This window comes from Ptychodera flava, unplaced genomic scaffold (assembly GCF_041260155.1).
Source record: "Ptychodera flava strain L36383 unplaced genomic scaffold, AS_Pfla_20210202 Scaffold_53__1_contigs__length_892398_pilon, whole genome shotgun sequence".
Lineage (NCBI taxonomy): Eukaryota > Metazoa > Hemichordata > Enteropneusta > Ptychoderidae > Ptychodera > Ptychodera flava.
The window spans coordinates 334,618-406,706 of NW_027248375.1; the positions used below are offsets into that span (position 1 = coordinate 334,618).

General features: G+C 37.9%; 2 protein-coding genes and 1 long non-coding RNA gene across 4 annotated transcripts; 2 read left to right on the plus strand and 1 right to left on the minus strand.

Moving 5' to 3' along the window:
- The first annotated feature begins 8,212 nt into the window (after positions 1 to 8,212).
- On the plus strand, positions 8,213 to 24,862 carry LOC139128433 (NACHT domain- and WD repeat-containing protein 1-like). 2 transcript variants are annotated; one of them, XM_070694202.1, is made up of 7 exons: positions 8,213 to 8,863; positions 18,998 to 19,206; positions 19,887 to 20,440; positions 20,674 to 20,830; positions 21,254 to 21,912; positions 22,213 to 22,388; positions 24,378 to 24,862. In XM_070694202.1, exons 1-7 carry the CDS (start codon positions 8,778 to 8,780, stop codon positions 24,859 to 24,861), a joined length of 2,325 nt encoding a protein of 774 aa, XP_070550303.1. In that variant the 5' UTR covers positions 8,213 to 8,777; the 3' UTR covers position 24,862. The 2 variants fall into 2 exon arrangements, with proteins under 2 accessions (XP_070550303.1, XP_070550304.1); XM_070694203.1 differs by lacking the exon at positions 8,213 to 8,863 and adding an exon at positions 18,162 to 18,273.
- LOC139128426 (uncharacterized) lies at positions 13,501 to 15,186 on the minus strand. Its single transcript, XR_011551297.1, has 4 exons — positions 14,535 to 15,186; positions 14,121 to 14,384; positions 13,638 to 13,732; positions 13,501 to 13,520 (listed from the first exon to the last, which is right to left on the minus strand). It is a non-coding gene; the product is annotated as an uncharacterized lncRNA (long non-coding RNA).
- A 209-nt stretch (positions 24,863 to 25,071) lies between the features above and the next one.
- Positions 25,072 to 28,455, plus strand: LOC139128435 (uncharacterized WD repeat-containing protein alr2800-like). The gene is given in 3 exon segments (XM_070694204.1): positions 25,072 to 26,337; positions 26,559 to 27,159; positions 27,162 to 28,455. Coding segments are annotated over 3 exon segments (2,070 nt in total). The 3' UTR covers positions 27,365 to 28,455.
- The last annotated feature ends 43,634 nt before the right edge of the window (positions 28,456 to 72,089 follow it).

The following is a 72,089-nucleotide window of genomic DNA, read 5'->3' on the forward strand; positions in this document are numbered from 1 at the left end:
GGCAATATCATGGAAATATGGTAGACATATGTGCTTGCCTTATGGTAACTTAAAATGTGGACTGAATACAAGTATACCCAACAACATGTACTTTAGGTCAGCATGAAACCTACTACACTTCAGTCTTCTCGAAGAGGCATTCAAGCACTGATAAAGTCAGGAAATGTCCTTCACCACTGCCACTGGCACGGCAGTACTGTTTTCAATAGAAGTCTTGTTTGTTATGTAGCAGACTACAAGACCAACAATAGGCTGCCAAATCTAAGATATTCCAGCATGGCTGAAGGTAAGCTCATTATGCAGGATGTTTCAGGTAACTTTTGAGGAATTTTGCAGAATTGTGTCTGTAGCCGTATTCCTGTTCTAAACTCTGTGACATTGTCAATGGGAGCTGAATAAGCTAAATACGATAAATCGAAAATGTTGAGCTATCAAGTATGTTCGTATATTGAGTGATATATCAAATGAAAAGTAGTTTCATGTAAATACAAAATAAATTGATATCAAAAGAGATATTAAAAGTTATTTTAATGAAATATTCTCATATTTATATTGAAAAAAAATAGTTTCCACCTTTGAACAACGGTATTTTCAAAATTCTAATGTACCAATGCAACCACAAGTTTTATGATGTGCAAAAAGTGCATAGAACGTGGAGAACAAACAGCTGAAATTAGTTATGAAAATGAATAATTTGTTTGTTGAATGAACGTTTCAAAACATGAACACCTCTTCTTGTTTGATATATTATCTGATACCGACGTCTAGTTTGTATAGGTCAGAGGCTATTTCTCCAAACATGCCTTATGTTTGGAGTATAACATACCCATTCAAAGCATATGAAAACTTATGAATGTTACTCAAGTATACTGACGTTTTCTTGTAATGTTGTAACCAAGACAACAGCACTAAACAATATATATATATATATATATATATATATATATATATATATATATATATATATATATATATATATATAAGTGTGTGTGTGTAACCTTGGTTACGATTGTAAATCATGTGATTAGGTTTACTGTGTGTTGTTGAGTGTGATGACGAAAGTATGGAATTTCATTGATAGCGTCTTCACCTGCAATGCATTCAAATGCTCATACTGATTTTCACTGCTTGAAGAAAGTACTTTGGTGTGGACGTACATTTAGGAATTATTATCCGTTTTACTACCAAGAAAAATTCCCAGACAACGTGGTTGGTCTTTTTACATGACTGTGCTTACAGGTATGTGTATTTGAATACTTTGGTATGGAAAGCAATGAACTTTTCTCAGAGTGTTGACTTTAGTCTCATCCTGATTGAGATTGTGTAAACGAAGGAAACGCTTACATAATTGTCATTGGTCTTTTTACATGACTATGCTTACAGAGGAGATAGACTGTGTGTGTTCCTATTGTGTGGCCTGAGTGGAGAGCCAAAGAGAGAGCCTGGGAGAGTTTGTGTCAATCATCGACTCGATTACTGCTACCAGGGTTGGAATCCCGGGGTTGGAATACCCTAATGCCCCAGGGACGATCGTCTAGAAGAACTCTGTGTTTAAAGTAGTTTCCTATTGAATAGACTCATCGTCATAGCAACAGGACGGGCGTTGAGCCACAACTCAAGGAGCAGCCATTGTCCATTGTACAACCATAGGAACATTACCTAAGTGAATGAACCCTAGACAGCAGCCATTTTATTAGCCTAGAATCCTATTCGTCCACTTGCCTCCGTAGCTCCGACCCGCGGTCGGAGGTACGGAGGCAAGTGGACGAATAGGATTCTAGGCTACCATTTTATAATTACCTGGAACTTTAAGTGTGGTGGATGCGTGCCTGAAAATACGTTTCCAGTAACACTACTATCAGTTTAAATCATCGTAGACCAGTGTTTTATTTTTTATTATAATTATTATCATTAGTAGTAGAAGTATTAGTTGTAGTGAAATAAACCTCAATATAAACTGCAACGCAAATTGTACAATAATCATTCTTTCCTTTGTTTGTTGATGGGATAATTTGAACTGTTTAGTTGACTGGCTAATGTAAAAGACAGATATATATATATATATATATATATATATATATATATATATATATATATATATATATTAAATTATTTGAACGCCAACATTTTTTCGAACAGATGTTTTGGGAAAATATCACCAATTACTACAAAGAAAGATCCCCGTGAAAGACACTATTGTAGTTGTTGAAAAGTAACTCTGTAGCTGGAACAATGTGTCTGAGTAAGCTGCAATCAAAGTAATGGCATTATTCATAATCCAAATCATTCATTGCAATACAATTTCATTCATTTTGAGTAAATCTAGTAATTCTACAAATTCATCATCTTCTTCACCAGCATTGTCATGAGTAAAACGGTTGCCACAGTTATCGCTCGCTTGGCAGGAACAAATGTTTGTGCAGGGAAGATTAATTTGACAGCAGATACAACTGATGGCATGTAATAAGAGAAAGCAACTCCACACATCGTTCATATTTTATTGTTTGAATTTTGTGTATGATATTGTGTATATTGTAAGAGTATGTTATGTTTGGCTTTTTTATGTAAAGTGTTGATTTGTCATGGCGAAACGTACCTCTAATCTACGTGTCCAGCCCTGAACCCGCGCTGGAGTGGAAAGACTACTGTGACACTGCGATCCTTTGATGCTACATTTCGAGAACAGAGTTGTCATCATCAGTCGCTTAAAATTCATTTTCGGTTGGCGAAACGTGTAGTGATTGACCACCTTGCTCCACTGAAGTTAAGTTTGTTTAAGTAGGGAAGTTAGAATGTCTACCGTTCGGTCTGGTTGTGTTTGTGTATATGATCATGTGAATCTGAGTCGAATATATATGCATGGTCACCCATTTATTCAGTATCTTTCAGCATGTCAAACAGTGTAAGTAGTATCACGTATCAAACAAAGTTCATGAAAAAATTGACGCCTTTGTCCCTTTGATTCAAAGTTCTTAAGCACCTCCGAGTTCTGCCAAACATGATATGCTGTCTTTTTTTTTACTTTGCAATGAACTGGAATGTATCTGTTGTGTGTGTGTGTTCTGAAGTCGAGAATGTTAAATTGTTGCATCGATGACCTTCATAGATAATCAGGTCTAAAGATCTGATTTCTTGAGAAGATATTTCGAAAATTTCAGAGTAGGATGCACATTTTATGTTTGATATGAATTTATTTCTGTTGAACTATTATAATAACAAGGACATCGACAGACCAGCAGCACGCTGTTTTTAAACGTGATTTACTTTATCCACAGGAAAAAGCAGCTGCTGATTCGGAAAAAGAACGTTCGTGGTTGTTTAAATTTTTCGAGTTCATGGAAATTATTCTATTATTTTTCTATTTTGGTTTCTTTAAATTTATTGCACAAGTATATAATTACATAATAACATTTGATTTGCAACCATTTTAAAGCTATACTGACACGATTTGTGCTGTGAAATATTGCATACTTTTCAATCGAGATTGACATCGCCCCTGGACCTCAGCTCATTTCATGAGCAGTCCGCCAATAACAGTTCAGTTGGTCGAGACAAACTATGTCTGCTCTATGATTAGCTCCGATACAGACTGAAAAACAAATGCTAGATATTCGGCAAGTAGGCCTAGTTTGATTGGCACGGGGTCAGTTTAGGTGTCAGACTATACTTAAGTTTGCATTATGTAGTAGAGAGGGAAGACTTTACTGTCTATGTTTGCATTGAGTCCACGTCATTTGTTCGCGGACGCGAATATACTTTTAGTTTTCGGCGGCGATTAATTTTGAATGCTGGACTTTATTTGGCAAACATGTATAGCATAAGACAAAGACGTACTATTTGGATTTTCGGCCGTTATTTGTTTTGTACTGGAACAGTTTTATTAAATGCGTGTCACAGGAAAATGAGGTAAAATAACGTAAACTACAATGAGCAGCTTCTCAGTTGTGCACAAGATGTATCACCAGCTTTTGTTCGAAGCTCAGTTTAGTGTTGAATGAGTAAGCTTAAAGGGCCATTATATGTAACTTTTGACCATTTTTTACCTCGGAAAATTCCATGTTGGAGGCTCATATTTGTTGCAAAATGTTGTTTTACGAAGAAACAAACATGATCAGTGATGTTATAGCCACATAAAACTGCTAATTTTGTTCAAACGTACGTGTTGCCCTTCCGAGCTCGTTTGTTGACGTCTGGCATGCTCAGCGTGCTGGGGAGAACAAAGATAATGTTGACGCCGCGATCACGCGATATTTACAAGTTCACGTTTATTGCGGGATCAAACAGCATTGCGTCGTGAATTGCAAGACATCTGGCTACGGAACGTGCTCGGACAATTGACTACGACGTAAATGTATACTGTCACCTGTTCCAAGTTTGCAACAGTTACCATGGCAAGCGAAAATCTGACCAATCACAGATTTTAAGCGGATGGCCGCTTTTAAAAAACAGCGCCCTCACATGGGCATTTTGAATACCAAGGAACGCCCCTTTGACCATATATGGGCATATTTAGATTACAGGTGACTGTATACCTGTAAGTACCGGGCATAAGTAATGAATATTTGTTTTGAAATTGCTGTAAATGGCTCGCGCAGGTGCAGAAGAATGCCTATGTTGCAATCCGCGTGTCAACAGAGTTTGTATTTCTGTCCGGACAAAAATTGAAATTTTCGTTGTAAAATCACATGTTATTTAGTTTTAGGGCATGTAATGTTTCCGAACAATATGCGATTCTATGTTATTTGACAGATTATTCAACATGAGCCAGTGATCATTTCAATCAAAACTAACGGAAAAATCTCCAGAAGATACAGCTAATGGAACTTTAAGGGAGCATTCGTTTTTTACGGGGAAGGGGTCGGTGGAACTTGAGCGACAAGTGAAATGTAAAAGGTGACCCCCCTCCAAATCAAATTTCTAAAATTTGACCCCCCCGAAATTAATCAAATGTAACATGTGACCCCCCCCCCAAAAAAAAAATCATCAGGTTTGATTCATTAACCCTTCGCACCCTATGGCCCTGGGTACAGTACAAAATTAGGCCCTTCAAACGTGTTTGCAAGAAAAAGAGTTACCCTCTCCAACTTTCATGAAAAAAAAACCCCAAAAAACAGCGAGCCTCCCCCAAATGTCACAGTCCGTATCATTAATATCTTAAATATTTGGTTCTTATATAGCGCACATATCCACAAGTAGATGTGATCAAGGCGCTTACAATTATTATAACCCCTGGTCACTGGACCTAATATTATACCACTCAACTCCCTGGGGAGCAGACAACAGCTCACATGTGCAGCCAATAAGCGCAGCAGAGCTAAACGCACACATAACAACCTCTGTCCTACCAGGTACCCATCACTCCTGGGTGGGGAGAAGCAATGAGGAATAAAGTGCCTTGCCCAAGGACACAACACCACAGCCATGCCGGGGCTCGAACTCACCATCCTTTGATCGTGAGTCCACTGCTCTAGCCACTGGCCCATGATGCCTTAATTGACTTATAATTTCCCATTTGACCTTTGAACTTTCAAAGAATCTTTTTTGAACTTTACAAATAATCACTCGCTGAAATTCCAATATCATATTGGTTTTTCAGATCTGCTCTTTCAAATACAATATTCTCGTCATGTACATTTATATCAATTGTCAAACTTTTTAAAGCACAAATTTTAATAGCTAGTTTTGTATTGGAAACAAACTATTCATAGTTTCCTCATAGACAAAATAGTGAATCAACATTTCGGTGAAATTCCAAAATCAAATTTCTTGCTCACACATGTACCGGTAACTACCCTAGTCTGATCAAGTACATTTATACCAATAATCAAGAGTGTATAAATGTACAGATTTAGGTAGTTTTGTATTTAAAAGAAATTATTCATAGTTTCCTCATAAATTACTCATAGATTTTGTATGGAGGATCGAGCAAATTCCAAAGTCAATTTTTTTCCATAACTCCTTGCAAACCTTTGTAAAATTTGACTCCCCCTTCCAATCATTGATTGTAAAATTTGACCCCCCCCTAAAAGACTTTCGTAAAAGTAATCCCCCTGATTTCCACCGACCTTCTCCCTGTAAAAACGCTATGCTCCCTTAGCGTTCTGCGTAACAGTGCGCGCTTGCGACCAGTAAGTTCACACCTTTTGTAAGCGCATCGGAAACTGAAGTTTTAAGCTGGACTATAACTCTGACAATTTCAACTGTTCTCTCATTCCCGGCCATATGCTTGATATTTCGCTTTTGTGGACCATGCTTTCGAAATCGATGGCTACCTTTGGTGCCAAGGCATACTTCCTTCCGGCAGCTTGGAAGAAGAGTGACGCATGCGCACTCGTACAAGTGGAATTAACGTAATCTACCTACTTGAGGTAGTCTTGACTAATCTGGAAACCGTAAAGACACAATGTTCATTTTTGTTAAAATCTAACACACTTCAGAGTATGTTATCAGGGCTGTCAATGTTTTTCAGAATAGAAGGGTACAAGTGAAAGAACAGGAGGGTACAGCCTTGTGCGGAGCGAAGCGGAGCAAGGCGTGCGCGCAAGCGCACGCGGGGGGAGGCCAGGAGGGGGGTGTCCCCCCTCCTGAAGCTGAAGCTTTTCTAATTATTCATCTTCAATTGGTGGCCTGTGGTGGCACTTTTGAGGGCAATTTACTGTCAAGTTTATTATAACTGAAGTATAAAAAGTAACTTGAAATTGAATCTTGTGAAATAAATTATGGAAGACAAACAGAAGTATTACAGAGTTTATATGTTTATTGATACACCAGGTTATTATTATTATTTGCCTACAAATTGTGTTGAATTACAACCTGCTTAATAAAGATCATAATCTGAACCATAATCAGAATCACTGGAGTACTCATCTAAGCCCAAGGCTTGTATCGGTACAGTACCAGCTGACAATACCTCAATATTGTGTGATTCTCAGGCTGATGAAACAGTAGCTTCAGCAGAAACCACATCTGCAAAAACTATTTCTTCAGATCACGGTCCCTCCACAAAAGTGTTCAGATGTAGCTTTAGAAACTACACCTGCAGAAACTATTTCTTAAGAAACAACATCTGCAGAAAGTAATTCAATAATTGTAATACGTTCCCATTCAAAAACAGCTAATCGTATTAGAATCTAAAAAAATATTGTCCCCACTGTAAAACTGATGTCATAACGTCACGACAAAAAATTCCGATCTGCGTCTGGTTGATACTGCTGTAATTTTATTTTGTCTGTTTCAAGACCTCTCCTCAGAGTTACCGGCTATGAATTTCCAGTGTGAAAATTTACAAATGTAATGGGGTAAATACGAGACCATTACCAGAGACAATTTGAGTAGACGCTACGTCATACAAACAATTACAATACTCAAGTTTACATCCACGGAAATTGCGTGCCTTCGTTGTCCGTCGGCCTCTCAGTTGACAAGATTGAGAGTATGTTGATTTATTACGTAGTAAATCCTTGCGCGTGAAAGTTAACGATCAAATATTTTCTCCTGATGACTATCATAGTATCTATTCTGATATCCCTCACAATAGTCAGAGTTTTGTCGAAACCCACGCCTGCCAAGTGGGTAGGCTCACTACATGCATGTTATATCCATATCCAAAACATGGTTTACCGCCGCGCCGCACGTACGTGCAAGATACCGCGAAAGTATATAGTCAAGCCTGGCTAAATTTTGTGATTGCCCTAAACATTAAAAAATGTTGGTCTTGGTAAATGATTTTGAAGGATCGGAATACCGATATTTGCTTTTGAGGAAAGATTTCGGATGTCGGAAAATATTTATCAAACTTCAATACTCGGGCCTTCGAAACAATCACAGTACACAGCATGTACTACCGTATGAATACATTTCATAGAACGGCGGCTTGGTGCAAACAAATTCAGTGGTAGTCAAAACTCACTAAAAATTATGTCAATCCCCACAAAGTTTGTTTTGCGTTGAGTAAACGATTCTTACTTATTGTTAAGAGTGTTCACGATCTGCAAACGGGAAAACAAATCAAAAATTCCAGTCGCTAAATACACGTAATGCTATGGCACTTTGCTCAGACGCGGCGTGAAATCTACATTGCATGCTATACCATTGATGGATTGAAACCCCGATCACTGAAATTCCTCAGGAAAATAAAATGATTTACAAATATTGACATTACTTTTATATCCAGAGCTAGTGTGAGCCTCTCGGGGGTCTTTTTTGGACCCATCCAACGAGGCTGTCGACTTTCGTAGCCATATCGATCGTGTACGTCCGAAAACCAATCAGAACACGTAAAGCTTTTTGACAGTACCGATTAAAACCAATCAGAAATCGGCTACCAACGAGCCTTAGGGGCTGCGCCTCTGTAGCACAGCGCAGCCAACGGTAGAATTGGACAGGAAAGATTTCATAACGTGTGTAAAGATCATTATTGCAGGCCTTGAATAGGGAAAACAGGCGGCGGCAAGACCTGTGTCAGACGGCGATTTGCCGCCGGTGACCGGCTATAATTGACAGCCCTGTGTTATGGTTTCAAACTTTTCGTCCGCTCAAAGGCCATATTACACGGATTCATAAATTTACCAAAAATCAAAAAATGACAAAAATCACTCAAGGAGGGGTTGACTAATCTCTCGGAGGGATTCTGCGATCTGCAGCTTGCTACCGACAGTGACACATTCACATAACAATGTGTGCACACAGTAGCTGGATAAACGCTACGCCTTGACGATTATTTATCCTGGACGTCATCACAGCTTTGACTAGAGCCGACTGCCTCGCCTTCATTCGGCATGGGAGCATTGTGTAGTTCGGATTCCGGTGTAACGGCAGGAAGTCGAGCTCATAAGTCTACCTTCAAAATGGCTGACAAAATCAGGTAATATTGCGAATATTAACTGTATTGCGAAATTTAACTATACAATGAAATCCTCGCTATTGAGATTCACGCTATAGCATATGCATATACAGCAAAAACGTTTCAGTAATTGCAAGTTCGCAAAGCAACCATTTTATCCGGGTGGCCACAGGGTTTAACATCCATGCTTTCATTCATCAAACGACGATAGCTGCGAATATTCAGTCATTCTCCTAAATGGATTTATATCATGGAACCTGCTTACATCATCAAAATAGAAACATTGTATTTGATCTACGTTGCCATATCATGCATACTGTATATAGGCCTACTGCATGACTAATGCATTCCAACATGTAAAACCAGATCGGTCACTGTCATCAGTTGACCGAGAAATCGAAGGATTTGACAGAATTGTCCATTGTTTTACCTATCTGATCAAACAAGAGATCAGTGAACCTGTCTTGCAACAAAAGCTATAAGATATGTGTAACGTCGGACGGGTTTGTGAACAAACAAGAATAGTTATGGCACTGAAAGCGACAGTTGATGTTTCCATTTGCCTTGCCATAACAAACATGGCGGGTGGTCACTATGGCTACCAAACTGAAACACAAGCGTTGAGAACAATACGTGATAGCAAAATCAATGCTAGTACAGTAATTGTTGCCGACTAGTTATGATATTAATGTTTCCCTGGAAAGTGAAAATCAACGTAATGTTCACTAGCTGATATTGCTGTTATTTGCTTGTGAGGAAAAACAGGGAAATAGTTCCAATTGCACAATTGTTGTTGCAATTTCAATTGCGTTTATAGTCTGTGGGCCAAACCCTGAAAAGGGCTCTAGAAATAGCATTTCGTTGCATAGGGTCTTTGAGATACTTGGTATGAGCTTCAAATATTTGTTTATAGTGTGTGTATAAAGGAAAAAGATACTTAACCCAATAGAATACGGTCACAAGGGAGATTTTTGACCAAAAAATATGCTTTTTCACATATTTTCTCTAAAACAAGGTAGATCCATGCAAGTGTGTTATCCTTCACATGTATTGATTTTTTTCTGAATGTTGTTTACTGGATATTAACAAAAAATTCTTGGAAATTTGAAATATTGACAAGAAATCAAAATTTTACCAATAACTTGAAATTTCAGTGTTTTTTCCCAATTTGTAGATATCAGCACAGGTGCATTGCCTTTATCTCGATCACCAATATTTTGTACTGCAATATCAAATCTACTCACTGGCAATGTAAATCTAGACGACACAATATAGAATATTGTACCAAAAACTATTTATTTATAGGTTTTTACCCCAAAATTAAGATATATGTGCCAATGTATTGTGTTCAATGTAACTGAAAGAGATATTTGAATTGTGTATTTAAAATTGTTGGCAAGTGATTTTCTTTTCAGAATTTTACACATAAACATGTAGTTTCGACCAAAAATTGATTTTCTTTCACAATTAAGATGGTCATGCCAATGCATTCTATGTGATGTTCATTGCTGGAGTTCCGTACCGGGTCTACAGAACTAAAAATCAGTTCTTTTCCTGTGCAAAAAACATGAAATGCTCATTACTTTTTCTTATGACAATTCATTTCCTTTTCACTTGTCAGATAATGACCTTAGAATTTAACCATGTAACCAGTTTACATTAATTGAGACAGTAAAATTAATATCAAATGTGGTTTTATTTTTCAAAGGCATCTATCAGTTCATTCATTGTCACTGTCAATGTCTGAAGCGCTGTCATCTCCTGGTTCACTTTCCTCATCGTTCTGTGAGTTTGAACATGAAACACATTGACATAACTCTGTGCATAGCAGGTCCACCTCTCTACAAGAACATCTTGACGAGCATCCAGACTTTTTGCATTTACAGCTTACAAAATTGATGACAGAATCTGGTGCAGGGGGAAGTGTCATCCACTGGATTGATACATCTGAGTCTTGCACTATCCATCCATGTCCATGTGGGCTTGGTGCATCCATTTTGGCCTGCAAACATCGCCTGTAAATTGCTGTTTGGTAGTTTGCACGCTGTGTATGCAATTTCAGACTATCTCTGTTAGGAGGGAGGGCACCATCATTTTGTGAACCAAGACGAAAGCAATTGTATCTTGCTTCATTTACATCACTGCACCTAATTTGGCCATACACATCACACACAAATGATTCTATTGTGTGAACAGTTCATCAGAAAGTATCCATGCTGCCCCAAGTTGTTGGAATGTACTTGTATAGTTATCATTGGCCAGCAACATATTTGCCATCTTCTTCTTGCCCTTGCCTTTGAAAGCACTTACACTGTCACAACCTGAGAATACATGAAGACCAACAAGAGCTTCTGCAGTTCTGTCTCCCAATATCTCTACTACCTTGTTGATGTGTATTATCTGACCATTTTTGCTGGTTTGATGTAATATCAGCTGGCCTTGTAATTGATGTGCACAGCTCACGGCTAACATGAAGACATCTGTATCAGGACTGCGAATGACAATGTTGTCTACCTCCCCAACACGTGATGCATGTTGAGCATGGAGTAGTAGTCTTGTGTCAGCCTCTTCATGGTCACACTGCAATTCTGGTATTTCAGTTACATCCATGACACCATTTGCTGAACGCAATCTGTAGCAAAGCTCACCCTTGGTAACATACATGGTGATACCCTGCAGGCACTCTGATTCATATTCTTTCCATGATTCAAACAGAAAGAATAGGAGAGATCCTTTATTCTTACCAGAGGCAAGGAACTTTTGTAATTGCCTTGGCATGTTCAGGGATGGACGTGTGATACGAATCTCATTGAAGGTACATGTACCAGTGGTGGCTCAACGTTTTCTTTCTGCATTCTTTATGGATGGTTCTCTGTACTGATCAATGACAAAGTCTATTCTTGTGGCGCCATACTTTGATGCGATTGCTCTCAACTGGTAAAATATGCTGGCTGCGAATTCTCCAAAAGTAGCTTGCACTTTACTTTGCATCTGTATTAAGGCCATGGCATCGACTAGAACAGCACTCTTTCCTTCGAGATTATGGTCCACAACTGCATCTGGAAAGGTGGATTGAAGATGATGAGCCAGGACAGCCTTGTTTGTCTTCGTCATTGTTTCATCAAAGTTGGCTAACATTGCTGGGACATGGCCAAGGGGATAAGTCATGACCTCACGAAGATCTAGGTGACGCACCAGTGCAATAACCAGCATCCTCCGAAGAAGATTACGGTTTTCTTTCAGTGATAGCGAACTCATGGTGACTTTGGACTTTGCTTTCTTGGCAAGATCAGCGAAGGTCTTACCCCTCAGGACAGACATTTTGTCAAACAAATCTTTTGATCCATGTGTTAAACGCTCCTTATTAAATTGTTGGTAAGCCTCTTCACCTTTGAAATATGCAGTGGTGAGGTCTGTTGTGATTTCTTCACCAGCCAATGTACCAGCTGTAAGATGAACAAGCAGGTCATCACTATCACCAATAAATGGTGACCCCATCGACAGCAATGTTGATATCACCTCTTGTACATCAGATTCATCTCTCTTCATCCTGGCTTGTGTCAGGTCTTTGTGATCTGACTGCTTGTCTGTCTTACCAGCTTGGGTGAAGCAACCTGATGCAATAGCTGAACGTGCTGGATGACTGAGAATCCATCGGTTGAGAGCACCTTTGTTTCGTGTGAAACCAACCAGTCCCCTTTTGTCTTTGACTCACGATTGAAAGTTTGTTCAATAATTTGATCACATGGAGTCATTGAAAATGGATGGTCATCCGATCGCTGCACGGCAAACTCACCTTCACAAAATTTCTCATATACGTTTGGGTGTGTTTGAGGCAAAGCTGACATTTCTTGTAGATACACCGGAAGATAGCGTGAATAGTTAACTCTACCATACGCAAAGTACCATGGTAACATCTTTCTTAGTGTGGATAGATGTAAATGCCAGTTACCCTCACGTGTTGCGCGAATGAAGAGGAGTAGAAGCTGTACCATTTCCAAATAGGAATTCCAGAAAGCATAATTGATGTTACTTTCACAGCACTTCTGTACATGGTCTGCGTATTCTGTTGTAATAGCTTAATATCTTCTGTCTCCACTCATCGATGAGCGAATTGGGGAAGCTTTCACGAAGTTGGATAAGGCTAGTGATCACTCTTAAATGTTACTCTTCAGTCACACTTTCAAGTAACTCATTGAAGTGGACACGGTGCATGGCCTCTGCAACCAGTTTATGGCAGCGAACACTTCTGTTGTAATGGTGGCCACTCATAACACCATTGGCAGAGCCTTGGGCTAAAATACCGGATTCTATCATTATATCTTCTAACCCAGCATCTCTGAAGCGCTTTCCTATTGTAGACAGAAATGACAGAGCTGTGTGAAACTCTCCAAGACGTAGAATTAGACGTTGTGTATACTCTTCATTCTGCCAGCGTATCTCTTGTGCTTTTGAGTAAATTGCTTGATCCATGGTGACAACAATACTTTGCAGGCTGAGCTTATTGGCGATGTCAACACTTCTGCTGAGTATTGTGTTTACGGTAGACTTGTCTGTTGGACTGGCATCAATCACCGGCAGGTAACCAATTTTGCTGACAGGTGGGGTGACACTGCCTGACAGTTTCTGATTAAATCCAGTTCATGAGGGTAAAAACGTTGCACTCCTCTCCCTCAACCTAAAAAGTAAGAAATAAAAGTAACACACTATGACTGGGATGTTAAAACATAAAAAATTATTTATTCATAGAACTTGACATGTTATCTGAAATACACAACATACAATGTATACTAACCTGCACTGTCTTGCATAACCAGAATGCCAAGTCTTTCTTCAATGGAATTTTTTGTTCTCTGCCCTGATTCTGGAAAATTTCATCCACATTAAAGCCTACAGGTAGATTGAAAAATTAAGCTTTACTCTAGGGCAGTGTAACATTATAGTGGCATAACAATATTGTCAAACTGCAACAATTCTTTCCAATATATATATAGTGCTGTTTATATAATGTTTGGGAAATGAAAATACAAATATCAGTGTATTTCAGTAATATTATGTTGTTTAACACAGGGGAGATTTAATATGTAAATAAAGGGGATATTAACAGGATATAGGAGTATGGATGGGCATGTGTAAAATGTCTTTGTATTAATTGATTAAAAACCTTTTTTAATTGTTTAATGAAAGAAAGGGGTTTTAAAAACACATTTGATGTATAATATTGTGCATGTAAAACTTTGAGATGTAAATGAGTTGTGCATTTATTTGTGCTACTTACAACGATAATGTTTGACCGTGCCTGCATCGAAGACAATTAGTGACTGTGATGAGCATATAGTTCATAATGTACAACCTGACAGTGCAGGGCCATGGCGTGGTCTGCCATGGTATTCAATAATATTGGTGGGTGGAACTTGAAGTGTCCTTTGCTTTGACTTGGTGACTGCTACTGATATCGAAGGGTTGCTGTCATTGTCATCTGTGTCATCTCCAAGATTTCTCTGAATTACAATTCCATTTGTATTGTGAGTTGTTCCTTTCCCTAAAACAGAAATTGTGTCAGAAGATGTTGTTTACACTAATGATCTACTTGGGAAAATAAAGACAACACCAACAGTAAAAGATTTTCAATTTCATAAATAAATGCAGAACTCATGTGATATGTGAGACCTGAGTAATCAGCTGTACTTACCACTGAGTGTCTCTTCACCAAAATCATTATTATCCCATACCAATAATGTAAAGACTTCTTGACAAAAACCTGGTGGCAAACCATCACCATGGAGTTGTTGGATAGCTAGTGCTGTGTCATGCTCTAATACTTTAGAGTGTGAAACACAGTGCCCTAAACCATTGAGCAATCCTATCAATGATGAAGATCCAGTCACATGACGAACTGCCATACCAAGTGACAAGTGTTTAGGGGTGAGTTTCCGTCCTTGAGAAGACAAGAACATCATGTCCTAACAAATTGATAACAATTTGTTCTCAACATCAGCTTGGACATCAACACGATCTTGTGAGTGAAAGTCCTGTGATAGGCCAGTACACCATGCCAGGAAATTAAAAAGTTTGGTGGGTACAATATCTCTACTTCTTTGGATTGTTAGATCTTCTGCCCGAGGAGGCCATGCTGCAACACCTTGAGCTTTCTCTAGAGTGGCATGAATATTCATGGCAGAGTGAATCATCTCAAGCATTTCATGCTGCTGACTGTTAGAGTGTGCTGCAAATGACTGTGACTCTGCTTCATCTTCTTCGCTTTCAGAATCTGTATGAGTAATGTTCAGGATCCGGCCTCCTGAATCTGATTCTTTGTGAGCCATTACCAGTTCACATTTTTGCATGTGAGGTCGAAGAAATTGATTTTATCACCAAATCGTTGTTTGAGTCTTTTTTTTAAATACATGTTTTGTATGACGATGCATCAATATCTTCAATGTCATTGATCATTTTAATGAAGATATTTTTCAACACGTTGATTGGAACAACTTCATCATTATCTATTAGTCTCCTCTGCACTACTTCATCACAAAATTTTTTGAAGGATGGTGCGTACATGATACCACTTTCTTCCTCTGTTTTCTTCTGGTATGAATAAGTGACACATCTGACATAACTTTGATAGCATGATTTGTGATACTTCACTTCAATACTGACCAAGTCTTGACCTCTCAACTGCAGTAGAAGTTTCTCGTCTTTCCTAAATTCGGCAGCTTAAGTAATGTACGTCCGTCGGTTTCACAGGCGACAAGTCTTTCATTTGACCTCTTTCTTGAAAAAGGGTCAACCCTTCGTTTCTCACCCTTGCATAATATACACATCGGTGGCAGTACGTGAATACTTCTCCGCTTGGCTGACGAAATGGAACTTGAACTAGGGTTGACCTTAAGTATCGCTTTACAGGAGACACTTGTTGTTCACTCTCATCATTCAGTTCCGTCGGTTCACTTGTGGCAAGCGTTTTACGTAGCTTACCTTTCTCTCTGCGTTTCTCTGCCTGTGCCAGCCGACGTTTACCAGTGAAACGCTGATAGCACCCAAGGTGAAAGCCGGACTGATCTCGTGCTTCAGGATCCAACTGGAGTGCAATTTCCCGCTCCAAGCCATCAGAGCTTTTCCAAATCTCAGTGCATTCGATTAATTTTGTCCAAGAGTGGTCAGTAAAAGCCTTGATTGGCTCGTCTTGTATGTCAGCGACGTGACACACACATTCCATGCTTGTGGAGGTGGCCATTTTGAAAGGATATGTATCGGACGACGTGATTGGCTCATTGATGCCTCCACCAATGAAAACGCTTGTTACCCACAAGCTTTAACGTCGATGATGACCTTGACACCTATTAGCATACATTATATATTTTTAACTTTTCCGCCAAATTTCACGCAATCGGACAAACTGATTTGGGTTAAGTATCGTTTTTCTATTTCTTTATGGTGGGAATTCATCATTTCAGTTGATTTGATTTAAACTTGAGTGTCCAGTGATCTTTTTGAAACGATAGCCCGGGTCGTCCCACAGACTATTACCCACGTTCCCTGCTTCTGGACTGTGGCTTGACAAAGACATACGTGCAACCACAGACAACAAAGATCTGGTCATTCTAGAATCCGAGGTTTTTACAATGTAACCACGATCGATATTCCAATGAAGAGCATGCTTAACTTTGTAGAAAATATGTCGGGAGACATGTGCTTAGACACCTGAACCGACCATCGCAGGGTTTCAGGTACTATGACGGAGTACATGCTTTACTGAGCACAATATTTTACACCGATAATTGTTTCTCTGTCAGTGGGGTTAGAGATGCCACGCTCTATTTGGTCACAGTCTGTGTGTTTTTCAGAAGTCAGGTTGAGGCCTATACAGCAGGTGTGAGTCTAAAGCCGTAAAGTTTCATTGTCTGATATAGTTACGTTTTGAAAGGGTAGTTTCATTGTCTGATAAAGTTGCGTTTTGAAAGGGTGTGTGTATGATTGTAGAGTGTAAGGCATGGTCTGTTGCGGTTATTTTTTGTCCTGCCGTTTTTCAGTATTTGAATTAAACTACAACTTGTGTTTTACACTCTTCAATATTTTATTCCCTTTCAAAATTCTCAAATGAAATGGATGCCAGTAGAAAATCATTTATAGGCAATCGGTTTACTCAGTAGCGGAGCTGCCTGCTGAATTTGGCGAATTCCCTACCAGTCTCCAGACGATAAAACACTCCCTTGTTTCGTCAAATGGTGGACATATAGCAAACTGTTCAGCTAAGTTGCTAGGTAATTACCTAATTTGGCGTACCGAATATATCCATCTGTACAGTACAGATCGCTGAGAGAAACAGTCAGTTCGGAAACACATGCATGAAACTCTATCCATCGTATGCTAGCTTCGGGCATGATCGTGGAGTGTCCTCGGATGACATCTGTTCCGATTCGTTATTTAGAGCTCACAAAATACGCACTGCAGTGTTGAGCGTATTGAGTTATATCTTCAGTCTCACAAGATTATCGTTTATACCGTGACTTTACAAGAAGGGTGACAACCCTCATTCCACCTGAACTTCAACCAAAAAAGTAACAGTGAAACTGAGCAGCTGTAATCAACCAATTATCAGGAATTTCTTGGCACAAACGAATCAAAACATGATAAAATGGGAGCGTCATGCCATCGCTGTTATGCCATTGACATATTAGACGATAGCCAAGAACCTATAAATAGACTGAATCAAGAAATTAGGTAAGATTCCATCTTCGCTTTAATCTGACTAGACTGTAGGGGAGCCAAATGTGACATATTCATACGTTGAACATTCAATTTTGTACTGGAGATACCACGGTGATTTTTAGGTCAGTAAAACACATAAACAGAAGAAAAATAGCCGTGCACTGTAGGCGTAACCTTCGAATGAATTGTGACGCAAGCGAACTGTAATCTCTTTCCGAATCAAAAGTATAATTTAAATAATGGCAAGAGTTCCAGTGCAGTATGTTTTCAATTACGTCACACTGATTTCTCCGACAGGGGACGGGGGTGGTGTCGGGGTTGGGTGGCAAAAGTGTTGTCAGTCACGTACAAGCCTCGAAACGGTTTGCGTGGCATGACTTGACTGTCTTTGCCACAGTCATCAATGTACGTATTGTACGTCAAGTGGGTTAAAAGCATTCTTTCCAGAGGCGATGTGGTTCACGGTTCAATGCACGCGACCCCGAACAAGAGCTTGTCTTGTATTGATTACTCTCCCGGCCTTTTAAGGCTTGTTACTCTCCAGGCAATAATCCCGATCTATTCATGTTTTTTTACTGTTGTTTGTGACTCGTAATTGGAGATCATGTTCTTTATTCAGACAAGTTTGGTTGTTGCCCTGGCTTCGTCATACACTGTTTGTCGACCACTGTTCAGTTGCGAATCCCCATACGTGTACAGTGCGTGTAAAGTAAAGTAAAGTAAAGTAAAGTAAGCGTTTATCGTAATCGTATCCCAGTTGGGATCTGATCATAAAATGCAATAAAGGTTTTACAAAATCAACCAATGCTTTATCTGTCCTTGAAAATATGCTTATATAAGGTCTTGTGTGCCTCTGAATGCGTTTTCACAAATGTTTAGTTCACTGAGAAAATCATGTCTAATGTCTGTGTAGCCTTTTGCAATGAAAAAAGAGATGTATCTCATCTTCTACTTGTTTGTTTGGGTGTTTACCCATAATCACTCTTGTGTGATCATCGCGTTAACGCGCACTTCAGTCCGATAATAAAATTGGAGGTATGCTATACTTTATATCAAGTTGATTTGTATGTCAGATTTTATCTCCTTGTGTGGGAATTTGCGCTGCATGTCGCAGATTCTTGCAAAATTTAAATATATAATTATTATTGTAAACGGGATTACATCACAGTAGAACGCAGTGCATCTCACCGAGATATTTGCCATCATTGACAAATGACATCTTGAAACTAGATAAACTCTTCAAAATTGCAGTCTTATGGAATCATCAGCACCGTCTCTGAATGTTCGTTTGTTTATCATCAACTCCCGCTAGGCCATCCAAGTAGTATCTCTACAATGTTTTCACCAGTTCGTAGTGAAAGGTTTCTTCTATTTTTTCAAGAAAGATATGATTTCGGGTTTGAAATGCCTTCATCCTAAGGGAAATTTTTCTCTTCACTTCAGGAAAGGTAACGATCAGGCTAGTATAGCTAGCATGGTACCAGACGTCATGGACCCGAAGCTGATACACAAGACGGTGCGGATTTTCCTCAGCTCAACATTTACCGACACCACACTGGATCGCAATATGCTGATGCAGCATGTATTTGAGCCAATACGAAACATGTGTCGGGAACACGGAATTGCATTTGAGGTGGTCGATTTAAGATGGGGTATGTAGATTTAATTAAAAGTACTGTAACAATCACAACCCCTCTGTCTGCTACTCTTAACCATTTTAATGTCATATCTTTGGGCCATATTGAAAACAAAAATGCATTTAGTTGCGCCCTCTATAAGAGTGTTAGGTTGGTTTCATTCTTACAAACTATAGAAAGGGGCACGCACGAAAATCACAAAGCAAACTTGTCTGTCACTGCAAACTTTGTTTAAGTTATCATCCGCCTCGAAAGCGAAAGACATAAACTTTCGCTCAAACTTTTCTTCGTTATTTCAACCATTCTCTTCAAAATCAAGGATAACTGTACTGTACACTGTATAAATTTTGGTACTGGAGAAACAAATTAACCAACATTGGGCGGCCAATATGAGAAATTTAAAATGGCCGCCGTTTCTGTACAAGTATAAGACTTATATATGGAGGAAATAAAATATTCGATTTTCAAAAACTAAGATGATGAAAAGTTTTCTTGCACCGAGAGCTTTAAAATGAACCCTCAAATGTTGTACATTAGAAAATTTTAAGATTTGTAAATGTTTGACAGTCTGAATATCTGTCCCTTAATATATAGCACCTACCACAAGCATATAATATGACATGGACATCCAGCTTTATCATTACCAGTAAATGCCCAGTTCATCCATTGCCCAATTTTATGATCTTTCATATTAGGTATACGACAAGAATCTACATCCGATCATCGTACTTTGAATATCTGCTTGGAAGAAGTGAGACGTTGCCAGGACGCCTCCCTTGGGATGGCTTTCATTGCAATCCTCGGAGATAAGTATGGATGGAGACCGTTGCCTCCAATGATCCCGCACCAGGAATTCGAGACTCTCCTCAGCAATCTTGACGACGCGGAGAGTGAGTTGGTAAGAAACTGGTACCGTCGAGATGAAAATGCCTTAGAACCCTGCTATGTGCTGCAGCCCATCACTCAACAGTTCGATATCAACGCAGTTACCAAGGAAGCGAGTGACAAAGCATGGAATGAATGGTCGACCGTGGAACAGACAGTGTCAAGAGCTCTCAACGAAGCCATTGAGAAGGTAGAACTCCATGAGAAAGAGAAGAAAAAATATGTGACGTCAATCACAGAACGGGAAGTTGAAATTGGCATCATCGATGACCCCATGGCAGCAGAGCGTACTCTGGTTATCGACAGAAGAATCCAAGATATCGATAAAGAATCTGCAACTGCGAGGTTATATATTAATTTTAAGGTAGTTATCAAGAAGTTATGTAAATACGTCATTCGAAGATAAAATAATACGTCAAAGAACTTGATTAAGTATCAGATGATAATTAACTGATGAATTATGAAATATCATTGCATATTTAAATTTGTCCGCGATATAAAGCAATTGACTACCGCCACTGTAATCAAATTACCTTGTATAAAAATGAATGAGCTATTAAAGTTACTTTATTAATCAACGGATACATTCATTACCAGGGCCAAGAGGCAGACGAAGAAAGCATTCAACTCATGCAGAAACTAAAAGAAGAGGAAATAGCGAAGAAACTTGGAACTGATCGATTCTTTCTGTTCAATGACTTGAAATGGAACCAAGCAGGATTGACCATGGAATCTCATGGTGATTACATCAAAGGTAATGAAATGTTTTGAACATAAACATTAGTAAAATAGTCAGTCTCATGATTTTTTTCGTGGCCTTTCGCTTTCAGCGAACCTTGCATACGCAAACTGTATGCTTTATCCATAGGCTGAAGATAATTCATGCAACAAACCATGAGAATTCAGTTTTCAAAGGCATTTTTGGGATTTGTGGGTTTGTCTGATAAAACCTTCGATCCAGTATTTCCTATTCATCTTAGAGTAGCTAACCTAGCAAAGAGAAGGTGCACATACTGTCAGCTTTTAAATGATGCAACGTTCAATCATTTAATAGACTACCTGGCCCAAATGACCGGCTGCACAGTCCTAGTAGAAACTCGTTTTAACAGGTTACAGCGAACCGAGCAACAACAGAATTACACGTGTAGGTAAAACATGACATTTTGCTTTCTTAAAGAAATGTGCGAAAATGTGAAGTCCGTTCTGGTAAACAACCTGAAGGGAATCTTCCAACGACTAGGTCCTCTTGACATGTTAGAAGAAGAAGTTGCTCGCCATGCTCTCTTTTGCCGAGAGCACACCATCAATTTCACCGGCAGGGGTAACATCCTATTGGCGATTCACAAGTACATCGATGGTGAAGATCCCATGATGCCCTTGGTCATCCATGGGGAATCGGGCGTCGGCAAGACTTCCCTTGTTGCCAAGGTTGTGTGTGATGTCCAAAACCGTTACCTTGGCTCAGACCTTGCGGCAATTTATCGCTTCTGCGGTACAACGGCAGACTCATCTACCGGCCGTGGTTTACTTCTCTCGCTGTGTCGACAAATCGGTCGTATTTACGGTGTTGACGAGGACACCATACCTGAGACCTACTCTGGACTGGTAGAAGAGTTCCTTAAGATATTAAGCAATGCGAGCAGAGATTTGCCGCTTTTCATTCTTATCGATTCTCTGGACCAATTGTCAGATGAGAATGGAGCCCGAAAATTCCTGGAATTTATACCCAGACGTATTCCGCGCTACGTACGGTTTATCGTAACTACCTTGCCAAAAGCTGGCGGATGCCTTGAGAGACTGAAAACATTTGGACTTCCAAGGTCTCATTTTATAGAGGTAAGTTCAATGGTAATTGTTTTAAGTTATCCACATTTCCTTTATTGATTTTGATAAACAGGGCAGTCAAACGAAACGTTATGTCTTAAATGTGGAAGGATTTCTTCAGTTGTGTTACGTAGAGTAAGCTTACTCATAAGATATTAGAGTTAAGTGCATTACGAAATCGCAGTTCATAAAATGGCATAGACGTCCATCGATTCTCTTGCAACACTTTAGCTCTTTGTGCATGACAGTAATAGAGATGTGTCGGAAATTTTTTTATCGATGCTTTGAAACAACATTCCATTATCGTTTTAGATCAAGAGACTGGAATCTTCTGATGGCCCGGCTATTTTAGATGCCCGGTTGAAATCGGTTGGTCGCACTTTGACAAGTGAACAACGTGACATTGTGTTATCAGCTTTCAACGCCTGTCCGTTACCTTTGTATCTGGAACTAGCATTTCAAAGATGCCGAGAATGGCCATCCTACAAGTAAGTCTGGTTCAGATCACGTCACGTGACTGTTTCATTAACAGTATTTAATATAATGGTATTGTCTCCCATTTGCTTTATGTACCGTATCGTGGGGGGGGGGGCAGTGTTAGCTTGTGTGCCTCTATCTATCTATCTATCTATCTATCTATCTATCTGTCTATCTATCTATCTATCCATCTAATTTGTGCACGTGCGTGTATGCGTGCATGTATGCAGGTAAGTAGGTATTGCTGTCCACTTACAAAATTTCAGAACTACTTCACTGGTTGTTTAAGATGCTTGTGTCCAGCTTGCATGTGTAAGATTTGACAGATAGCAATTGCTCCCGATTTTTCAACTTTTCATATATGCTCAAACGGCGATCAGATTTGCACACGAAATCACCATCACTAGTTTTATTAGCCCTCGCGGACGAAGTCCGGCGGGGACTTATAGATTGGGTCCCGTCCGTGTGTCCGTCCGTCCGTCCGTCCGTCCGTCCGTCCGTCCGTCATCAACAGTTTCTCAGACACTGCTGAACCAATTTTGTTCAAACTTGGCACAAAGGCATAGCACTATGACCTACAGATGCACATCGATTTATTTTGCGATACGATCCAATATGGCCGCCAGACGGCCATTTTATTACAAATTTTTCATGTACGGAGCCATAACTCAGACAAGTTTCAACCGATTTTATTCAAAGTTGGTACAAGGACATTGACCAATGTCATAGATATGCACGTCAATTTGTTTTGTGATATGATCCAATATGGCCGCCAGGCGGCCATTTTGTTTTGATTTTTTCATGTACAGAGCCATAACTCAGGCATGTTTCAACCGATTTTATTCAAAGTTGGTATGAGGACAATGACCAATGTCATACATATGCACATTGATTTGTTTTGTGATACGATCCAATATGGCCGCCAGGCGGCCATTTTGTTGTTTTTTTTCATATACAGAGCCATAACTCAGGCATATCTCAACCGATTTTATTCAAAGTTAGTACAAGGACATTGACCTATGTCATATATATGCATGTCGATTTGTTTTGTGATACGATCCAATATGGCCTCCAGGCAGCCATTTTATTACGATTTTTTTCATGTACAGCGCCATAACTCAGACATGTTTCAACCGATTTTATTCAAAGTTGGTACAAGGACATTGACCAATATCATAGATATGCACGTCAATTTGTTTTGTGATATGATCCAATATGGCTGCTGTGCAGCCATTTTGTTATGATTTTTTCGTGTACAGAGCCATAATTCAGGCATATCTCAACTGATTTTATTCAAAGTTGGTACAAGGACATTGACCTATGTCATACATATACACATTGATTTGTTTTGTGATACTATCCAATATGGCCGCCTTGTGGCCGTTTTTCTTATGATTTTCAATGTCCTGAACCATAACTCAGACATGTATCAAGCAAATTTATTAAAAGTTGGTACAAGGACATGGTAGTATACATATGTACTTCGATATAAATATGTACTTTGATTTGTTTCTCGATATGGTCCGATATGGCCACATGGTACGTGGCAATTTTGTTATGTTTTTTCATGTCAAGAGCCATAACTCTGGCAAGTCTCAACTGCATTAAACTTTATGAAATATGGCACCGGTGATAATCTATTAGTGTTAGGATAGTATGAAAAAATGTTTGGCAACATCCTGTCAACTAATTCCCAGTTGACTCATTTAATGACCTTTAGGATAGTGGCCTACATTGGTTTTATGTTTTTCATCACCATGGAACTCATTCTTGGCCATTGAGTGCCATCTGTATCAAAGTATTTTTATCACAGGACCTGTAATCAAAGTACCCATTAGCAAGCGGGGACTGTGTCATCAACGATGACTTGTTATAATTCAGTTAAAACATCTTCTAAAACCATGCGGACAATCGCTTTCAATCTTTACAGATTATTCCTACCCACACAACAATCCTAATTCTACTTTCACAGTGACCTCTACTTTTTACTGTCTTTCTAGGGATTTGGAAGAATGCAAACTTGAGGCTGACATTCCTGGTTTGATAAATGCTTTCTATGAATCATTAGAGCACTACCACGGGAAGCTACTTGTGCAACGTGTATTGGGTTTGCTGGCTGTATCCAGTGAAGGCATCAATCCAGATGAATTTCTCGACATTCTTAGTTGTGATGATGAGCTGTTAGATGACGTGTTGGAATGGCATACGCCACCACAGAGGAGGCTGCCCCCACTGTTGCTAGCTCGACTGCGCCATGATCTTGGGAATTTTTTGGTTCAAAGAGGAGCACAGGGCGTCATATTAGTCTCCCTTTATCATAGGCAGTTCTGGGAGGTTGCACAAGACCGTTATCTCAGTAGCGAAAGATGGAAGGCCACGTTTCTCACACTTGGGAAATACTTTTCTTTACAGTTTGGCAAAGATCGCGCAATTTCAGCACAGCCTCTAGCATATGGTTTGAAGGCCCTGAACATGCGTAAATAAGTCAGCTGGCCTCTTCGTTTTTCAATACCAGACTGAGAGAGTACAAACAACTTCGTGACATCCTATGTGATCTGAGTTCGTGCAAGCAAAGTGCATGGCAGGTATGGCGTACGACCTACTGTCTGAATGTAGCAAGGGCGTTGCCAAAGTGCATGCAGCAAAACATCAAGATGAAGTGGTCGATGACGGTGTTATTCAGACTTGGAAGATATGCTAGGGTTCCTTCGTCGGGAAACACACATCATCAGCAAGGAGCCATTGCTTACATATCAGCAGATGCAGAATGCACCAGTTGGTACAGCAACTGAGAGGGCAGCAAATAGATGGAGAGAGCAAGTTAGGGGTGCTACTCTGGAAGACCATATCCCAGTCCCTCCTGCATGGATTGAATTCATCAACAAACCATCAGAAACTGAAACCTACAAACAAAAACTAAGTGGACATCAGAAAACAGTCCTCTCCGTTACATTCTCCAATGATGGCGATGTCATATATTCAGCTTCTGCTGATTGCACAGTCAGAGCCTGGGACAGACACACTGGGGATTTGAAAGGTCAACTTGAAGGTCATAATGGTGCAGTCACTTGTGTTCGATATTCACCTTCATCAAGCAATCAGTGTATTGCCACAGCCTCAGGCGATAAGAGCATCCATATATGGAGTCCTAGAACATACCAACTTGAACGAGTAATCGAAAATGCGCATGAGCAGTGGATTAACTGCATTGCATTTTCTCCAAAGGGTGATAAATTGGTCTCTTCTTCCCTGGATAAGCAGATCAAGATATGGGAGGTTGAATCGGGAAAAGAGGTTGCTACCCTAAGCGGTCATGAGGGTCACACAGTTTTCTGTGATTGGTCACCAGTCGACGAAAATCAAATTGCCACATGTGGTGACAACTTAGAACTGTTCATATGGGACGTTAACGAGAAATCTGTCCAATGCAAACTCACTGGACACGAAATTAAGGATAACGTCAACTTCCCTGCCTCTGATCGTCTTGAGGGTCATAAAGTAATCGATTATAAGTCGGCTATTTGGTGTGTCAGATTCTCCCACAATGGCAAGATGTTGGCATCAGCAGCGGTCGATTCAAATGCAGTTGTCTACCAAAGCAATACTGGTGACATTATTGCCACTTTCGGTCTTCCAAATGACGCCTCTGCAGTCGCCTTCTCACCCGATGATAAAATACTTGTCGCAAGTTCTTCAAGTCACATGTCTGTCCACCTGTACCATATCGAGAAGAAGGAAACCCTAGCATTACTTGGTGGTCACTCTGGCTGGGTAATGGATGTTGCTTTTTCACCAGATTCCAAATTGATTGCTTCAGTATCAGATGATAAGTCTGTTAGAGTGTGGGATGCTATGGCAGCTGAGAAACTAAGTACGATGCGGTTTCACTCCGAAAGATGTTGGAGTGTGTCATACTCACCCGATGGAAAATGGTTGGCATCTGCATCAGATGACTTCAAGGTATGGCCAGACAAAGATATTATACCAAATGCACTGAGCATTGCTTGCCAACCTATTGCTCTATATGTGTATGATGATGATGCGTACTGCTTTGAGTAGGAGGAAGCAGACCTAGTATGGTTGATGTAAGTTTGTTGAAATGATAATATTGTGATCGAGAACAGAAAATTCAATAATTAATTTATTGAGTATAACATGAAGTATTTTCCCATTCATCTCAGGTATGCATTTGGAACACGGAAACATTCAAACCAGCGATCATCTACGAGGGCCACGACAAGAAACGTACCTTTTTGTGTGGAGTCCGTGCATGCACCATTTCAGGCAATGGTGAATTGGTCGCGAGTGGAGGTGACGATCTTACAATCCGGGTCTGGACCAGAGACGAAGGAGAAACCAAGAGCGTAATTCGATGTGATCCGTTCTTACCATGGTGTCTACGGTTCTCAAAAGATGACAAGAGAATCATTGCAGTCGGAGAGTTCTCACAGTCCGTACAAGTATGGGACTGGGAAAACCAAAGTAAATTAATGGAGTTGGGTGGCTTTGATAGATTCTGTCAGTACACCGAGGTTTCTCCCGATGGAGAGAAAATACTCGGGTCTTCTATTGACGACACTGCTCGTATATACAATGCTGTTGATGGAACCCTACTCCATACTATTGAACAACCAGACTGGATCACTTGTGCCTCCTTCTCTCACGATGGCAAACTCTTGGTAACTTGCTCTAGAGACTTGTTGGTTCGAATCTGGGACACTGAAACCAACAAAGTCACTTGTGAGTTACCAGGCCATGAGTCAGAGGTACGGATAGTCTGTTTCTCCCCGATGACAGATATGTAGCATCAGCTGCTCTAGACCAAAGTGTACGAATCTGGGATATTGAGAAGCAAGAGCAGGTACACGTGTTCCACACAGTGTCCGGAGTCTGGGCACTGGCATGGAACCCAAAACATGCTAACCTACTTGCTGCTGGTGACGCTGTGGGATATGTGTACTTCTTGCGGATCAATAAAACCCAGTAGGTGAATTCAGATTGGCCAATAATCTGACAGCATTGAAATATCTTGTAATTTGGTAAATAGTACCATCTAAGATATAAGTACATGTGTATTGTCATTTATTAGACAAATGTTTAGGTATATTCATCAAATACTATACCATGTAGACTAACGAATGTGTTTGTGCTTTAAAGATATTTGCAAATTGATAAAAGCGAACGCATAAGACAACGTTCCGATCTTAAGATATTTTCCTTGAAGATTTTATATGGATTTTCGTTTTACTTATCCTCGACAACAAAACCATCTCAGTTTTTTTAAATTTAAGATGCTTTACATCGATACGTTATACTTTATATGAATGTGACTTTATGTGCAAATGAAAGTAGCCGTTGACATTGTGTATATTTTGTGTTCATCTGACGTTTTCAGAGAACATTCGTAGAGAGTAATAATTTCCAAATCAAATTGCAGCTTTTAAATCGATTGTATAACTCGCACAGGTGCTCCCTGGCAATAATCTTAGTTTGAATGCTTAAAACTATGAATTATAAATGGTATAATACAAATGATCCTCTCATTCTGTATGACTTCAAATTATGAATAATTTACAAGGAATGGTTGGAAAATACTGATGATGAGACGAAGCTGTATATTTTGTAACTGGTAGATTAGCTTGTTCCTTTGTTCATCAATTTACTGTTTTATTCGTAAATGTTAGTGAATTAGCGGCAACATATCAAAGACAGAAACAACATGTAGCCTTGAAACCGATTGATTGTGTGGGTATGCTAATGTTTCATCAACAAGTAGCAGATTCACTGTAAACTTTGTGTGCGGAGAGATTTAACAAGGCTGGCTACGAGATGAATTGGCTGTGCAGAATGTTGATGCAGAACTGTAAGTTTAGGAGTCACGCTGATAAAATTTTGTTGAATGTGAATAAAGATTATGACCATTTCTTCAAATTGTCTTGTATATAATAAGCAAGAGCGAATCCGTTTATTTTGATCATCTAATGAATCAACTACACATTGAAACTACTGTTACGAATAATCTGAAACTGGTCTGTTTAAGCACAATTGATGACGGATCTCTCGCTATAAATCATAAGACGTCTTTGACGTTAAAGTATAGCAATGATTCGAGTCAGCAACTACAAGTTACATTGATTATAACTAAATAATGCTACTGCTGTGAGTATTACATTTTTATTTGCCAAGAGGCGACCTTTGTCAAACATTGCAACATTACATGTAGAAGAGTATCATAATGTGAGATTATGTTTTGACCTAGCCGATATAGGTCAAGGAAGAAGTCCCCAAAGAGCAGAGGGAAGTGTTTCAGCTGTACAATCACCATTAACCAGACTATCCTATCGCATCTCACGCACACTGACTACTTGGTTTAACTTTTTGGAGAATTTAAAATATAACATGCCTAGTATATGGAACGTCGCGCGGTCCATAGGATTCAATGGTAACTCGTCTATGACGTCGAGGCCGCATAGTCATCATTTGACTGAAAGTGAACCGGAACTATTTTCAACCCGACAACTTTTGGATGTAAAAAAAATGTTGAAATTACATGTTTTGTATAGTAAATCCGGTTTTTGGAAAATTTTGCGTAAAAAAATAAACTGCATAACAATTGTGTAAATATATCAATGCCCCGTTCGATGATGAAAATTGTTCCATTTGGAAGGGATTTTCGTCTAAAATGGAAATAAAGCATTTGATTATCATTTGCCAATGAACATAAATATTTTAAGTGAAAACTGCATAAAAGAGGCATGTAAAAATCATAATAGCCCAAACAAGGGACTTTGTACCCTCGGGGCAGGAGAACATTTGCCCTCCTTACGTAGGGCAAAGGGTCACCTACCCTTGGGCACATAGTTCCATATTTGGGCTGTAATATATAATAATATTTTATATGTTCAAAGACTCTTGCAATCTATTTTTAGATGTAATACACTCGGCTACCTGGGTGCTGTAGGATCAGTTTTCAGATATCTCCATAGTGCCGCAAAAGATATACCGAAGATATCTGCATTTTTCTATCAAGGGATGTGGATGAGGGAGCTTTCATATTTCACAAGAGTTAAATGAAGGGTGGGAATTCCAAAGTTTCTTTAAAAAACACCATTAAAGGGGAAATTTACCCAGAGTTTCTTGAGTAATCAGGTCGTTATTTAGTGAAAAATAAACAAAATAGCGTCGGTTTCATTCACTTTCACTTGCGCGTATTAGCGCAGTGGCCACAAGCAGAATGCACGGAAACCGGAAGTGACGTATCAAACTTACTTGTCACAGCGGGTTCAAAGCGAGGTCACTTATGTCCAAGCTCTTCTACGCCAAGTAGAGTACGTGTATGCGGTACGCAAACCGCAGCGCTCGACTAAAAAGCACAATGGCGAAGATAATCGGTAATAACTTCAAACCTAAACGAGCAATCGATGATCCAAGACTGACATCGTCAGAAAGTTACAGCGACTCGAGTTCGGAAAGTGACTATTCTAGCTCCGATGACGAAGTTCAAATTACTCTCGGCGATCAATCATCATCATGCCTGTCATTGTCAACCCAATCGCTGTGAAATCATGCCGACACCAAAGTAATGCCAATGCTCTAAAGAGATCGACATTAATTCTAAAGTGCGAGCATTTTAATGTGTTACAGAACACCTCGATGTAGCCATGATAAGTCTAGAACCAGCGGTCCTGTCTACAGCGTTCCGTTTCTAGTGCCTGAGCGTACGCACAGTCCCATATGTACAAGCAAAGCACTTGGGGCTGGATATGCCCCGGGCAGTTTTCTTTTAGGCTAGTAGTTCAGTAGTTGGACTTGCAACTTTCGGTAAAAGCAGTCCTTCTCAAAGTGGTATTCGCAGAAAACTTTATTTCTGCTCGACTTTAACATCGACACCGAGTGCTTGGCCCCTATATTCTGTAGCCATTCTATACACTGTAAGTGTGCAGCTTACAGTTACACACGTCGACTGCTTCAATGACCAAGTTTACGACGTCACTTCCGGTATTTTAGTACACCGCTGTTTGTTAGCCAGTGAGTGAAAGTGAATAAAATCGACTCGAAAGCCTTTCAATGACCATATCAGTTAATATGCAAAATTAATTTTCAGGGTAAATTCCCCTTAATAGCAATGTGCTTCCATTTGGACGAGTGCGAAAATTAAGAAGAATTTGCAAAACTTTCACCGTTTTCTCATTTACTTGAAAGGTTTACAATTTAATTATTTAGTGGTGTTGCAATGTTTGTAATGTTGCAAGTTTGACCGTCTGTTTTGCTCATCTGCACATAAACTTGTACAGTTTGGAAATCTTTAGAAAATACTTAGGCCTAAGCATAAGATTGAGTGCTATGTAAGTGAAGAATTCTATTTTGAACATGATAGGAAGTAATTTTGGATAATTGGATCGTTATATTTTTTAACATTTCTCAAAAGTGTTAGGTGCCCTATAGCTGAAAGTTGCGATGTTACACATTTACTCATAAAACAGCTATGTAACTTAAACAGAAAAGTAGATGAGGTTGCATTTGCAGATTAAATCGACATTACTTCACCCTCCAATTATCCCATTGCACATTAGTTAAAGCCGTGTTTTTGAATCTTTTCATGATCAGACCTAACAGTTCCTTCGTTAGCAATTTGTACCATCTTGACATTTATTTTGTTCATTTGCGTTTCAGTCGATCAACAAATTTTGACATGAGCAAACATACATTATATGACACTTCGAACATCTCTACCATTTACTAGAGTCAGTTTACATACATACATACATATACATACATACATACATACATACGTACGTACGTACGTACGTACGTACGTACGTACGTACGTAGTACATACATACATACATACATACATACATACATACATACATACATACATACATACGGATGGACTGACGGACGGACAGACAGACGGACAGACAGATGACGGACACTGGACGGTTACTACTTGAATTATTTGGCATATTTATCGGTGACAAATGGAAGCTCAATACGAAAAAACTTTTTCAAATTAAAAAGAGCGATTATTATTTATCTATATTGGAATTTTTGCAGATGTTTACCCCGTAATTTCTTCATTATACATCTGATGCTGTCCATGAGGAAACTCATAGTCCCTGGTATGGCACCCCTGTAAGAAATTTCTAAACTTTCCAAAGCAAAACAATTAAAAATGCAAATTTCATGATATTAGTATAGATAAACACTTTAGATTTTAACACAATCTGTGTTGCTTTCGATCATCACAATTGTATACCGTACATCATCAGGATAAAACGGGAAAGCTATACCTAATTAGTACCACGCAATAAGATCTAGTATAGAAGGCTGAAAGAATTATTTTTAATTACCACAGTCGGAGCTAATTTAAGATAATTGGATCTTCATGTTTTTCAAATTTCTAAAAACTGTAGATGCCCTACAGATAAATGTTGCAATGTTACAAAGTAATGATAATAAGCAAGTGTATGACTTAAAAGAAACGGTGATGAGCTTAGACTTTCAGATGAAACATACATTATTTTTCATCATCCAATTATACCAAATTAGTTCCAATCTTATTTATTCTAGACAAATCACACAAATAAAGAAAATTTCAAAAATATTCAAATTAGCAATTAAAAGACACGATACTTTTAAATGCCCTTGCATACTATTAGAGTACTGAGGAATCAATATTTGAGCCAAGGTTGAAATAATGTGGAAAAAGTCTTCAACGAATACATCTCCCGCTGATTAACATGCGTTATTTAAGATGAGTTCTCTTTCTTATAGAACTTCAGCGATAAATGACTCAGCATAAGTTCAATTTACAAAACTAAAAATAGAGGGGCAGATATTTAATTTGGATTTAGGAAATGAAATTTCCCATTTGAAACCATTTTGGAATCATTTGCATTCAAGTATTTCATTCCAGAAGTTACCATATCCCTATGTACACTCGCTATAAATTTCGAACCATTGTTAAGACAAAGTGGAACAGAAAACATCATCATTGAAGGATTGTCGACAGTGTTACCCGAGTTATTTTAATGTTTGTATGGAAGATGATATGTTTGAAATTATCGAACCACGAACAAAGCCATCCACTCCATCCATTTAGCTTATACGTTCCGCAGAGGGTAGTTTATTTGATTATGTATAATGAACTTTTGTTATTAGTGACATAACTCTGAAATTCCTGCACCAAACTTAATAATACGTGCAAAAAATATTGATCTGCTATACATCTAATTATACTTTGAAGCATTGGGCAGTGTCAAGTTGATAAATAGCTCATTTGCATATTTTATGAAGTTTTATAATTAGTCATATAACACCGAAATAACTGCAGTGTGAAGTTAACAAATAGCTCATTTGCATATTTTATGTAGTTTTGTAATTAGTCATATTACTCCGAAATAAGTGCATCAACTTTGATGAAATCTGTTGCAGATACTGATCCGACTAAATGTGGTGTAAAGCATTTAGTAGTGTGAAGTTAATTAAGGGTTTATTTGCATATTTAACGAACTTTGTAATTAGCGATATTACTCCAAATTACAGCGTCAAATTTAATGAAACTTGCTACAGATGTTGTCCTCATAGACATCTTATTGTACTGAGAAGCATTGAGCAGGTGCAAGTTAATAAATAGCTCATTTGCATATTTTATGAAGTTTTGTAATTAGTCATGTAACTCCGAAATAACCGCACTATATTTGATGAAAACTGCTGCAGATACTGATCTGACTGATATCTAACTGTGGTGTAAAGCATTAAGTAGTGTAAAGTTAATTAAGGGTCCATTTGCATATTTAATGAACTTTGTAATTAGGTATATAACTCCGAAATTACGGCTTTCAATTCAGTGAAATCTGGTACAGATATTGATGTGATAAATATCTAATTGTACTGCGAAGCATGGGGCAGTGAAAAGTTAACAAATAGCTCATTTGCATATTTTATGAAGTTTTGTAATTAGTAATATTGCTCCAAAGTTACAACATTAAATTTAGTGAAAGAGGCTATAAATGTTGATCTGATGGATATCTCATTGTCCATGAAGCATTGAGCAGTGTCAGATACTGATGTATACAGTGTCAAGTTAATTAACAGCTCATTTCCATATTAAATAAAATTTTGTAATTAGTTATTAAACTCTTAGGGTACTGTACGAAGTTGATGAAACCTGCTACATCTAGTGATATAACAGATATCTGATTGCTCTGTGAAGCGAACGACTATTGATGAACCTGTTGTAAAACACGTGAGCATATTCAATTCAAATATTATGTCTGTATGTCACCAAGGCGTTTGTCTTTGTTTTGTGTCAAGTTAACAAAGAATTATTTTCAGCCTATGCTTATTAAGATTAAGTAAATAGACCCGCACATTTAAATGAAATTCTTTGAATAAATTCCCCTTGTGTATTTTGTCGGCAGGGATCTCATTCCGTGTGCCATGGTGTAGCTCAAGACAGTAAGTGCGATTATATTTCTTAAAAAACTTCGAGAGAAGGCATGGGGCTATTGATGAAAGGTTGTATTAGCAAAACAGAACCATGTTTTCATATGCAAAGGTACAGCGGATTCATCTGCCGGTCAGTTTTCACCACTTCTATGTAAAAATGGTATCCTACAATACATGTTGTTGGTTGTACATTCTGAAAATACAGAGGGCGTCTTCACTGGGTGCTTGACTTGAATTAGTGTCATTTACAAGTAGACGTAAGTCGTTGATTCATATATATCTCCGTGATCCAACTCTTTATAACCGGGCAGGTAAACGCGTTTGCCCAGGCAAAGGGATGCCAGATATCTACTCGTAAATTTTCTGACAAATATCATACGTCTACATACGTCACATTTTCTCTCAGAAATGCAGTCTAATAATGGTGCGGGCGTCATGAAATAACGCCTTTTTGAAGTTCGTTTGGGTGTCATTGGGTATCAGAAACTAATTGAATATTTCTTAAAAATTATCTACTGTTGATTGACCAATCACAGTGCTCAATTCAGGGTGTTTTTTTACTCATAAAGCCTTGGTCACCAAATTCCAGAAACGAATGCCAGTGCCGTAGTAAAGTACAGTCCAATCAAAAGTGAACATGTCATATTCTGTAGACATCTGGTACGTTTTAATATTCAAATTTGGTAACACAGCGGAAACCAGCTGCAACACAAAATCTGCTGTGCCCTAGGGCATTTATATAATGTGCCCTAGGGCATTTATAGGATGTTCCGTTACATTGGAAGGCTATTTCACAAATAAAAGTTTTAATTCATATCCTAAACATGTTACATTGACAAAGGGGACGGTTGACGTAAACACATTGAAAACGAAAATATATCAGTTAGGGGCGATAGTTTTTAAGTCGAATAAAACCCTCGTACTCGGGCTCTTCTGGTATATAAAGTCCAACCCTACGATAAAATGTCTCGGCCTGCGGCCTCGACATTTTATCATTGGTTTGGACTTTATATACCAGAAGAGCCCTTGTACTCAGGCTTTATCCTATACTTATTATATCATACCAGTATATTGATGGTGCAAATACAGCTATCTGATTGGTCGAGACGCGAAAAGAACCGTGGTATATTGGCGATATACCACGGCTGGCATGCGCGCTAGCTCTCAGCTTGAGGAAAATTCCTTTTATGACATTCAACGCCAGAATTTCAATATACTGTTATGATATAATAGCAATAAATCACACCCAGCAATGGTATACCACTCGATTTTGACCAGTTCACTTCATATATGCACTCGCTATCGCTCGTGCATATATGTCGTGAACTGGTCAAAATCTTGTGGTATACCGTCGCTGGGTGTGCTTTATTGCTTATTTTATCGGCAATAGCACTATGCACTTAAAGGCACAACAGCTACAAATTTTATGTATTATTTTGAAACCAAGTCAGTTCGTGTAAATATGCTAACTGAAGGACATGTGTAGAAGTATTACTGCTTGCTGATTCAAGTTGGACCATGATGTCGACACGTTTTAACAGTTAAATTAACTAGATATGAACTGAATGTGCTCACGTATTTTACAACAGGTTCATTAATAGTAGTACGCTTCGTATAATTGTTGGCTATCAAGTAAGACCTCAGGATAATCACTAAGTAAAACACAAGGACAATTACAGACATTGTATATTCTGACAGTAGTTCAATTGAGCACACGATGCGGAGTGTAAGACAGATTTCTGATTAGACAAGACGTGTATACGGTCTACTGCCAGAGTAACTATCTGTGACGAGAATTTATTGTATTAAGGTTTTCAATATTTCTGTCAATAAACCCCATTCATACCAATATAATCGACACCCGTGTGAGGCGTGAAATAAAAAAATCAGATATCTGTTATATCATTATGTGTAGCAGGTTTCATCAACTTTATTATAAAACTTTATTCAATATGTAAGTGCGATAATTATTAATGTGACACGCCCATGCTTCTCAGTACAATAAAATATTTATCAATCAATATCTGTAGCAAGTTTCATCAAATGTTATGCTGTAATTTTGGAGTAATATTGCTAATTAAAAAAGTAATTAATATGCAAATGAACCTTAATTAACGTGACATAGGTAATGCTTTAAAGAACAATTAGATATCTGCCAGATCAGTATCTGCAAAATATTTCATCACATTTGGTGCAATTATTTCGGAGTTATATGACTATTACAAAAACTTCATAAAATATGCAGATGAGCTATTGGTTAACTTGACACTGTCAAACGTTTGTCAGTACAATGAGATATTTATCAGATCAATATTTGTACCAGATTTCACTGACTTGGGCAATGTAATGTCAGAGATATAAACCTAATTACAAAGTTCATTAAATATGCAAATAAACCCTTAATTAACTTTACATTAAATATGCAAATAAACCCTTAATTAACTTTACACTACTAATTGCTTTACACCACACTTAGATATCAGTCGGATCAGTATTTGCAGCAGATTTCATCAATTTTGTGCAGTTATTTGGAGTTATATAAAATATGCAAATGAGCTATTTATAACTTTGCACTGCCCAATGCTTCTAAGTATAATTAGATATATATCAGATCAATATTTGTTGCACGTATCATCAAGTTTGGTGCAGGAATTTCAGAGTTATGTCACTAATAACAAAATTTCATTAAATATGCAAATGAGCAGATAATTGACATGACACTCACAGTATCATCATAATGTTCTGAGATTGTCATCTGTGAAAAGTTTCATGAAATGTTGCACGTTATTGCTTGATATATGTCTACACAGTCATTATCGTCTGCATAGGGAAACCATTGTACGGAAAAAATGATATTGCATTACTTCATTAATATGCAAGCCACACTAACCAAAATCGCTATGACATTAGCCCACGTGAGCTAGTAAACGGGCATGGTGACCTTAGGTTTGTATGCTTACTAATTCTACATGTAGGGGCCTCGGTTGGTACGGTAAAGGGCCGAAAATAAATCACATTGAGGGAGGGCCGGTATTTATCAAAATGAGGCTGTGCGTAAAATAGTGACCTTAAGAAATATTTTTAGAAAAATGACCCTTACCAATTTCCAGTAAAGAAAATTGCACTTCAAGTATTTGACAGAATTATTTAGTGTGATTTTTTGTAAAAGTTAAAAAGTGTTCTTTGAAAGTATAAAGGTAAAATAAGAGATGTATGTGAAGTAAGATATTATTGATACAGGTTGTGACAAGTAGGGGGAGTGTCAATGTTTTTGCGAATGAAAAATGGGAAGCGTCACTCTTTTTTCAAACACTTTGGAAGGGTCACTTTTTACGTGCATTAGTTTTGAAGGTAATTTGCGACATAAAACTTTGGAGTATGGGGTAAATTTTGGTCTTACTTCATGAAAACCATAAAAGGTATTGCATATTGCAACATATCATTTTAAAGACGAGTGAATGAACTTTCTAATGATACCCCGTCTCGTAAATAAGCTCAGCAGAAGACTTACAATAAGACAGGTTTAACAACAACGAATGCGAGTCAGTAAGACTGTGATTTTGCGGTACCCTTCAAATATGACTGTTACAGCTACAGGATCCAAATATTTTTTCTTTTAAAAGTTTATTTCATATTGCTAACATGTACCTGTAGCAAATTACATAAAGTTAATACACAGCATTACCTTTTGTATTATGTCTAGGTAAATAATTGGTGGAATTTACATTAGTTTTGGCAGTAATTTGTGACATAAAACTTTAGGGTATGGGGTAAATTATGGCCCTAATTCATAAAAATTACAGAAGATATTGCATATTGCCATATGCCATTTTCAAGAAGAATAATCACCTTTCTAATGATACCCATAACTTAGGTCATGTTAAACAGTAAGCTCAGTCGATCACGTACAAGAAGATAGGTTTGACAAAAATCCATGTGGGTCACAAAATCGTGATTTTTGTGGTACCCTTCAAAACATGACCGTAACAGCTATTGAGTCCCTATATCTTGTCTGTTAAAATCCACTTCTTATTTTAGGGATCCCAAAGGCTTCTGAAAATTACAGGTTTGTTATCCTTTAGGGTTGGGGTGCACCTAGACGCCCCCTCTAGCCTCGACCTAATAGATTGTTAGTAATGCTTGCTGTATAAGTGAGACAAGGAGGCATAGACAATTTTCCAAATACGTCTTATCAAAATTATTTTATAGAAAAATATTTAAAAATTAAATTATAAAAATAGACAGTCATCAATAATGGAGAAAGTGGCAATATGACTATGTGTGCGCGTTTAAAGTCTTCTTTTAAGGCTGCGCGTTTGTTCATTGCATAACAATAAACTGCCCATTCACGATAAACAATGTAGCAAAACTTGCAATTTTAGTGACTGGAGAGAATAATGCATCAAAATTGTTAGATGGTATTTTGGGTAAAAAATTTCAAAATTGTCAAAAATTCAATTAAAGTCGTCCTGTTCTATGTACACAAATTAATTTTGCTAAAGTTTTTGTTGCTCATAAAGAGCAGAATCTGAGCTTTCCAAAAATGTATGGTTTGTGCTATTTCATGCTAGTTTACTTTTGTGCTATTTCATGCTAGTTTACTTAATGTAGGGGAGGATATAGTACCCCCTACCCCTACCCATTTTTTGCCATTTTTTTCAGTACATGCAAATCAAAATCCAGCCCAGATAGGTAGTGCATCCCAAAATATCCAATGTTAACATCTTTTTTCTTGTTCAGCAGGTCCTAAAGAAAAAAAATACCCATGTAGTAGGGATGGGGAGGGGGGGAGGCACGGCATATGGGGAGAGAATACCGCCAAAAATTATCTTGATATCTTTATTTAAACTATCTCATCATTATTATTCCATTTATTTTGGTGATTTGGTTATAATTATGTAAATATTTTGCCATTATTATGCAATTATTTGATCATTATTTGGATATTATTTTGACATAATAACGAACCTATTTGGTAATTCGGTTGTTGTGACATTATTTGGCATTCATGTCTTGATTCGGAACTTATACCATCATTATTTTGCCATTATTTGGTGATTGGGTCATTTTTATCTCATTATTTGGTCTGTATTATGCGATTATTTGGTGATTATTATGACATGACCTCGAGATTATTATGAATTATTATGTTAATTCGGTTCTTTTGCCATTATTCGGCATTGATGTCTTGTTTCGGAACTTATTCCATCATTATTTTGCCATTATTTGGTGATTAGGTCATTTTTAGCTCACGTGTGTAAACACGCTGGCTATTGTCATAGCGATGTCTGTCTGTCTGTCCGTGTGTGTGTGTGTGTGTGTGTGTGTGTGTGTGTGTGTGTGTGTGTGGTGTGTGTTAGTGTGTGTGTGTGTGTGTGTGTGTCTGTCTGTCTGTCTGTCTGTTTACACGATTACTCAAAAACGCCTGAACGGATTCAAGTCAGATTTGGTACACAGGTACCATGTGGTACTTGCAAGAACTGATTAGATTTTGGTTAGTGTGGCTTGCATATAAATGAAGTTATGCAATATCAAATTTTTCCATACAATGGTTTCCCTATGGAGACGGTAATGAAAGTGTAGACATATATCAAGAAATACTGCACAAAATTTCATGAAACTTTTCACAGATGACAATCTCAGAACATTATGATGATACTGTGAGTGTCATGTCAATTATCTTCTCATTTGCATATTTAATGAACTTTTGTTATTAGTGAGATAACTCTGAAATTCCTGCACCAAACTTGATGATACTTGCAACAAATATTGATCTGATATATATATAATTAAACTTAGAAGCATCAGGCAGTGTCAAGTTAAAAAATAGCTCATTTGCATATTTTATGAAGGTTTGTAATTAGTCATATCACTCCGATATAACTTCACCAAATGTGATGAAATTTGCTTCAGATACTGATCCGACTGATATCTAACGACTGATATCTAACTGTAGTGTAAAGCATTTAGAAGTGTGAAATTAATTAAGGGTTCATTTGCATATTTAATGAACTTTGTAATAAGGTATATAACTCTGAAATTACAGCACTCAAGTCAGTGAAATTGGGTACAGATATTGTTTTGATAAATATCTAATTGTACTGAGAAGAATTTGGCTGTGTCAAGTTAACAAATAGGTCATTTGCATATTTTATGAAGTTTAGTAATTAGTGGTATAACTCCAAAATAACTGCACCAAATGTGCTGAAACCTGCTGCAGATACTGATCCGACAGATATCTAATTGTTGTGTAGAGCATTTAGTTGTGTGAAGTTAATTAAGGGTTTATTTGCATATTTAATGAACTTTGTAATTAGTGATTTTACTCCAAAATTAAAGCATTAAATTTGATGAAACTTGCTACAGATGTTGATCTGATAAATATCCAATTGTACTGAGAAGCATTGAGCAGTGTCAAGTTAATAATTAGCTCATTTGCATATTCCATGAAATCTTATAATTAGTCATATAACTCCGAAATAACTGCATCAAATGTGATGAACACTGCTGCACATACTGATACGACAGATATCTAACTGTGTTGTAAAGCATTTAGTAGTATAAAGTTAATAAAGGGTTCATTTGCATATTTAATAAACTTTGTAATTAGGTATATAACTCTGAAATTTCGGCACTAAAATTTGGTGAAACGTGCTACAGATATTGACTTGATAAATATTTAATTGTGCTATGAATCATTGAACAGTGTCAAGTTAATGTAGGGTTTATTTGCGTATTTAATGAACTTTGTAATAAGTGATATTACTCTAAAATTACAGCATTAAATTAAATAAAACGTGCTACAAATGTTGATCTGATGGATATCTAATTGTCCCATAAAGCATTGAGCAGTGTCAAGTTAATTGACAGCTCATTCGCATATTAAATAAAGTTTTGTAATTAGTGATTAAACTCTGAGAGTACTGTGCGAAGTTTAAAAAAATACCTGCTACATATAGTGATAAGATATATCTCATTGTTCTGTGAAGCGTACTACTATATTAATGAACCTGTTGTAAAACACGTGAGCATATTCAGTTCATATCTGGTTATGTCATTATTTTGTCTTATTATGCGATTATTTGGTGATTATTACAACATTACCTTGACATTATTATGAATTTATTATGTTAATTCGGTTCTTTTTCAATTATTCGGCATTGATGTCTTGATTTGGAACTTATTTCATCATTATTTTGCCATTATTTGGTGATTTGGTCATTTTTATGTCATTATTTGGTCTTTATTATGCGATTATTTGGTGATTATTACGACATTACCTTGACATTATTATGAATTTATTATGTTAATTCGGTTCTTTTGCCATTATTCTGCATTGATGTCTTGATTTGGAACTTATTTCATCATTATTTTGCCATTATTTGGTGATTTGGTCATTTTTATGTCATTATTTGGTCTTTATTATGCGATTATTTGGTCATGATTACGACATTACCTTGACATTATTATGAATTTATTATGTTAATTCGGTTCTTTTGCCATTATTCGGCATTGATGTCTTGATTTGGAACTTATTTCATCATTATTTTGCCATTATTTGGTAATTGGGTCATTTTTATGTCATTATTTGGTCTTTATTATGCGATTATTTGGTCATGATTACGACATTATCTTGATTTAATCTTGACATTATTATGAATTTATTATGTTAATTCGGTTGTTTTGCTATTATTTAGTATTTATGTCTTGATTTGGAGCTTGTCTCATCATTATTATTCCTTTCTTTGGTGATTGGGTCATTTTTTGTCATTATTAGCCATTATTATGCGATTATTTGGTCGTGATACGACATTATTATGACATTAGCTTGGCTTTCAATTATTTGACCTACTTTATTATCTGAACTCATTATTTGACCTGCATTTGAACCCTGCCCAGAAATCATTGCACATGGAGATTCACAATGGCGGTTGTAATTTGGTCAGTCTCCTCGGATAGAGAAAGAAAAGTGGGCTTTGCGTAAGTTTTAAGGCGCAGCCCAGCATATCGCGTACCTAGAATAGTTGGGCGTGCTCAAAAACAGAGGTCGACCACGATTTCGGATTAAAAATCGATTGTTTTCGGCGGCGGAACTGGGCTGTGGAGGTTAGCCGACGGTGGCATATCTCTATAGCTATATAGGCTAGGCAGTTACAGTCCCTCTATCCACGGAGGGACTGTGGTTACACCTAGCTCTGCGTAGCAGGGTTGTGTGTTATCGGCGTTATACGGCCTACCACCACATTGGGCAGGCCGTATAACGCCGGTAACACACAGCCCTGCCATGCAGAGCGAGGTTACACCCAACCTGCCACGCACAGCCAGCGTGCGAAATTCACGCTAGCCCGGTGGCCTCAGACCAGCAGTTTTCATGCCGGACCAGTAGGCCTAACACTTGAAAGATGTCCTGCTGTTCCTAAAGACGAGGGACAGTAACGTTAAACTTTCCCTGTATGTACAGATGTTTACCAGAATGTTTTGCTAAGCTAAATACCTGACAAAATTATTCAAAGATACGAAATTTATTCTTTCAAGAGATTTGCAAAACGCGAAATTCGCAAATAAAAGTTAACAGACTGATCGGCACGACATCAAAGCCAAAGACCTTAGGCCCACCTCACGTTTTCTCGCCAAAGTAATGAGTGGCGCTATGCAATATATCCTCTCCATTTGTAAAGCATTTCATTTGTTAGGTTCAAGATCTCCTTGTGGTCATAATAGCGTAATTGTTTTATAGCGTATCGTGTTGCATGTGTCGCGGTAAACTGAATTTCGAGGACACTGCAACATTGGACTTTTGGACAACACAGTATCGAAATTAGAATTGTTTGGTCAGATCGTGGACCTCGAGAAAAACTACGTTTTATGGTCAGATATGTGAGATGGTGAAATCTCCGATGTTGGATATTTACCCACTGTTTTAGACAAGTATCGTATAATTTAAGTCAGATTCGGACTACGGAAGTCGGGCTTGGCTAGACCAGTGGACCAGTTTTACACGTGGTGATCTCCCAGATAAACATCTATTATTTGCCCACTATTTGACAAGTATAGTATCGTAAATTATCGAAGTTAGAGCCATATTGAGGAAATCAGGTTTGCCGGGCGGATTTGGCAAGATCTGTGAGGTGGCAAATCTTCGACATATATATCGGACATTTGTCACGGAATCGCCGATAAACATCGGAGATTTAACATAGATCAGACGTGCCTAAGACACAAGGCGAGTCATTTTTGTGACCATATGGTCCCAATCGCCGATAAATATGGAGTAAATATAGGTGATTTCACAGATCTGCCGTGTTGAGACGCAAGGCAAGTCATTCTAGAATTGCCCAGTGTCGATTACTATAATTTCGAGTCCCAAAATCGCCGATATGTATCAGCATGAATTAAAATATTGGCAATATCTCAAACCAGGCGTGCCGCAACAGACGGCAAGTCATTTATGTGTCGTCTAGTACCGATATTAGACCCGATATATAGATTGTGTAGACGGAAATATGTTGGACGTCAAACTTCAATACTAGAAAGTAAATGTCCGATATTTAACATTGTGGAAAGTTGTTCTGACTTTGATGGCCATTTGCCTTAGTCACAGTTAAGGTTAAGCCACAGTCCCTTTATGTGGTTTGTGATTCGTCTTTTGACGTGGTTTCGACACTTCAGTATTATTTCTCTTCATGAGTTGCCCTTATTTTTGTATTCCCTTCCTTGAATTTGACGATGAGTCCCTCAAGAGGAGAAGCCAGAATTTTTTTTAAGAGTCAAATGTTGTATTGACTCATTTGTGTTGATCCGGTGTTGTGCGCCAAAACTTAATTACCCATCCCTGATCGAGTTCTGACGCCTAGCTTTTCCATATTGGGACATATTTCAAGCCCGCACTTGATGCTCGTTTTCTCATTGTTAGAAATATTTTTGTGAAAGGTTATTTTAGGAAATAAAAATGTCTTATGAGTTTGCTTAACCTTTCACTGATTCCATATTTTTTGGCACTGAGATCAGTTACCCCAACTTTTCATTTTGATAGTCATCTTCATATTTTGCTTTAAAAGAATTAAAGACAAAAAAACAGTTTGATATCAGGTTTTTGAAGTGGTGTCTTTTATTTTTTCAATCACATGTTCTTGGCCCCTATTCTGAGCGAAGGTAAATAATCCTCTATATTTCAACGGATTTGACCTGATAATGGGACCAGTTGATTTCCTTCAGGGCCAGTGATTTTCTAAAGTTGCTGGCCCGCTTGACCAGTAAAGATTTTGCGCGGTGAGTTTCGCACACTGCGCACAGCTCAGTAAAGGTATAAGGATTATGTTACCCCAGTTCCATGGAGCGAAGCGCGACCAAGATTATGTGTTTATGTTATTTAGACGTTTATGTTATTAGACACGAAAGTCTCGGAAGTTTCTCGCGTTTTGCCAATGCGGTGGCAGTTGATGGTGACCGCCCTGAAGCTCCAACACCCCATGTTGCGACATCCCTGTGTTCCGACACCCCCATATATTTTTAAATAAATGCTTCTGCAGGAACTATTTTCCGGTTGTCAAGTCTTATTTACAATGTAATAAATATAAAACATTTTACATGTCGCTGTAGACGCAAGACTTTAATAAAAGTTCACGCCGAAATCAATCTTTGATTTATTCCTAATGATCTATAGTTTATTATATACTCTTTCGTAATTATATTTGACCTTTACAAAGCGATTATATTGTCGTATTTATTTGCCAAATATTGACCACACTGCATTTGGTTGTATTGCAATATTAGAATCCAAATCATCTCAGCATATTCGTGCCTTTCTTGAAGCCTTCTCATCTAGATGAGTTCAGATGAGAATTATGGAAAAAATGAGAAAGCAATAGGGCCTACTTTTCTTTTATCTTATTTTCAGGCCAGTTAGAGTTGCATCTGTAAGCTACAGTCTGAAAAGCCGGTGATAAGTATCAAGGAAATATTCGTTCAATGAAGATGTCTTATCATACGTATGCCACATTACATTTTTGGTTTGTCAGGAACTATTCTCGAACATATGTTATTTTTATCGTAAACTCATAGGGGCACGGTCGCTAACCTAACGACTTTTTATTGCGTTGTTTGTTATGAAACTTTATGACTTTTCCGCCGTAAAGAAGTATGTTGATTCGTTGTGAGGACTCCAACCTTTAAAACTGTATTGTCTCCCCATGCACGATTTTGATTCTTTCTTTTGTTTTCCCTTTCGATTGTGCGATGTTGTTTTTCTTCCGCAGAGCGCGATATTAATAGCGAAAACAATTGTTTTTATCAAGTCCACACGGCCGAACATGCAGTCGCTGTTTCCTCAAGCTGCAAGTTGTACGTTTTACTGCATACAGCGAAGCATCGCCATACACACAGCTGTTGTGCCGTGTCTTGTACAGTATGACATTGGCAATTATTAAAACAAATAAACATTTACTGCAAGGAGTATTTTTGAAAATAACATGTCGGGAAGGACGGTATGCGAGGACTTGAAACACACTCAATTTTTTCACCACGTGCATATAGGAAGAAATTTAATATTACCTGTAACCGTAACTTCAAAGATGCATCAGTTATGGAAAATTCTTGGAAATGTACTAGTAGTATATTTTACCTTTTGGAAGTTTTATATTGAAATACTCACGGGAATTAAAATTTCCTCCCTGCTTATTGTTGACATTTTTGCAACCGACTCTGTCCATATAAATTGTTTGTCAAATATTGTACGATTCCTGTTTGTTAAATTTATTGAATTTTACATATAATATCGTCTAGAATCAAAGTGAAACTTGAGTGGACACCGTGAGTCATCAGTATGTATTAGGGAGACGGTGCAGTGGCAAAGAATGTGAAATTTTCAGAAGAGTTACTTTCAGAATGTGCTTTGGAATACAATTCAGAATAACATTCAGACACTCACTATGTGAGATAATATTCTGTATATTCCAGAAGAGTACTTTCAGAATGTGCTTGGAATACAATTCAGAATAATATTCAGACACTCACTATGTGAGATAATATTCTGTATATTCTAGAACTAACAAGCTCTGCTTGTTAGTATGTATTGTCAATGTCACTGTTGAATGTTGTTGTCAAATGTCTGTGTACTAAGTGCGTGTATTCTGATTTATTTTGGCTCTTTTTTTAATTAGCAGCTGCAGTAAAGACACAGTGAATACCAGTACTGCAAAAGAAAGAGAAATATGTCAGAGATGATTCACTAAAATGAATTAAATTTCATATTTAATATTTTGATTTTACATTCAATCCACATTATGCATTTCCTCTGCGAACAACATTCTCCCAATAGCCACTGTGAAAGTGAAATCAGATGGGATTCTTGATCAGTGTCATTATTCTAATTCAGCACAGATTTGTGCAATTCTGACATATAAATCCAATAGGAAACTTATACACCATTATCAGTTGATGTTTCAATTGCAGCTGGGCTTCACAAAATTTACAATCTTTGTACAAAGTACCAACTATGTTATCATCACCACAAATATATGCATCTGAAATATCATCAGAATAATTTGCAAATTGTTCAGAACTTTTAGAACACTGCTAAATAATTATGGACTAAAGAAATAAAAAAATACACACTAAAGATGGGCTAAATTATTGAAATGAAATAACATACCAGTAATAAATATGCATATGTTGAAACAAACTGTGGACTACACTTCATTTTTCAACATTTTAAACTGAAATGTTTAGCCATAATTTGAACGCCACACTATGACACAGAGGGGTAATTTTAAAATTCGTTTTACAACCGAATGAAATTCATCGACCGTCATATCTTGAACACAGAAATGCCTTGCTATATTGTGAATATTTCTGGTGGCGATAGCCCACTGTCCGTGCACCGCCGTACAATGGTCGAAAAGAAAAATGCGGAAGTTACATTTTGCAACACATGGGTTATAAACGTTTGATAATTGTTGTTTATTTAGAAGTCTTTACATATTCTTTGCCCCACTTCCGCACGCTCGTATTTCTCTTGATATTGCGTTTACTGAGAAAATTTACCTCATGGCCCCTATCGACATGCCGAAGGGCATGAAAACGCTTCCGCCAATCATAGCAACGATTACGTCTTACGATATCTTGTACTATGTAATGTCGAATGTATTGGAAAGCGTGCGGAAGAACGCTCAATCTGATTGGGCATAACAAATGACGCCATTCGGGGAATTGTGTTTAACGGGAAAACGGCGTGGTCTACAAGTTCTATCGGGACATATTTTGGCAAGTTTCACGATATCAGTGAAAATACAAGATATAGTAATTTACTAAAGTGAAACAAGGAGGGTCATTTGTTTTCAGACTCGGTATGCTAAAATGAAAATATATCCACATTTCGCTTACTCCGCTATGTCCATGACGGCACAACCCTACAGGGCCCCCGACTCGTACTCCACAAAGTTACGATGCCCAAAAACAACAAAAATTCTCGCAAATCGGGGTTGAACTTTCAGTTTCCACTATAAGAATCATTTCAATCGAAGTGTGGTAGAAATCAGGGGAATAGTTGTTTTTAATGCACGCCCAAGCCCTAATTGTAAAACAATGGCGTCGTCATCACGCGACTAACATTTTTCGAATGAACTCCGTGAATATTGAAAACACGACTACAGTCGATCCCTCGTAAATCTAGATACCTTTTTAAACTAGACCATAATTAGGGTCCATACTGTATACTCGATGTGTGGTGAGATGTTGCCACACGCTTTGACACGACTTATCAGTGACGTGCTTTGGATAACCTTCGAGGCCGTTTCTTTCTGCACACAGCTTCTCAACTCTCATTCACTCACAGATATTATCGGTACACGCAAAGTTAACACATGCTCTAAATACGGATACAAAAATAAACCTCTTACCGAATGTCGTACTGGCTCCACTGGTGTGACTGTAGATAGGCGTAGCAGGAGTTGAATCTCGTAGCGACACACAGAAAGTATGGCTGCTCGATGCATGAGAGCGAGGTTGAAAGGCCTTACTGGTTCTGACCACTAGATGGCGCCGCAAACACAACTTTACGAACCCCTTACTGCTAACGTACACTCCTATGAGAAAAACCCACTGAACACATTTTTTATTTTATTGAAAAAAAATAATCACACATAAAACAGTATTCATGGTGTAGCATTATTTTAAAAATAATTGTTTCTTAACTATGATCTTTCTACAAGCTGATAAAAGTATGGCCATCACATTTGCTTAAGAAGTTCTTGGGTATACTGGTAGTCTTATTACAAAAATTCATTAAATATGCAAATTGGAATTAATTAACCAAACTTACTAAACTTTTACCATAGTTATGCTATAGGGTAACAAGTCATTGACAATGACATAGTCCCCACTTGTAATAGGAGTATTTGTCTTGATGGGGCAGGGAAATGAGGTAATTAGAAGTATCACTGGAGTGTATATGTTCAGATCTATGGACACATAGATCTATGTCATTGTTCCCAATTTGAAACAAGAGGCATGTCTAAGTTATGGTTCTAAATCGGGAAAAAAGATCAGACCTCTAGCTGTATTGGCCAGCCAAGAAATACATATGTGCATAATAAATGAGGTACAAGATGTGACATCTTAAGGTCTATTATCCTATCAAAATTGAAGCGTAAAGAATTTGTGGTTACTGAGTTATGTATATATATGCATATTCAATGTCAAAGGTCATCAAGGTCACGTGACATTTTGAAAATAAAACATCGTATTGCTAATTAATCCATATATGCCAAAATTCTTACCTCTAGCTCTATTGGCTTGCCCACAATTATATATGGGCATAATTAACGAAGTAAAGCATGTGTTGTCATAAGGTCTCCCATCCTACTGAATATAAAGGACATAGCACTTGTGGTTACTTATTTATTGACATAATCGTGTATTTTAGGTAAATGGTTATCGAGGTCACATGAAAATCATATATTTACCTCTATTGGCTTGCTCAAAATTAGGTATGCACATAATTAATTAGGTACAATATGTGGCATCATAAGGTGTCCCATCATACCATATATGAAGGGTGTAGCACTTGTGGTTCCTGAGTTATGGACAAATATGTATATTTGAGGTCAAAGATTAACCGAGGTCACGTGACATTTTATCAAAAAAATTGTATTGCTAAGTTATTCCTACATACCAAAAATCAGACCTTTAGCTCTATTGGCTCGCTCAAAATTAGATATGTGCATAATTAATGAGGAACAATATGTGGCGTCATTAGATGTCCCATCATACAAGTATGAAGGGGTGTAGCACTTGTGGTTACTGAGTTTTGGAGAAATATGTATATTTCAGGTCAAAGGTCATTGGGGTCACGTGACATTTTGTCAAAAAAAATTGTATTGCTAAGTTATCCCTATATACCAAAAACCAGACCTCTGGCTCTATTGGCTCGCTCAAAATTAGATATGCACATAATTAATGAGGAACAATATGTGGCGTCATAAGGTGTCCCATCATACCAAATATGAAGGGTGTAGCATTAGTGATTACTGAGTTATGGACAAATATGTATATTTGAGGTCAAAGATCACCAAGGTCACATGACATTTTGTCAAAAAAAATTGTATTGCTAAGTTATCCATATATACCAAAAATCAGACCTCTAGCTCTATTGGCTTGCTCAAAATAGATATGCACACAATTAATGAGGTACAATATGTGGCGTCATAGGGTGTCCCATCATACATATATGAAAGGTTTATCACTTGTGGTTACTGAGTTATGGACAAATATGTATATTCGAGGTCACCAGGTCACCAGGTCACGTGACATTTTGTCAAAGCGTCTGAGATATCTGCGTGAACGGATGGACTCACATGATAAGATAAGATAAAACTTTATTAAATCCCTAAAAGGGCAATTTGAATGCCTGCTTGACGAACGATACAAAATAAATACAAAGTCAAAAAGCACAAAAAACAAGACCATGAAAACGAAAACAGAGACACAAAGAACATGGCCGTTAATTTCCACGAGTAAAATTTGCGTTAAAAAGACTGACAGCTTGTGGAATAAAAGAGTTTGCGTAACGCTGGGTACGGGCTACCGGTGGCCTAAGTCTGCCATTTCTAACAATGCGTTTATCGACCAAGTCGTGATGTAGAGGATGAGTCTCATCGGTCAGAGTTAGTGTTAATTTCTTATCAAGTCGATCATGGTAGATAAGGTCAACTTGTCGCTGTGAATTTCCGATGATTGTTTCCACCTTTTCTATGATTTTGTCAAGCCTAGCTTTCTCTTGCTTTGAGATGTTACAACCCCAACAGACAATACAATAACTTAAAACACTGCTGATAAACGGCATTGTAAAATGCAGACAGGATCTCTTTCCTTACATTAAAAGACCTTAATTTTCGAAGACAATACATACGGGAATTAAGCTTTTTCAACATTGCTTCAACATGAAAACGCCAGCATAATATACTATCAATAGTGATACCCAAATACTCATAAGTCACAACTCTGCAAACATTTACACCTTTTATAACAACTGGGTCAGGCTCAATTGGCTGCTTACGAAAATCAATTAACATTTCCTTCGTCTTGTTAACATTCAAAACCAAGTAATTTCTATCACAATAGTTGACAAAGCGTTCAATTTCAAGTAAGTAACTTGAGTAGTCATCATTGCTAATCAAACCCACCATGGCAGAGTCATCTGCAAACTTAACTAAAGGACACGTCATTTCTGTTGCTCGGCAATCAGCAGTATACAAGGTAAAAAGAAAGGGAGCAAGCACAGTACCCTGTGGTGCCCCTGTACTTGAATATGTAATTCCTGATGACACAGAACCCAATCTTACATACTGTGCCCGATTGGTAAGGTAATTTGTTACCCATGATATCATTGCACTTGGGATTTCCATTGACATTAATTTCTTGCTAATAGGGATGGCTGGATTGTGTTGAAAGCACTTGAAAAATCAAAGAACATTATTCGAACTGAATTGCCAGCTTTATCAAGATGTGAATAAATCTTATGTAACACCGTCAGAATTGCATCGTCAGTACTTCTATTTTGTTGATAGGCAAATTGCAAAGGATCAGTGAATTTAATGACAAGTATTTTCAGATGTTGCAGTACAATACGTTCACAAACTTTCATGACAGCGGACGTTAGTGCCACTGGACGTAGATCATTCATGCAAGTAATGACATTCTTTTTAGGGACTGGGACGATACAAGACTTCTTCCAAATTGCAGGGATGTGTTGACTAGAAAAACACATATTAAAAATAAAAGAAAGATTTTTGCTAATTGGTTGGAGCATAATTTGAGGATGCGTGGTGAGACTGCATCAGGACCAACGGCTTTGTTTGGGGGTTTACTTTGTTGAAAAGAAAACGGACTTGATCTTCGGTCGTTTGAAATGATTGGTCTTGATTTTCAGGGAAAAATTTCAATTGGTCTTCTGCACTGTCAAGCTCAACACTGAAATCATGACGATTAAACCTGTTGTAAAATGTATTCAAATTGTCAGCATAATCCAATGTCGGTTCGGGTATAGATGAGACACTTTTATTTTTACAGGTGTAGCTACTCATGAGCTTCATGCTATCCCAAACTTTTTTCATATTATTCATGGTGAAATATTTCTCTATTCTATGCTTATAATTCTCTCTCTCTATTCTGATTACACGCTTAAGTTCTTTCTGTATAGTTTTTAACTGATCCCTGTCCTTCCTTGCATACACGAGCTTCTTTTTGTTGATAATTTCTTTACTCTCTTTGTATCCATGGTTTATTATTGGGAAATATTTTGGTAGTTTTCTTCGGCACGGTGCATTCAACACAGAAATTTATGTAGCCACCAATTGTTTCAACCAGTTCGTCTATTGTACAGGTGGAATTCACAAACATGTCCCAGTCGGTACATTCCAACGCTCCTTGAAGTGTGATAATCGCATCAGGTGTCCATTGAAATGTCGTTGTGGTCTTTACAGGTTCCCGTTGCACGATTGGACGGTATTTCGGGACCAGGTGAACGAGATTGTGGTCTGAACGACCAAGTGGGGCTAATTGGCGAGATGTATATGCGCGAGCAATATTTGTGTAGCATAAATCTATCGTTTTGTCGTAGCGAGTTGAACATGTAACATTCTGGTTATAGCTGACATTAGTTTTCTTGAGTGTACAATGATTAAAATCGCCATTAATGACATGCAAAGCGTCAGGAGCTGATGTTTCCAAATCATGAATTGTTCTGCTGATTTCCTCTGAAGCATAACTTGCTTTTGCACTAGGTGGTACGTACACCGTGGTCAGAAGTACATGCGAGAATTCTCTAGGCAGATAGTATGGTCTTAGGCTCATGACTAATAATTCCACATTTGGTGTACATGTCTTGAATTTAACACTCACATTATTAGGATGACACCATTTCTCATTGACATACACAACGCCTCCACCCTCTTCTTTCCGGATGACTTTGTTCTGTCGCCTCTTACAAGTTTGAAACCATCAATATGCATGTGCGAGTCATTTACATCAGTATTGAGCCAGGTTTCTGTGAAAAACACATGGCGCTACATGTCCTAAAGTCATTCGTAAATTTAACGTTCGCCACCAGTTCATCAATTTTGTTATTTAGGGACTGAACATTCCAATAATGAGAGTTGGCAAGTACGGTTTGTAATTTCGTTGTCTATTTCGCATTCTTGTTCCTCCTCTCTTCCCTCGTTTCCTTACTTTCATTTCCTTTGGAAGGTCCGTCAATAGCATTGGACGTGTCCGTGATGACATCTGCTGACCAATTGAAATCAGGTCGGCCATGTTGTAACTCAGACGTGGACGATGACATGGTCTTGGCGATCGAAAGTCATCGACAGCAAAAACAGCAATCAACAAGATACACAGCTGCATACACAAAATGAAAGTTCTATACCTTACAGCCATCTTCAAAACAAATTAACCACTCGACGAGCACAGAAAAGCGATAAAACGTAGAAAAAGACAGGACACAAGCAGGCCGTGTCGCCGCACAGAGCAGCGCCATCAACATACATGGATGGACCTAACGGACTGACATGACCCGATCTATGAGCCCCCTGGACTGATGCCGTATGTTGTGGGTTAGAATCCGATTGAAAACTAGCCGTATTTATCTGTGGGGACTAAAAACTGTGTCACTGCATCCTTTTGCAATATGAATACGATGAGAAACTAAATTTTTATTTTCTTGGTCTTATACATGAGAGTCTATGGACTGCCTATACATTGGAATCTATGGACTGCCTTATACATGGGAGTCTATGGACTTCCTTATACATGGGAGTCTATGGACTGCCTTATACATGGGAGTCCATGGACTGCCTTATACATGGGAGTCTATGGACTGCCTTATACATGGGAGTCTATGGAGGTGAAAACGTCCTCTAACACAGCCAAATTTAATCGCATTGTGAAACAAATCGACGTGCACCTGTATGAGGTAGAGTACTATCCTTGTACCAAGTTTGAACAAAATCGCTCCAGGCGTCTCTGAGATATCTGCGTGAACTGACGGACGGACGCACAGACGGACGCACGGACGGACACATGGACATGACCAAACCTATAAGTCCATCCGGACAGTGTCCGGGGGACTAATTAAGTATGTGTACAGTCACATCAAATTTGGTTCAATATTTCTTGAGATATAGCCCTATGGCAAAAAAGTCATAAAATATGCAAATGAGCAATTAATTAATAAGCCACACCCACCAAAATCTAATCAGATCTAAGTCTCATCATGATAATACCAAATACCAAATTGCATGACATTGGACCTAAGGGTTCTTAAGTTGTGAGTGGAACAAAATCTGTCTACGGACGGACGGACGGACAGAAACACACACAGACATTGCAGCGACATACGAAACCTTTGGCGCTTCGCACCACGGTGTCCAAAAATGATTTCAAAAGCTTACATCTCAATATCTCGGCTATAGCATGTATAGAGACGCGTTGTACTCAAGTACAAATGAAAGATCACCGGCCGAACTCAAATCATATTGAAAAACCGCAATAATTTCTACATTTTGGTGAAGCCAGTTATGAAAAACGGATTTCTTTCAAAACGTTCAGAACTATACCAAGAAAATTAAAAGTAAGTTCTGATAATCGGGTACAGTGGAAATCGGAAAGTTCCGCCCTGTTTAGGCCTACATCATGCCATTCTAATCACCTATAAATAATTTCGGATTTAATGTAATTTAGCATAATATATTTCACATTGATAAATCATGGTTTATATATTTCAATTACAAAGGTTCGACGTTTTCTTCAAAAAAGGAATCGTTCGGAATCACATTGAAGTTTTCTAAACACAATGTTTAGGACACAATTTTAAAAAGACGGCTCTATTAAAATTGAGTAAGCTTAAAAATGCTGCCTCGATGCGTATAGCCTAGCTGTGGGTCCATAGCTGTGGTGTTTTCAGACGGGATTCCTGCCTTTTACGGGCTGGTTTTGACTTTTACTATTTTAACCCCGCCACCACAAAATCGTAAAAGTCAAAACCGGCCTGTAATAGGTAGGAATCCCGTCAGAAAACAGGGTAAGCCTAATTCACGTGCCGCGTGCCAGGGACTCGTGAGAAATTGTAAGGAGGGAGGGAGGGCTTAATTAAAAAGAGTATACGGAATCTAGGAATCGTGTTAGTTTATACATGCCCAGAGTATATTGAGGCAACACCACAATACCCATCTCAACACTACCTTTGTTACGCCAAACTAACAAAAGTCGGGGATTGAAATTAATTAGATAGAATAAAGTCTTTAGAGTTTGACCAATTTCAACACCTCTACACACACAGAGGCGGACTTTGTCTAGGAGCTGAGTTGTCGCAGAGTGGAGAAATTTGCCTACGGCCGTGTTCTTATTGTATTCAAACTTATTGGCATGTAAAGACTGGTACAATTGTGCATTTTGTCGCAAAACCTTCGCGATCTTTGTGACAAACTGATGGTGAATCACAGTGATATTTGGGAAAGGGTGTCAGTAATTGTTTTGCCTATATTTCATGGTCCCCACCAATTGTATATACAGTCATATTCATGAAATGTAAAACATTTCTTATGGTGAAATAAATTATTATTATTATTGTTATTATTATTATTACATTATTATTATTATAGCCTGTAGGTAGAAAAGTGGCTACAGATGGACACATACGGGATACACTATCCGTTCACGTGATCGCTAGGTCGGAAGCAATTCACACTCAAAGTCGATGCTGAAAGACAAAGTGAAATACTATTGGCTGATAATTTAGTTTTTCTCTATTTTCCCGCCTTTGGTGCAATGTTGCGAGTTGCGTCACAAAACGCTGCATATTCTGTGAAATACTGCAAACCATCAGCATGGCTTTTTTGAAGCCATGAATATTCTGTCACAAGCACTAATCTTACCAGCCATGCTAAAATTTAGAAACAACATAGTCTACTCGAGACTGAAAAATACTGGCCCTCCCTCCCTATAATTTCTCTCGAGTCCCTTTCTGCATATGCACAGAATTCGCTGGTCATTCGCTGGTCCCCAGTTCATGCATTTAGAAGGCGGCGTTGAAGCCCGAATGTTGATTTATTCATGAAAATGAATCAATGAATTAAATTGGAGTGAAAATGCACCTACTTCTGGCTCGCGGCACGTGGCACGTGAATTAGGCTTACCCCAGAAGACACCACAGCTATGGATCGACCCACAGCTACGTATAGCCATTGGTTTCATAGGCTAAGGCACATAGGCGTGGAGGTCGAGGCCCCCACCATTGCTGTGCCCTACGTCCTCATACCCAAGTTCATGATGTAAACTGTGTCGGGCCGAATTTTATGACAGAGTTTGGGTATTAATAACACCTTTTAGCTCTACCAACAGGCACCACCGTAGTTGCTAGCGCTTTTAGTGCCCTTTTCTGCAACACTAAAAGCGCTATCAACTACGATGGTGCCTGTGGCTCTACGAGAGTCTATGTGGCAGGGCTGTCAACAGCAGGCTGGCTTCCAGTGTGGAGCGCCCAGTTTCGCCGCCGAAAACAATCGATTTTAAAACCAAAATCGTGATTGATCTCAGTTTTCGAGCACGCCCAACTTGTCTAAATAAGTGATGTGCTAAGCAGTGCTTTTAAACTTACGAAAAGCCCGCTTTTCTCTCCCTATGCGAGGGGACCGACCGTATCAGCCGCCATTGTTGATCTCCATGTGCAATGATTTCTGGGTAGGGTTCAAAAGCAGGCCAAATAATGAGTTCAGATAATAAATTAGGTCAAATAATTGAAAGCCAAGCTAATGTCATAATAATGTCGTAATCATGACCAAATAATTGCATAACAATGGCTAATAATGACATAAAAATGACCCCAATCACCAAAATATGGCATAATAATGATGAAATAAGTTCCAAATCAAGACATCAATGCCGAATAATTGAAAAAGAACCGAATTAACATAATAAATTCATGATAATGTCAAGATAATATCAAGATAATGTCGTAATCATGACCAAATAATCGCATAATAAAGACCAAATAATGACATAAAAATGACCAAATCACCAAATAATGGCAAAATAATGATGAAATAAGTTCCAAATCAAGACATCAATGCCGAATAATTGAAAAAGAACCGAATTAACATAATACATTTGTAATAATGTCAAGGTAATGTCGTAATAATCACCAAATAATCGCATAATAAAGACCAAATAATGACATAAAAATGACCAAATCACCAAATAATGGCAAAATAATGATGAAATAAGTTCAAAATCAAGACATCAATGCCGAATAATGGCAAAAGAACCGAATTAACATAATAAATTCATAATAATGTCAAGATAATATCAAGATAATGTCATAATCATGACCAAATACTCGCATAATAAAGACAAAATATGACATAAAAATGACCAAATCACAAAATAATGACATAATAATTGTGAAATAAGTTCCAAATCAAGACATCAATGCCAAATAATGTCACAACAACCGAATTACAAATAGGAACGTTATTATGTCAAAATAATATCCAAAGAATGATCAATTAATTGCATAATAATGGCAAAATATTTACATAATTATCACCAAATCACCTAAATAAATGGAATAATAATGATGAGATAAGTTTAAATAAAGATTTCAAGATAATTTTGGCGGTGTTCTCACCCCATAAGTGGAAACAAGAATGATTCTAACATTTTATGGAAGACCTTTTTTGGGTCTATTGTGCGAAAGTGGACTTTGAAACAAAATTTTACATCATATAACTTCCTCTAAATGTATAACTAATTCAATTTGTGTTTATTATGCTACTGTTGTTACTTTGCAGGAGGTTGTACAAACGAATCAGGGCTGACGATTCACTATAAAATTCAACTGTACTTGGAATACAATAATTTTATTTTGATCTTATGATTGTTCAATAAAATGAAATCATGATTGTTGGGCTAGAAAAAGAAGGGCAGCATCTAGAACCCCTAATGTGGTTCATTTCGTGTAAGTGATGCCCGTGTCTTTATCATTTTATGTTTTTCAGCGGAGAGTTGTGTTGTACTCTTTCGTTCTGGTGACAATTTTGATAAAGAAATATATCTAGTCAGACACGAGTAACAGACCATCATCGTTTCTGCCTTTAGACAGCCGTAGAATCCCAAGAACATTCTCGTTAAAGCCGATGCAATAGACGATGTTCCGCTGATTGCAAGATCTCGCGAGACTTTAATACATGCCCGTAGAAACAGGATTCCAGCTTAGAAATACAAGTCAAACTTTGTATGGAACTAAAAAAAGTGCAGAACTGAACAAAGATTGCAACTTCATATATTTTATGCAGTGTTTAACGTAATTAGTGACTTGTCCTGTTTTACGCAGTTGTCCTGTTTTGCGAGAACACGCCCACTGCGAACCACATATTCTCGCGATATCTCGGAATGTCTTGCGCTGTTTGGAACATGGTCTATTTTGCATTCTTAGACAACATTTCACATAGCACAAAGCGTTGCATAAAACGTTGTTCAATTTATCAGAGAAACTAATCGACTAAATAACTATCTCATATACTAATTGTATGCAAAACATCATTTGGAATGTTCCCTGTATCGGCCTATACTTAATCTACATCATCATGATCGCAAAAAGGAGTTCCAGATGGGTGTACCATTGCTAGAGAAACAAAATGTGACACTCAATAGGCCAGCAACTGTTGGTACACGATGACATTATGCCATTACAAATCACAAACCAACACAAATTCAAGAACATACAAAGTTGCAATATGGGTTAGAACTAAGGCTGCGTTCACAAATAACGATTGGGGGGGGGGGGGCTGGAGGAATCTCGATTGAAATCTTATTTTTTTTCAGATCCCCCCCTAAATACCCTAAAAAATTTTCAAATGCCCCCCTCTATATGGTCAAATTTTTTCAAGTATCCCCCCAACTATCACAGGCCCGCATATTTGTAAATGATGTGAGCGCAGAAAAAAAAAAAAACATGTATTGCGCCGTTCTGCACACAGGTGTTCAATACTACCTGTAGGCTATTAGCACTTTGTATAGTCATATTCCCAAGGCAACTTCTTTAAATGCATCAGTTGATTTTTTAGATTTATTGGTCTTAAAGCCAACTTGAATTAATCCAACTCTGGCCAGGTCAATTGCTCCTGTTGAAGAGCACACAAAAATGCAATCATGAGAGAGTAGGAAAATTGTGAATTCTGGCTAATTGCCGTATTGCACAGTGACCTACCAAAAAATTGTTTCAAAACTACAAGACCTATATGAATTAGATGTTACTCAAAATTGGCAATACCGGAAGGTTAAAATATTCCATCAAATAAATGTTTTTAATCTCTGAAATTTTGGGTGTGATAATTGCAAATTTGGTTAAAAATAAATAATTCCATTTGGTCACATATTTTTCTTCTAGTCTTTACTATTCAAAGTTTTACTTCTGTATCATTTGCTCACGTGTTGACATTCGTGGGCATATGTCGCAGCGATGTCTGTCTGTCTGTGTGTCTGTGTGTCTGTGTGTCTGTCTGTCTGTCTGTCTGTCCGTCTCTCTGTCTGTGTACTCAATATCTCAAAAGGGCTCATCAGATCAGAATCAAATCTGGTACATAGATTCAGTTTGCTTACGGCAAGAACTGATAAGTTTTTGGTGGGTGTGGCTTGCTTACTTTTTGCTCATTTGCATAATTCATGATTTTAGAAAAAAACTGATATATATTGACAACGACCACACACAATTTGATGAGATTCGCTACAAATGTTGATCACACCAAGATATATCAGCTTTGAAAGATATTAAGGGGTGACGTGAAAGATAATTACTAATTTGCATGTAATTTGCATGTTTAATGAAATTTCCTAATTAGGATTATATATCTGAATTTATTCGATCACAATTGACGAAACTTGGTATGCATATTGAAGATACTATGATTTAACCTTATTGAAAGTCATTAAGCATTTTTACTACATCCAAATCCAATTTGCATATTTAATGAATTTTGAAATTAACGATATATATTTGAAGTTACATGACCAAAATTGATGAAACTTGCTATGTGCATTGAAGATACTATGATAAAACATTATTAAATGTAATTCAGCATTTTTACATCAGCCAATTCCTAATTTGCATATTTTATGAACTTTCCTAATTGGGGGCATTTTTCTGATTTTACGTGACCAAAGTTGATGAAACTGGCTATGCACATTTAAGATGCTATGATGGAACATTATTGAAAGTCACTAAGCATTTAAACTTCAGCCAATTCCTTATTTGCATATTTAATGAACTTTCATAATCAGGGATATTTATCTGTATTGACTAAACCAAAGTTGACAAAACTTGCTATGTACATTAAAGATGCTACGATACGACATTATTGAAAGTCATTAAGCATTTTTACTTCATCTAGCTTCTAATTTGCATATTTAATGAATTTTTGAAATTAGGGATATATATTTGAATTTACATAACAAAAATTGATTAAACTTGCTATGTACGTTAAAGATACTATATGTAGGCTAACATTATTGAAAAGCATTAAGCATTTTTGCTTCAGCCAATTCCTAATGTGTGTATTTAATTAACTTTCCTAATTAGGGATATATACTTGGATTTATTTGATCAAAGTTGGCATAACATGCTATGTACATTGATGATTATACCTGGTTATACCATATGGGAATCATTTCACACCTAAGTTTTCATGTCAGCTAATTTATAGTTTGCATATCTAATGAGCTTTCAAAGTTTGGAATATATAGTTTGAAGGACTTGACTAAAGGCAATTAATTACACTTGCTATATAAAGTGGTGATACAATGATAGCAGTCAAAGAAATCAATTATTTCTATTTCAGTTAATTACATATTTGAATACTTAATGACCTACAGAGTTAATCTGTGGTGAATATTGATTATTATGTTGATCATAATTATTTCAATGAAGTTGCAAACATGTGGCAAAGGTTCAAATTTACACATAACTGCAATATATAGTGAAACACGTGAGCATTTACAGTTCATATCTGGTTTTATAATAAGAGTGTGAAATTTAGAAAATCAAGCATGGTGACCCCATCTTTTTTCTTTAATATTTGATTATTCTCATATGCCAGAATTCAAACATTTCTATGTTTTCTTCCTTGTGTTGCTCTCTGGCCTGATCTTGTGTACAAGTGAGTTTCACTGTCATGAGTGTCATTTGACCCAAACTCTTTCTTCAACTACCATGTACATCAGAGTCAGAGCTGTCTCTGTCACTGTTCAGGTATGTAGTGACAGTGACACTGCAGTAGCATGGTAGTATCTGATAGTGACACTACCCGTAGGCAGTAGCTGTATTAACTTTGATAATTTTGGCAATATTTTTGTTCAGTTTTACAACTGCGTTCTTGTTCTACTCCCTACAGCATGTTGAATTGTCCAGTATTCAGCTTGCTTTCACAGCCTATGTATGTGTACCATGCATTTGTATCACTGACAACTGACTGTCAGTCTGGACTCCAATTAAATTATCACCAAATACATATTTATATTTATATATACAGGCTTTGTCGACAAACTAAATATTGTGTGATTGAGCATGCTGAGATAGCAAGAAAGTGTAGTTGTTATATTGCATAGAAATATTGCAGAAATCATTAACAGTTGCAGCTTCTGCCCTGTTACGAGGCTGAAGTTTGTTTTTTACGACAATAACACGCTTAGATTTTTTCGAGATAAAAGTCATGAAATGTGACAAAATGGTTCTAGATTTTGTTAAATTATTACTAACATTACAACATTTTGATGACATAAAAAATGGTATTCATTTTTCATTGAATTACCTACAAAACTTGGAATTGGAAAATGTAAAACTCAAAAGGGACCCAAATTTTCAAGTCCCCCCCTACAGGTAGAGCAAAATTTTCAAGTCCCCCCTCCACTACCCCACAAATTTTCGAATCCCCCCCCCCCCTGAATTCCTCCAGCCCCCCCCCCCCCCCCAACCGTTTTTTTTTGTGAACGCAGCCTAATCGTTATATTTCGGCGATTTAATCGTGTAGAACAATCTGTATCATACAAACGTTCAGACTCGACCACGCGGAACATGCAAATGGCTCTAATCAGAATAACTAGATTTAACTAACGAATAATTTCAATGGCCCTGTGCAAGAGGGGCGCAACTCACTTTTTTAACAAACTGAGTTAGAGGGGCATAAAGGTTTTAAAAAGCCGCTAACTCTAATATTCAATTTGTTTATTTTCATGGTTTTATTGGTAATGTCATAAATGTATAAAATGCCATAAATGGATGTTACAATCGTGACATAATTTTAATGTTAACTGAAATGTGGAGTTACACCTATCTTGCAGTAGGATTTTGAGCAAAAGGGAAGTACCTCATCATGAGTTACGCCCTTTATAGGGCGTAACTCGTCACATGGTACTTCCCTTATGCATATGTCGATTGTCTGTTTTTGATGAAATATTCATGAATAGCATCCTCATTTTACATTTTGATGTTTTACATTTTGCCCGTGCAAAACAAGCGTAAGCACGGAGCTACGCCCTTAACGCATTGACTTTCACGCGCAAAAGCGTCGTAGCTCAAGCTATGTCCTTATGACAACATGAATTATATTGACTTCTTCACTCAAAATTTTCACAAAAGATGCAATTCACATTCCTGAATAAGTATATATCAAAAACTCAAAACAAAAACAAAAACACGAGAAACGCTGCTCTTGCACTGGGCCATCGAGTTGCTGTTTTTGTACCTACCTCACGGTGTACAATTGAGAGGTTAAAACACAGAATTTTAAATGTGATTTCTAAAACTTGTTTATGTACGCATGTATATATGATGTCACGGTATTGTAGAGTTTGCGAAACTGCACCATGGCGTGGATATGGCCTCCATAGGCAAATGGTCGAGAAAGTCTCGTCTGACCGCTTCAGTATCACAGCGTAAGGAAACAGAGGAAAACGCCTCCAAATAAACAGTCTTGGCCAGATTGATAGAAAGAATCCAAAAAAGAGTGACAAGCAACTACTTCATAGTGCTCTGCCCAACATCCGAGACCCGCTTGCCCAATTATCGAAAGCGCACTCGAAGGCACAAGGCGATATGTTGTTCGACCGAAACCGACAGGTCCAAATGGCTAAAGGGCGGCCAACAGTTTTGCGAAAATATTCCTAATCGATTGGTTTTGGCGAATTGAATCATAGACCCTTGAGAAAACGAGGCCTATCGTTGAATCTGTCAATGAAAACTGGTTTGTTGCAACCTCAGTAATATCGCTCGTGTAGGTACAGTCTCATATAGATAATTTGAGCAAGCTTTTCGGGAGTAAACATTGGTTTTGATGACTACTCAATAAAAACTTCTATGTTGATTTGTTAAACTCGGTCTGGGTCGAGTGTATTGACGTATTTCAAAGTCGCGTATATAATGGCAGTACTGTGTGATGACGTACATATAAACTAGGCAATCGTCCCTCTGCAAGGACTTAATGGATACTCAATAGAACAAATCACTGGATTTGATAATGTTGAATTCTTCTGGTGAAATGGGCTTCTCTCGGAAACAAAGAACACTGCATGTGAGAATTTTAACCTCAGTGTCGTCTACCTAATTCGTCAATAATCTCATGAACCACAGCCGGTCAGCTGGTGATCTTCTGCAGTGGCAGAAGATACGAAACGGGGTAAAAATGTCAAATAAATATAGCTTGCAGATGCCTCGCATTTTAAACTAAAATATGTCATGGAAATAACAACCCGCAACTGGGAGAGAATTGTGTGAGAAAGAAGGCATGTGGCAAATGTTCTGGAAAGTTTATCTTTGTGTCAAGGGGTAAGCACAGCCAGAACGGTATGGTACCGTCTACGATTCCTCGTCCATGCATGCACGTGGTCCGGACGCTCCATTGTACTCTTGTAAGTAAGTCATGATGTATCGGTGAGTAAACCAACCTAGCAATCATTTGCAGAGCTATACTTTATCATATCGATGTACTTTCTTTCTGAAACATTATGAAGTCAGAAAAGCAAGAACAAAAGCAAACTTTACCGTGAATTGTTCGTTATTTACGTCAAGTTCTGCTATTTGGTTAACGTTGCTTTTCCATTCTCTTACAATGTACGCTCCAGGAAAGCGTCATCAATCTTTGGTGGGTATTAAAGTTCACCGTCTCCCTTCAAAGAATAGCTAGCGAGAGGACGCCGGAGTATAGAAACAGAGAAGTGGCTGAAAGTCTTAAAAGATAACCCCTCTAATTTCTTAGACAAAGATGTTACATACTGCCAGGTGTCCCTTCTCCTTCTGCAGTACTTGTGCTGGTAAGGACCTTCATGTACAACCTGTACAGTGGTTATTTACATACAGTTATCAGCTCATCATTAGTGTCCTTTCCCAGTAATGATGTAACGAGCTTAAGGAGCTCGTTAAGTGCACAGCAGAAAACGTCATGTTTTTGTTTGAAGGTTTGTTACAGCGCTTGTCATTTTACTTTGGAGTTTCATTGTTCGACAGCCATAGATTTCTTGTTTGGTATACGATAAGGGTTTGCTTTGATCACAACGAAGCAACCAACCGAAATGCAATAAGTTATCAAAAGACACGACATGTTTTCATTTTAGCCTTGCTCACAGAATGCTGCAAGTGTTTGTAGGAGCACAATATTACCAGATAACGGTCATAACTGTCTATCAAAATTAAATAGACCAACGGTTTATCGTCATACCTTTTTATTGCCTTGGAGTTTGCATCCAAAAAGTACAATACACAGGGAAGAACATACGTCCCTGGAAAGACAACAGCAGCTATCTCTGGCACCTGATAATTCGCGAAATACTAAGAGATTGTTTGTTAAAGGCAACTGGTTTCGTGGATCATATTTATGAACAGCAGAGAAAGATTTTGATAGGCAGTAATGACAAAAATATTTATTGTATTTATTTTCAAGATCGGTTCAGTAATTCCCCCAATAAACTATTGTATAGGTAAAATTGAGTGAAAGTGAATATTGAAGTTGGGTTTGTAGCAAGCCATCGAGACTGGCGAGCCGTCGGCCACAACTTACATATTAGAAGCACACCTTGAAATACGCTTTGGGTTCATAACACGTGTATTTTCGCAATTTCCACAAAGACTAGCTTCACATTTTGCATTACCAGTAAAAGTGACTTGTTCTTTACAAACAACATCCGTTGATGTAAAATCTACTGGTTACTTAAAAATATAGCAATATATGGGAAATCGATTCTTGAGATAAAAGAGAAAGATACAAACTTCTAGAGCCTAACCTACTTTACGCTTGCCTTATATTGGTAAATTCTTCATATAATTGTGTAATATGAATTATTGGCACGCTAATTTTCATAGCCTTGTACTGAACATCTTATACCTTTCAAGTTCAATCGGACAATTTGCCGTTTTCATTTTTTGACGACTTTTTTATATTTTAACTCATATTTCCTCAGGCCGTTTGCAGACGTTTGTTCAACAGCTCGCAAAGAAAACATTTAACTAATCTTTGCAAATATTACTTTAATATAATCTACGACATATCACACTGTAATAAAACCTATTTATAAAGATGCAGAAAAAAATAGAAAATAATTGTACTTCTCAAAAATCAAATTTACAAGAATCAGAATTTCACTCGCGAAGGAAATACTAATAAACATGAAAACATTTTCAAGATAAGTTAAACTTATTTGTAAAATAACAAACACAAATGTTCTCTACTGGAACCAGGCTAAATCGCAAACTTTTCCATCAGTTAAAATAATGATCACGGGTCTTAGACGTATATTACATGGTATCATCGTTATTGACCAGAAAACAGAAAATCCAGAGGTTTTATTATGATTGAAAGACCGTTTGAAAATGACACAATTGAAATTTTTTTAAGAAATGAGTCGAACGGTTATCTGCCTTGACGTGAAGTCCGCTTTCACATAATTGAATTATAAATGAGCCTCACCAGTTTTACAACATCACTGCTATAACAGACAAATGTGTCGTAATTCACAAAGAATAGTCGATTAGCTCTTACAAAACTTTAATTCTATAAAGAGAGTGCATACATTCCAACCGTCTAAAGCTGATAAATGTTAAAGCCTTTTCCCAGTGTAGAATTATATTGAAACGTCCATAATAAACAAGATATTTGATTTTTTCGATTATTTATGTTTTCATATCAATTCTACCAGAATTTATACCACTTTTCAAGTTTGTTTATTCTTTCCTTGATACCATCTAAATTAGTTTGTAAGATTCTGAATCCGTCCTCCAGCTTAATGCATATTATGATCATTGATGACCTATGTAATTGGTAAGGAAATTCACGGAATGGATCTATCTTCTTTGAATCGTAAATAGACCCGTTGCAAGGCAGTGAGTTAGCAACTGATCAGTGATTTCTTCTTCCGGTGAAGCTGCATAAATATAAATAATTTTCATGTTTTGAGCTTCTTCTGCTTTTCTATACCGTTCAAATAGACCATAGGTTTTAACTCTTTCCACAGGGTTGCCCTGAACTCTCTTATCTCGTTGAACGTCACCACTGTGCTTCACATTCAACATACTGTTGAAAATACAATAAAGTATATTATTATTGTAGTTGTTGTTGTCGATGGCGGTGGTATAGTGGTGGTGTTGCTTATGGTTTAAGTGTTGTTATTCATTTTATGGTCTTTGTCTTTGGCACTTGTTTTAAGTTCGCATTGTGAAAGCAGCGTGATCATTCATCATTTATGTTCTCTACGATAAAATGATGTACATACCCAGGGATAACTTCTAACGATTGCATGAGAACTAATTATGTGAAAAATTCTTCAGTATTGTTCTTCGGAAAGGGAGTATTGTTACGTATTGTGGTTTATGAGATAGAGCTCAATGCAAGTATAACTATGCCCTACGTTGGGTATTTGGACATAGATTACCAATGTATTTTGTTGCCGTCTCTGAAAAAGTCTCTAGCGACTCTTTGGTCACACCAAAGGCCTATTAACGATGCGACTCAGGTTCAAAGGTCAATTTTAGCAATTTTTTATTTCAAATTTGGAACCTCTGACACGTGGCCTTTCTTTTGGCGATAAGTGTGGGTCACATCGTACCAAGAAATTCCTGAAATATTACTGAAATGGCAAACTATCAGCTACACCGCAGACCACAATTTCCCTTTTTGTCGTGGATTACCGACCACGATATCTTTGATAAGGGCCTGGTCAGAATTAACAGGGGAGGGCCGCTTCATTTTGCGCATGAGTCAGGGGGAGGGTCACTAATTTTTGTGCAAGGAAGACACGGAAAATTTTTCATAATTTGAAATGTTACAGAGAAACCTGAAAAGAGACACGCAACATTGAGGACACTCATGTATTGATAGCACTTGCACTACAAAATACATTACTCACAACTATAAAATATACACATGTACAAGTATGACATGTTTATAAATACTCTTAAACAAAAAAACACAATCATAAAATAACATGCAAAAATGTAGTTTTTGTTAAACTGCAACATAAGTATATATATTTATAATAAATACTAGCTGCTACTGCTACTACAGTGAGAGCAATTATAAAGGGGAAAAAAACTCCACACATTTACTGTTCTAAATGTTGTGTTATTTTCTGTGTTTTGTCCTGTTGTGCATCTTTTTTGTTCTCTTTAGCCTTAGAGAGAAATAGCCAGGTCGCTGTCTTCAACAGCGAAGAACCTCCGTCACACTTTTTCAAGATTCATAATGATGTCATCATCAGTCACCTAAATGCGATGATTGACATAAGTACATTAGAATAGGGTGGCTATGAGTGAATATGTGTACAAGAAATTTGATTTGGAATTTCACCTAAAATGTTAATTAACTATGAATAGTAGTCTATGGGGAAACTATGATTAATTATTCTTTAATGTAAAACTTTCTATACCTGGGCATATATAGACATGGGAAAATTAACACAATTGTACTTGATAGAATAGGGTGGTTCCAAGTGCTTATATGTACAAGAAATTTGATTTTGAATTTCACTGAAAATGTTCATTTACTAGACATGGGTGTCTATGGGAAAACTATGAATATTTTTTTAAATGTAAAACTTTCTATACTTGGGCATATATGGCATGGGATAATTAACACAATTGTACTTGATTAGAATTGGGTGGCTATGAGTGAATATGTGTACAAGAAATATGATTTGGAATTTCACCAGAAATGTTCATTCACTATGCATGGGAGTCTATGAGGAAACTATGATTAATTCTTCTATGATGTAAAACTTGTTGCCGCGAGCGCAAGTAGTTTAAGGCATGGGCGTCAAACGTTATCATGAATATGCATTAGGGCTCATGAATATTAATAAAACAACACTGCCCACACATGAGATAACAACAGAAAATCTCTAAAATCATATCACAAACAAAGTTCCTAACTGGAACATCATCGAGCCAACGAAGTGACAAAGGACACACTAGTGTTCACAACAAAAGATAGCCCATAAGCACTGTGTGGAACTTCGAACACATAGAAAAGGCCGATCATCGCGTACAAACGAAATCCATACATCAGCCATCCTGAGGCCAAAGTCCACGGCATGAGGAACGAGGTGACAAGAGTCGGACACAAAACGATCCAAACATGAGTATTCTTGCTTCCCTGCAAGAAGAATGCAGAGATCAACAACATAGATACAATATAAAATTAAGGAAGAGATGTGCTTATGTCATGGAGATACATTTGGTACCTCCATGTTTATATAAGCCACTAAGGAACGAACTGGTAGGAAACGTGGGGTCAAAAGGTCACGGTGGTCTGAGACATACTTCCACGTCTCACCATGGCTATAACAACCCATTTGTTAATTTTCACACCAACAATCTTGCCCAATACAGACAGAAAACACACTTAAGCACAAACAAGACAAGAGGGATGATGTGTGCAGCCACTTTCAACTTAAAATTACAAATTGTTTCAGTAACAGGCGACGGGGTCATGACCTTTTGGATTGCTTGCGAGATGGCCCGATCGCGCACAAAGCGACCAGATTTCTTTCGAAAATTCCAACTTGTAGATCGCAATTTTTTCCTGAACTTTTGCTATCCCCAAACTAAGGCTTAAAATATCTTTACAACAATATCTTATACATGTATGATTTGGTAGCGTTTCTTTAAAAAATCACCGAAACTCAACCAAGAATTGACTTTTCCTACAAATCGTACGTATTTGGCGCAAATTTGAGGCGATTAACTCAGGAATTTCTCTTTGTAAAGGATGTTGATCGATTTTACTGAACCCATTCTATTATCATATGCCGAAAAAACATAGTTTAAATGTGGTTTACAAGTTGGAATATGCCGATAAATAATATACGCGATTTTGGCGCGAAAATGTCAATATAAAAATCACGTGACACCTTTTATGCAAATTTAAGTGACATAAACTGAAAGAACTATCAAAACTACGTATGTGTACCAAATTTCATCAAAATATGACCGGTAGTTTTTGAGAAATGAAATTTAGCTCGAAATTCGGTCTGGACCCCTGCTGGACCCCTGCCTTAACTCACTTGCGAGTGTGTGGGGGTTCGAATCCCGTTTTGGTTACAGTAAAAAATACATTGCTCTACTTGGGTATATATAGACATGGGATAATTGACATTATTGTACTTGATTAGAATTGGGTGGCTATGAGTGCATATATGTACAAGAAATTTGATTTTGGAATATTACCGAAAATGTTCATCCACTATACACAGTGGTCTATGGGGGAAACTATGATTAATTCTTCTTTTATGTAAAACTTGCTATACTTGGGTATATATAGACATGGGATAATTGACATTATTGTACTTGATTTGAATAGGGCGGTTACAAATGTATATACCCCCGTTGTACAAGACTGAGGACTGCAAATATTTCTCAAGGGGGGGGGGAGGGTCAGCATATCTGTAAGAACTGGGGGGAGGGTCAGTGTTTTTCATGCATCGCGGTTTTGAATCGAACCGGCCTTCCCCCCTGTTAATTCTGACCAGGCCCTAAACACGCAGAGATTATGTATGGCCTTGGCGGTATAGTGCGCATGCGCTCTCTTCAACGCTATGCTCAGCGTTCTCAACTCAGCAGGTATCGGTACCGCAAACACGTCCAGCAGACCAAAGCCGGCGCTCGCCCTCAGTACCGTCGAAAAAGCAAGCGAGGGCCACAAAAGCTAACCTGAAAAAGACGGCAATGTGCGCAAAGGTCGATTTAAATGTAAAACAGTCCGACTTTGGCTTATACTGCACTGCAACAACGATCAAGAACGTAGTGAAGAGTCAGATTTGGCTGAGGACGCAGTCGTTGACAGAAACGTGCTCAGTTCAACACCAATGAAAGTATTTGACACGCTGCTTTTCGAACATATTATGAGGCAGTCAATGTAAACACCCACCCCACCCCACCTCGGGGTATCGTGGGGATTTGGAAATTAATCTTGTTAAATCTGCCGGTTTTAGACACGATACATGAAACCATCGCGAAAATGAATCAATGGCTGTGACCATTAATTCATTTTCGCGATGGTGTCACTTAATTTGTATAAAACGGGGTCGAATATATGCATGGTCATTCATTCATTCAGTATCTTTCAACATGTCAAACAAAATAAGTAGTTTCTCGCACCAAACAAAATTCATGAAAAATGGCTGACTTTGTCCCTTTAAGTTTTATGAAAAAAGAGTTGATAAGGTTACTGTGATGTGATCAAACATCGTATTGAATTAGTCCCAGGGGCCCAACCTGTAAAGATGCCACCGTACCCGGAGAAACGAAAAGCCATTGAGTGGGAAGTTGATAATTTGTTAGCGCAAGGTATAATTTCACCGAGTACGTCCCCATTCTCCAGCCCGGTCGTGCTGATCAAAAAGCCGTCCAATAACGAGTATCGTTTCTGTTTCTGTATTGATTATAAAAAGGTGAATTCTTTGACGAAACCCGACGTTTTTCCCATCCCGAATTTGATAGAATCACTGGAAATGATAGGTGACTAAAATCCCAGTATATCTCTACTTTGGATATGATGTCTGGTTTTTGCAAATTGCAATTGACGAGAGGGATGCACATAAGACTGCTTTTGTTTGTCATGATGGATTGTATGAATTTAATAGACTTCCCCAGGGTATGAAGAATTCAGCGAATTCTTTCCAGCGTACTATGCAATTCATTTTTTGGAATATGTTATGGCGGTATGTGTTGGTGTATATCGATGATTTGATTATTTTTTCACGATCATTTGAGGAGCATTTGCAACATCTTGACGCAGTATTAACTCGCCTTCGTGAGGTGGGGTTGAAACTTCGTCCACAGAAATGCTTTTTCGGTAGAAAGCAAGTGAAATTCCTAGGGCACCGTCTTGATAAGGAGGGAATATTAGTAGACCCGAAAAAGGTAAGTGCTGTGCAAGATTTCCCTGTCCCTAGGAATGTTTCTGAAGTGCAAGCATTTTTAGGCTGTGTTGGTTTCTATCGTTGGTTTATTAGAGATTTTGCTAAGATCGTAGGCCCTTTGTATAAATTATTGAGAAAAGATGTAAAGTTCTCTTGGCGCAAGGAATGTCGCGAGGCTTTTGATTGCCTTAAGCTAGCCTTAATCACCGCTCCCGTCCTTGGATATCCACGTTTCGGTGAACCTTTCAAATTGTATACGGATGCGTCAACATATAGTGTTGGTTTCGTGCTTGTGCAAGAACAAGACGGTGTTGAAAGACCCATCGTATACGGGGGGGCGTTCCCTCACGGCCGCCCAGCAACGCTATACCACTACCGAATGCGAAGCAATCGCAGTAATTAACGGTCTTTCTCATGCGACCCCTATTTGCGTTCGACGAATTCCAGATTAAAACGGACCACGCAAATCTCCCGTATTTGTTCAAAATAAAGAAACCGTCAGGTAGAATCGCGCGCTGGATTCTTAAGATACAGGGTTACGATTATGAAATTGTTCACAAGCCCGGAAAGTCTATTGCTCATGCTGATGGTTTGTCGCGACGAAAATATTCTGACGTGTGCGATGATAGCTCAGATTTCAGTTGTAAAGATGGCTTAGATAATACACAGGCGGAAACAAGTGCTGATACGGACGCTGAAAGACAGGTAGCTACTTCACACGATAGTAATGATACGCTTGTAGGAGATGGAGATAAGTCGGTTGCCCCAGTTAACGAAATAGAGGTCGTTTCAGATAATGATGTTGTAACGGACGTACGACAGTTGTACGAAGGAGACCAGGCTTTGACACACGAGCAACAAGTGCCCGACACAGATACCTAGACACCCGACAAAATAATGATACAAGTACCAATGAAAGTCAGGTAGGAGAACTAGATGCAGCGGAACAAAGAATAGTAAGTGTACAGAGAGAGGATCAAGAGTTAAAACCTTGGTTTGATTTCCTTGAAAATGGTGTATTGCCGACAGACGACAAATTAGCGAGACACATTGCTTGTGATAGTGATAATTATGTAATTATAAATGGTGTACTCTATCACTATTGGAATGCGACTGGAAAGGCGGCAAAAAAGGTGAAGAGAAATTTATTAGGCAGTTAGTTGTCCCGAAAGCATTACAATTATATGTTCTCCGTAGGATGCATGATGACGCGACCGCCGGTCATCAGGGTGTTAGTCGTACATTGGAAACAATCATGTTGCGATATTACTGGAAAAATATGATCAAAGATGTCACTGAATATGTTAACTTGT

Bases quoted from the DNA above. Each gene is read 5' to 3' on its own strand.
- LOC139128433 (XM_070694202.1), top strand. From the start codon at position 8,778: ATGGGAGCATTGTGTAGTTCGGATTCCGGTGTAACGGCAGGAAGTCGA. The intron at 8,864-18,997 runs GTAATATTGCGA...TCTTCACTTCAG, and splicing joins AAAATGGCTGACAAAATCAG to GAAAGGTAACGATCAGGCTA. The intron at 20,441-20,673 runs GTAGTTATCAAG...ATTCATTACCAG, and splicing joins GGTTATATATTAATTTTAAG to GGCCAAGAGGCAGACGAAGA.